Raw genomic sequence first — 71,178 nt, 5'->3', positions numbered from 1 at the left:
TCATACTTTTGACGTTCTCAAACCTTTTCAACTTTCACGCAATACATGAGCGTGAGCCATGGACATAGCACTATAGGTGGAATAGAATATGATGGTGGAGGTTGTGTGGAGAAGACAAAAAGGAAGAAAGTCTCACATCGACGCGGCTAATCAACGGGCTATGGAGATGCCCATCAATTGATGTCAATGCAAGGAGTAGGGATTGCCATGCAACGGATGCACTAGAGCTATAAGTGTATGAAAGCTCAAACTGAAACTAAGTGGGTGTGCATCCAACTTGCTTGCTCATGAAGACCTCGGGCATTTGAGGAAGCCCATCATCGGAATATACAAGCCAAGTTCTATAATGAAAATAGACTCTCTATATGAAGAACATGGTGCTACTCTAAAGCACAAGTGTGGTAAAAGGATAGTAACATTGTCCCTTCTCTCTTTTTCTCTCTTTTTTTCTTTTTTTCTCTTTTTTTTGGGCCTTCTCTTTTTTTGGCCTTACTTTTTTTCGTCCGGAGTCTCATCCCGACTTGTGGGGGGATCATAGTCTCCATCATCCTTTCCTCACTGGGGCAATGCTCTAATAATGATGATCATCACACTTTTATTTACTTACAACTCAATATTACAACTCGATATCTAGAACAAAGATATGACTCTATATGAATGCCTCCGGCGGTGTACCGGGATGTGCAATGATCTAGCGTAGCAATGACATCAAAAAAGGACAAGCCATGAAAACATCATGCTAGCTATCTTACAATCATGCAAAGCAATATGACAATGAATGCTCGAGTCATGTATATGATGATGATGGAAGTTGCATGGCAATATATCTCGGAATGGCTATGGAAATGCCATGATAGGTAGGTATGGTGGCTGTTTTGAGGAAGATATAATGAGGCTTATGTGTGATAGAGCGTATCGTATCACGGAGTTTGGATGCACCGGCGAAGTTTGCACCAACTCTCAAGGTGAGAAAGGGCAATGCACGGTACCGAAGAGGCTAGCAATGATGGAAGGGTGAGAGTACGTATAATCCATGGATTCAACATTAGTCATAAAGAACTCACATACTTATTGCAAAAATCTATTAGTCATCAAAACAAAGTACTACGTGCATGCTCCCAGGGGGGATAGATTGGTAGGAAAAGACCATCGCTCGTCCCCGACCGCCACTCATAAGGAAGACAATCAATAAATACCTCATGCTCCAACTTCGTTATATAACAGTTCACCATACGTGCATGCTATGGGAATCACAAACCTCAACACAAGTATTTCTACAATCCACAACCACCCACTAGCATGACTCTAATATCACCATCTTTATATCGCCAAACTATTGCAAGGAATCAAACATATCATATTCAGTGATCTACAAGTTTTATGTAGGATTTTATGACTAACCATGTGAATGACCAGTTCCTGTCATCTCTCTAAATAGATATAAGTGAAGCAAGAGAGTTTAATTCTTTCTACAAAATATACGCCCATGCTCTAACAAATATAAGTGAAGCAAAAGAGCACTCTACAAATGGAGGTTTTCTATGTGAAGAGAAACATGCAATCCAAACTTCAAATGATATAAGTGAAGCACATGAAGCATTCTATAAAGCCATACTCAAAAGATATAAGTGAAGTGCAAAGAGCATTCTATAAATCAACCAAGGACTATCTCATACCAGCATGGTGCATAAAATAAAATGAAGACTAAATGCAAAAGACGCTCCAAGATTTGCACATATCGCATGAACGAAACGAATCCGAAAACATACCGATACTTGTTGAAGAAAGAGGGGATGCCTTCCGGGGCATCCCCAAGCTTAGAAGCTTGAGTCTCCTTGAATATTTACTTGGGGTGCCTTGGGCATCCCCAAGCTTGAGCTCTTGCTTCTCTTCCTTCCTCTCACATCGAGACCTCCTCGATCATCGAACACTTCATCCACACAAAACTTCAACAGAAAACTCGGTAAGATCCGTTAGTATAATAAAGCAAATCACTACTCTAAGTACTGTTGCAAACCAATTCATATTTTGTTTTTGCATTATGTCTACTGTAATATAAATTTTTCGTGGCTTAATCCACTGATATAAATCGATAGTTTCATCAAAACAAGCAAACTATGCATCAAAAAACAGAATCTGTCTAAAACAGAATAGTCTGTAGTAATCTGAACATTCACCATACTTCTGATACTTGAAAACTTCTGCACAAATTAGGAAAAATAGACAATTTGTATAGAAAGACAGTGCAAAAAGAATCAGAACCATTTGACGTCCCAGTAAAAAATGTAAAATCGCGCACTACAGCCAAAGTTTCTGTCCTGCACCGTACAAACCAACAAGCATTGTAAACATCCTAAAGGAAAACCTTGGCACATTATTTTTATAATACAATGGAATTGTACAAGGGGATAATTATTTTTGTTGAAAAGTTTCTGTAATCAAGATTCACAAAGTTTCCGTGAGCATGAACAAAGTTCAAGGCTAGCTCCCACTTCAACAATGTTTGTCTCTCTCACTTTCACTTTCCTTTTCGAAAAAGTTTTGGGTTCCCCTCTTTTTTTTAAACTATATAAAAGCACTCAACAAAAATAAATGACTCTCTAAAACTTCCGGGTTGTCTCCCTGGCAGCGCTTTCTTTAAAGCCATTAAGCTAGGCATATAGTGCTCAAGTAATGGATCCACCCGGATCCCAAGGTATATCAAAGCCAATTTTAATTAACAATGATTTGTAATTTAGTAGTGAGCACAAAGCAACATATATCATGTAATGACGAAGTCTAACTCTCTTCATATGCATCGGCATGTCATAAAAGAACAATTCATGCACACATAGTAAAGGCCAATGCATAGTATAAACAGTTTCTTGCAATTTTATCGTGTTGGAAACATAGAGAGGTGGAGATATAGTTCATCTCTCATAATAATTGCAAGTAGGAGCAGCAAGCACATGCATATTATACTCATCAAAATCATCATGTGCAACGGTAAAAGGTAACCCATCAATATAATCCTTAATAAGCACAAACTTCTCCGATATAGTGTAGTCGGGAGAATCCAAAAAGATAATAGGACTATCATGCGTGGGTGCAATAGCAACAATTTCATGTTTAACATAAGGAACTATAGCAAGTTCATCTCCATAAGCATAATTCATATTGGCATATTGGCCACAAGCATAGTAAGCATCACCAAAAAGGGATATTTCAAGAGAATCAACGGGATCATAACAGTCATCATAGCAATCATCCTTCGGTAAGCACGAAGGGAAATTAAACAATGTATGAGTTGAAGAGTTACTCTCATTAGAAGGTGGGCACGGGTAGCTAATCCGCTCTTCCTCCTTTTGTTCTTCGCTCTCCTCATCATCTTTTTCATCCAATGAGCTCATAGTTTCATCAATTTCTTCTTCCATAGATTCCTACAAAATATTAGTCTCTTCTAGGACAGCGGAGACTTTCTCAATAAACGCATCAATATCGGAATTGTATTCATAATTCTCATAAGAATATTTAAGGATAGCTAAATTTTCAGGTCTGTAAACAGCATCATAAAGATTTTCATATTCTTTGAACATAGATTCAATTTCGTAAGCACCCATAAAAGCAACAAATTCTTCTATTTGTTCCACATCATAGTAATCATATATACCTCTAGCATAAGAAGCCAAGGTTCCATTATCATTAAATTTGCATGAAAAGGGAAGGTGTGGAGACTTCATCCTAGAGCAACAAGTATAATCATATCTCAAGCATAGTTTCCTAGCATACCACTTCAACATATAAATTTGATCCCATAATAGTTTCCCTTTTTGAGTCAAGCGATAATCCCTAAAGTATTCACGTTGATCCAACGTTACTCCCATTATAAAGTTGAATGGGGTTTTCTCAGGATTATCAAAGTAGTACATAAAATCTTTAACATAACGAGCATCGAGGGTTTTAGGAGGTTCCCCATCTCCATGAGTAGCAAGTACACCTAATTTTTTTGGTATTTCGTGTTCCATATCCATAACTAAAGATAAAGAACAACTAAGAACAGCAAATAAAAATTACTTAGTGATAAAGCAAACAAGCACACACGAGAATATTCACCCCACGCTATGGCTGCCTGGTAACGGCGCCAGAAAAAGGTCTTGATAACCCACAAGTATAGGGGATCAATTGTAGCCTCTTTCAATAAGTAAGAGTGTCGAACCCAATGAGGAGCTAAAGGTAGAACAAATATTCCCTCAAGTTCTATCGACCACCGATACAACTCTACGCACGCTTAACGTTCGCTTTACCTAGAACAAGTATGAAACTAGAAGTACTTTGTAGGTGTTTTTGGATAGGTTTGCAAGATTATGAAGAGCGCATAAATAAAAAGTAGGGGCTGTTTAGATGAAGACACAACTAAATTAGTTTTAGTAGAGAGCTTTTTGTTAAGAGAAAGTTATTTGTCCCTAGGCAATCGATAACTAGACCGGTAATCATTATTGCAATTTTATTTGAGGGAGAGGCATAAGCTAACATACTTTCTCTACTTGGATCATATGCACTTATGATTGGAACTCTAGCAAGCATCCGCAACTACTAAAGATCATTAAGGTAAAACACAACCATAGCATTAAAGTATCAAGTTCTCTTTATCCCATACGCAAACAACCTACTTACTCGGGTATATGCTTCTGTCACTCACGCCACCCACCATAAGCAAATCATGAACATATTGCAAACCCTACAGCGGGGATCCCTCACGCTTGCGCGACACGGAGAGCACCATAGGACAGCACCAATAATAAAACATGCAACTCAAACCAATCACGATCATCAAATAACCCATAGGACAAAACGGATCTACTCAGACATCATAGGATAGCCATACATCATTGGGAAATAATATATGGCATTGAGCACCATGTTTTAAGTAGAGATTACAGCAGGTAGGAGAGAGGTTACACTGCTGCATAGAGGGGGGAAGAGTTGGTGATGATGGCGGTGAAGTTGTTGGTGAAGATTGTGGTGATGATGATGGCCCCCGGTGGCACTCCGGCGCCACAGGAAGCTAGGGGGAGAGGTCCCCCTCCTTCTTCTTCTTCCTTGACCTCCTCCCTAGATGGGAGAAGGGTTTCCCCTCTGGTCCTTGGCCCCCATGGCGTGGGAGGGGCGAGAGCCCCTCCGAGATTGGATCTGTCTCTCTGTCTCTCTCTGTTTCTGCGTTCTCCTCTGCTGCCCTTCACCGTTTCGTATATATATGGAGATCCGTAACTCCGATTGGACTAAAATCTTCGCCGTGATTTTTTTCCAAAAATTAGCTTTCTTGCGGCAAAAGAAGAGCGTCAACCGCCTTACGGGTGGACCAAAGGGGGGCAGGCGAGTCCCCCTGCCTTGTGGCCACCTCAGGCACCGTCTCGCGTTGATTCTTCTTCCGGAAATTTCCAAATATTCCAAAAATAATCTCCGTCCGTTTTTATCTCGTTTGGACTCCGTTTGATATAGATATTCTGCGAAACCAAAAACATGCAACAAACAGGAATTGGCACTAGGCACTGGATCAATATGTTAGTCCCAAGAATAGTATAAAAAGTTGCCAAAAGTATATGGAAGTTGTATAATATTGGCATGGAACAATCAAAAATTATAGATACGACGGAGACGTATCAACCAGCCATGGTTCCGCCGACACCGCCCATAGACTTGACAAGGCACTCCACATGCGATGACGATGCTCCACCCGTGGCTCTCCATAAACAAAAGTAGTCCTCCAAGTTTTATCATTAACATTATCAACTATTCTCACATCAATATACTGTGCACATGAGTCCAACACAGTTACTTGCAGATTTTCATCCCAAAATAACGCAAGCCCCCCACTAAGGCCATCACTTGATACACCAGCAAAACCCTTCATTCGTAGTCTCCACTTGAGCTTCTCCATTCGACTTGAGGCTTGATGAGTTTCTGACAGAAAAATCAGTCCCGGGGAATTGGCTTTTGAGAGGGCCAACACCTCACGAACTGTCCGACGGTCCCCCCCCCCCTACAGTTCCCCATTAAGATACTCATTGTGCCCGGCGGTCCTCCTTGAGGGAGGCCGCCGACCTATCCTCAGACGCATCTTGCGACCCAATTCTTGCTCTCTTGCTGTTCGAACTGTTGCCAGGCAAGGAATTCTCCCCGCCATCTTCACCCAGGCCCTGGGTTAGAGCTAGAGTAGCTGTCGGTATGACAGTCTTCGCCTTCTCCCCAACCTCAAGCTCCTTGGCCACCTCTTCCTAGCAGAGGGGTCAACTTGTATGTCCCTGGGTGCCGACTTCGCTGGGCTAGTCGCCGTGTCAGCCAAGTCCGGATCCATAGTCCTCCTTACACCCTTTTCCTTCTGCGGGGTGCGGTGTTGCTGCTGCTGTTTGTCGTTACCACGACCAGACTCATCTGTTCTTCCTCTGTTCGGACCCTCGGCATACAGCCAAGGCCCGAATTTCATATCTTTCTCTTCATGAACTCCCGATCCACACTCCTTAACTTCATGCCCGATCAGGCCGCATACACTACAAAATCGACCCAGCTTCTCATATCGAACCAAAAAAACTTGCCTCTCCTTCCCTCTCACAATACTGATGAACTTTGTGAGCGGCCGGCGTATGTCATGACGAACTCTAACCCTCACATAATCGCCTCGGATATTACCGTTCAGCCTCATCTCCAGGATATCACCAGAGTTTCTTAGCAATTATTCCACTATGTTCTTCCTACGGAACCCCTCCGGTAGCTTGTGAATTTGGAGCCAGATCGGCATATACAACATGGGTACCTCCTCCGCCTTCGTGAAGCCATCATAGGGGCTCATGAGCACTAACCAATTCCTGAAGAGCCATGGCCCTTGTTCCACCATGCGCTCCCAGTCACCAAGACATGCAGCTTGTACCACGAACAGGTTCGGACCAACAGGCTTGAATCTCACGGGATTCGCCATCTTCCAAGCTGCTCGCATATCCTTATAGAACACAGTCGGACTGAAAGTTTTCTCCGTATAAACCCTAGCTAGGGCTAACCAGCGAACTCCTTCATTGACCACTGGATCATCCTCCTCGATCACCAGATCATCAAACTCCTCATCCTCCAGGTTAAGTTGTTCCATGAACTCACCGAGATCTGAATTCTTAGCAGCGCCGCCGCCACCGCTTGTACCGGACAGAGCGTCCGCCACCGGATCCATCACCTATTGCCGAGAGAAGGCGCGCGGATCCCTGGGGAGAGACACGGGCCTCGCACTCACGAACCCTAGCGGGACGGAGTGCGATCGGACGGGGGGAACTCTTCTGGCGATGGGATCGCCAGAGAGGATAGAAACCCTAGCCTTGGCGTAGGGGAAAAACTCGTCAGACCAAGACGTCAATATAGAGCATATGGCAACTACTGTATTTCGTCTTTGGAACGTCATCTGTCCAGGCTACCTTGCACAAACAAGAAATAATCTATCCACGCTACCACATACACCTAGGCCGGCATGGCCGCGTGCTTTGGTAAACCGGTTGAAGCAGGGAGACCGCGAGAAGAACGCAAAAAAAAATGGAGACCACGAGAAGTATATCTCAGGGAGTAACTAAAAATAAGATGAAAAATCACAACTGTGCTTCCGGGCTACGGGTTTTCTCTTTCATTTTTTTGTATTTGATTTTCTACGTGAACCAGTTTACATTTTTGACACAAGAAATCCAACAATAAAGGCGGTTCGATATTTAGATGCATGGTTCAATAGATTAAACGTTTTAAAAGGGATGCTGCCTTCTATACAAGAGGGGCCTCCCTTACAGTCTTTTTGTCAAAAAAATAATTAAAATATTTGGAAAAAATCAATGAAAAAAAGGGAAACTCGACATAGACACACATGCAGTGAATCATTTGTGGAATCAGAGAAGGTGGGGAGGTGACCTTTGCAAGGAGTACCCCTTAACAAGTGATTTCCATATTGCGCTTATAGCGAGTTGAAAGGAGCTATCACCTGAAGGTTTCTTCTGCGCGCTACAATATTGGGTCAGCCCATATTCACGCATTTGTGTTTGCTCGCTGGTTCACCCCGGTTTTCTTTCGTTTGTATTTTCTTTTTAGGTTTTCTTTATTTCTTCCTGGTTTTCTTTGGGTTTTTTCTTTGTTATACTTTGGTTTTATTTTATTTTTTCACCGGTTTCCTGTGGGTTTTTTCATTATACTTTGTTTTTTATTTCTTTCTTGTTTCCCTTGGTTTCATTTTTGGTTTTCAACATTTTCATTCTTATGCATTGGTTTCCTTTTTCTTTTTTCTTTTATTTGTTTCCTTTTCGGCTTTCATTGGTTTTCTTCCTTTTTTGTTTATTTCTTAGTTTTCAACTTTTCATTGCTTATTTTTTGTTCAACACATCACTACTTTTTTAGTACATAATGTACACTTTTACAGTACACACGAAATACTTTTGTTGGCCCACATTGGACATTTTCAGTACACGACATACATTTTTTTCTTAATTACAAGTTTTCAAGTCTATTTTTCATTACATGGTCAAAACAATTCAAATATGCAGCGAACAAATTCTTAATAGCAATCAATATTTTTCACACACAATGTCCATTTTTGTAAGCATAAGAAACATTTTTATATACTTATTTAACATTTTCTAAATTATCAAATTTAATTTTAAATATATGTTTTGATGCCTACCTTTATTTTTTTACATTATATACATGATCAACAGTTTTGCATACACATTGTATATTTTTTGTATAAATTGTCCGTATAAATGGACATTTGACATTTTTCAAATGCTTGATTAATATTTTCCGAAACCTTGAATAACACTTTTTAAATAAATAATCAAGTTTTTTCAGACACCAATTTTTATACTTTTTTGGGTACATGAGAAGTATTTTTTCTATACATATTTAATAAAGGGAGAGAGAGAGAGAGAGAGAGAGAGAGAGAGAGAGATGCATATAACTTTTTTGTAATATACATTTTTTGTATACATATAAATTGTTTGTTGTAATATATTTATTATATTTGGAATTATAAACAAAAGTAAAAAAGAACAAAAGTGGAAATAAAACAGAAAATAACGAGGCTGTCGCCTGTGGCATTTCTGTGCACTGGACCGGCCCAGTTTTGCGCTCGGCTAAGCGAAGCTCGCCTATATCTTGCCATAAGGGAGACATAGATGTGCCCGGTGGGGGACGCTGGGAAAAATCGCACATCGGAGCCCCGGACAAATAACATCATTTTCCTTTTTACTTCATTTTTAAATTTTCATCTTTCCTGCTTTGTCCTTTCCTGTTTTGCAGAGATACATTCACATTATTCAGGACATGATTTTTATTAAAAGAACGGTTTTCATGAAAAACAGACATGGAAATTTGTTATTATAAGTGTATGAACAATTTAAAAAATGTATAATGTATACTTTCTTGAAAATACATGAATATATTTATAAAATGAATATAAAGGTGCTTGAACATATTTCATAAAATGTATGAAAAATACATTATCATTTTAGAAAACATTCAATTAAAAACAAAGGGGAAAACTAAGACAAAGAGAAAAAGAAACAGAATAAAAAGAGAAAATATATAAATAAAAAAAGCCGCACAAAAATCTACCAATTGGAGCTTAAACTAGGTTTTGCGAGACACCTCGCCACAGCGCGAACAACAGCGATGCCTGGTCGACGACACGTGTTTGTATTCCTCTTTAGTTATATTAACAGTACTTAGTGTTACTAGAAAAATATCTGCTTGAAATTTCGACAAAAATGTAAAAAAAAAACATATGGTTGTTTATTTTGCGGAGTAGAAATATGAGGCCATTGCATCTCGAAATGATAGTTTGAAACCACGGTTACATAAATCTGTTCATCGCGTGTTGTATAGTAAAAGATCTTCATTGTATATTTTGAAAAAAATGCATACATAAAGTTAATGCTTATGAATGAAAATTAAACAAAGTACTTGCCTTTCCTAATAACTAGGGGTTGGGGCGCCACCGTGTGGCGCCTCTTGGGAGGAATTTGGGCGTTGCGAGGTTGGCAAGCGCCCATTCCACTTGTTTTCTTGCTATTTTGTATAACACATGGACATAACATGTAAAAAGTTGCACTACAAATTTTAAAAGAGCTAAATAAATGACGCTCGAATACAAAGAGATTAGGGCAACTGAAACACAAAACACTGGAAGGCACGAGATATAACCAGAACTGAATGTTGAATCCTTACAACTGCAGAAACATGCAGCATATATAGATTCATTACTTTATGAGTGTGTGTGATGAATTGACTATATTCACCATATAAGCAGTACACTTTTCAGTATATCCCGGATTGCTGTAGTAGAGGATGTACCTAGAATCTGGATCATAGATTCATGTGTACCTGCAGAAAATAGGATAGGTGACATATCATTATATTGATAGAAATATAGATTTGCAGTGTTTGATTATAAATTCAAATCTAAAATAAATTCATGAGGACGGCCAGGAATAGCCAATAGCCTAATGATGATCCCAGGGACAATCTCTATGAGAACAAAGCTAATATCCACCAAATTAGACAGCGAGAACCCTTGATATGGCCACAAGCTAGAATAGATGGGAGCCAACATATAGATGGGACCATACTGTCCCAAATTCTGGGCAAATAGCAAATGAAAGAGCAATACATACTGAAATAACAGGCCGAGAAGATACTTAGTATTCATTTGAGTTGGTCATTCATATTACACATCAGGTCAGTATCATGTTGTTCGCCATTAGTATCGTACCTTTTAGTCTAGCCTGTTTACCCCAAGTGCAAAGCAAGATAATTAGCATAATTCTAATCAGGCCACCAAGAAGAAGATGATCATGCAGACATGCACACTGGTACTACAGTAAAGATGTTGCTATACTGCTGTACAGTTTTCTGAAACCCAAGCAAAAATCTTGCAGGCTGAATAATTATGTCCTTAGAGCTTAAAATTCCTACCACAAAATACAGAACATCTCTGAATACAACAACATTGAGGGTACACTCAAAATACAGAGCATCTCTGAATACAACAACATTGAGGGAACACTTGAAGGGGGGGGGGGTTAAAGCATGTAGGATCGACACACTGAATTAGAATCTACGTTCTGCGCAGGGCAGTGTGGTACAATGTTGCAAAGAACATAGATGAGTATAAGAAGCTCACCGGATGGCCGGTGATGTGGTTGTGGGAGCGGCTGCTGGTCAGGTCAAATCGGACGTCATCCTCGGATACACAGAGCGCATCGGCCAGCTGGCCTAGGCAGTTGATTGGTGGCGCAGTTGCCGCAAAACGGGACACTCCCTCCAACGCTGCATATTAATTAATACTAGTGAGAGGTTGTCCGACTGAGGACTAATTGTCAGGCTACTGAAGTTGCACATGCAAGAGATAAATACATCAGTATTGATTCTATCTATGAAGTTATCATAAGCGCATAGTTAGACAAATGGCTCAAATGATTCACTCCTAAAATCCCAAACTTTAGCCCCAAATTGTAAAGTATAAAATTAATCATTATATTCCAGTCAGTCAATCAAGAAAAATGCACATTTTTCCAGTATAGATTCAACTTTCACCGTGCACTTAATTAACTTACCGCACCACCATGTTGTCCCATTAGCTCTTGCACTCGCCTCTGCCTAATGGCCTCCAACTCTGGGTCATGGTCAGCCTACCAAGAAGAATCTCAGTTTCAATAGATGGATGTAGTAAAAATACCAGCATGGATAGAGTTAATGGCATATTTTAAGAGCGTAAATATTATAGGAAACCCTACGTTTTCTGCAGTATTAAGGAAAAAAATCCCATGTTCCACACAATGCCTAAACCATTTCCCTGTTGGGATATCCTTCTCATGTGGGCTGTGAGGAGATGACCATTTAAAGGCCTTTTAGGCAGCCCAAAGAGGTGCATAAGCCCACTACCCATTAGGGTTATGACCTAGGGTCATTTTGGACTTTGCACATGTGTGGATGGGGATGCTTTACCCTCTATCTAGCAGCCACCACCAAGTGTGACGAAAATCAGTTCATCCTCCAAGAGAGAAGAAGAGAGAAAACCAAGAGAGCAAGGGAAGAAGAGGAAGATTGAAGGGAGAAGAAAAGGGAGCTCCTCCCCAAGGTTAAAGCATGTAGGATCGACACACTGAATTAGAATCTACGTTCTGCACAGGGCAGTGTGGTACAATGTTGCAAAGAACATAGATGAGTATAAGAAGCTCACCGGATGGCCGGTGATGTGGTTGTGGGAGCGGCTGCTGGTCAGGTCAAATCGAACGTCATCCTCAGATACACAGAGCGCATCGGCCAGCTGGCCTAAGCAGTTGATTGGTGGCGCAGTTGCCGCAAGACGCGACACTCCCTCCAATGCTGCTATATTAATTAATACTAGTGAGAGGTTGTCCGGCTGAGGACTAATTGTCAGGCTACTGAAGTTGCACATGCAAGAGATAAATACATCAGTATTGATTCTATCTATGAAGTTATCATAAGCGCATAGTTAGACAAATGGCTCAAATGATTCACTCCTAAAATCCCAAACATTAGCCCCGAATTGTAAAAGTATAAAATTAATCATTATATTCCAGTCAATCAATCAAGAAAAATGCACATTTTTCCAGTATAGATTCAACTTTCACCGTGCACTTAATTAACTTACCGCACCACCATGTTGTCCCATTAGCTCTTGCACTCGCCTCTGCCTAATGGCCTCCAACTCTGGGTCATGGTCAGCCTACCAAGAAGAATCTCGGTTTCAACAGATGGATGTAGTAAAAATACCAGCATGGATAGAGTTAATGACATATTTTAAGAGCGTAAATTTTATAGGAAACCCTACGTTTTCTGCAGTATTAAGGAAAAAAGTCCCGTGTTCCACACAATGCCTAAACCATTTCCCTGTTGGGATATCCTTCTCATGTGGGCTGTGAGGAGATGACCATTTAAAGGCCTTTTAGGCAGCCCAAAGAGGTGCATAAGCCCACTACCCATTAGGGTTATGACCTAGGGTCATTTTGGACTTTGCACATGTGTGGATGGGGATGCTTTACCCTCTATCTAGTAGCCACCACCAAGTGTCACGAAAATCAGTTCATCCTCCAAGAGAGAAGAAGAGAGAAAACCAAGAGAGCAAGGGAAGAAGAGGAAGATTGAAGGAAGAAGAAAAGGGAGCTCCTCCCCAAGGTTAAAGCATGTAGGATCGACACACTGAATTAGAATCTACGTTCTGCGTAGGGCAGTGTGGTACAATGTTGCAAAGAACATAGATGAGTATATGAAGCTCACCGGATGGCCGGTGATGTGGTTGTGGGAGCGGCTGCTGGTCAGTTCAAATCGAACGTCATCCTCGGATACACAGAGCGCATCGGCCAGCTGGCCTAGGCTGTTGATTGGTGGCGCAGTTGCCGCAAGACGCAACACTCCCTCCAAGGCTGCTATATTAATTAATACTAGTGAGAGGTTGTCCGACTTAGGACTAATTGTCAGGCTACTGAAGTTGCACATGCAAGAGATAAATACATCAGTATTGATTCTATCTATGAAGTTATCATAAGCACATAGTTAGACAAATGGCTCAAATGATTCACTCCTAAAATCCCAAACTTTAGCCCCGAATTGTAAAAGTATAAAATTAATCATTATATTCCAGTCAATCAATCAAGAAAAATGCACATTTTTCCAGTATAGATTCAACTTTCACCGTGCACTTAATTAACTTACCGCACCACCATGTTGTCCCATTAGCTCTTGCACTCGCCTCTGCCTAATGGCCTCCAACTCTGGGTCATGGTCAGCCTACCAAGAAGAATCTCGGTTTCAACAGATGGATGTAGTAAAAATACCAGCATGGATAGAGCTAATGGCATATTTTAAGAGCGTAAATTTTATAGGAAACCCTACGTTTTCTGCAGTATTAAGGAAAAAAATCCCATGTTCCACACAATGCCTAAACCATTTCCCTGTTGGGATATCCTTCTCAAGTGGGCTGTGAGGAGATGACCATTTAAAGGCCTTTTAGGCAGCCCAAAGAGGTGCATAAGCCCACTACCCATTAGGGTTATGACCTAGGGTCATTTTGGACTTTGCACATGTGTGGATGGGGATGCTTTACCCTCTATCTAGCAGCCACCACCAAGTGTGACGAAAATCAGTTCATCCTCCAAGAGAGAAGAAGAGAGAAAACCAAGAGAGCAAGGGAAGAAGAGGAAGATTGAAGGAAGAAGAAAAGGGAGCTCCTCCCCAAGGTCGTGATGGTCCAGATCCACTACCTTGTGTCCTTCAAGCTTCGGTTCCACCATCTTTGGTGAGATTGTTCCAATCCCTAGTTCTTGAGCCCCAAATCTTGTTGTGTTCATCCAAGATTCAGAAATCTTGATGTATGAGATCCTCTAGTGCTGTCTAGAGAAGAACTTGTTGTATCCCGCATTTGATAATAGTGGAAGAGGATTTGGGTGGCTTCAGCCCGTGGTTTTTCCCCTCAAGTTGAGGGGTTTTTCACGTAAAAATCTGGTGTCTCTTTGTTGATGCTTGAGGCTGTCAGGAAAACTTACTCCTACCACAAGACACTAGGGTGAGGAGTGTCTTGCCTGCTGAGTAACATTTTCTGCCTCCATATATGCTGCTGCATATGTTTCCTTCCGTGCTAAGCAACGATCCTTGAGTTAGTACATGATGTGGTGCTGAGATTACTTGTTTCCGCTGCAGTTTTCAGTTAACCACAAGTGCAATTGTGTGCTAATTTCCCAACAGAGTGGCATCAGAGCCTTGGTTGCTTAGAAGGTTGCAAATCCCAGTTGCTTGATTGTTGCTGGAAGTGCTGCTCACAATGGCTTTGGAAGAAAGCGCTACTACAAGTGGCATGATAAAACTTGATTCTTCCAATTACTCATTATGGAAGCCCATGATGGAAGACATCCTTTATTGCAAGGATTTGTATGAGCCAATTGTGAAAGACAAGATACCCACAGGTGTCACGGAAGAAGAATGGAGAGTGTTGCACAGAAAGGCAGTAGGTATGATTCGGTTGTACATCAACCACAATATTTTCCACCATGTTGCAAATGACACAAATGCTTATGAGATGTGGCAGAAGTTGGAGTATATGTATGAGAGGAAGACATCAATGAACAAGGCCTCGGTGATCAAAAGACTTGCAAAGCTTGAGTACCGAGATGGCACAAGTGTGATTGAGCACTTGAATGTCTTCCAATGCCATATAAATCAACTTTCAGCCATGAAGATCAACTTTGAGGATGAGGTGCAAGCATTGTTACTGCTGAGTTCCATGCCTGATAGTTGGAACACGCTTGTTGTGTCACTAGCAATTCAGCTCCGGATGGGAAGCTGACTTTGGAGATGGTGAAGACCAGTATGCTGAATGAAGAAGCCAGAAAGAAGGAAAAGGGTGATGCCTCTTCTTCTGATGCGTATGTGGCTGAAACCCATGGGAAGAATGAGAACCGTAGACGCAGGAATACAAGATTTCAGCAAGGCAAAAATAAATCCAGGGGGATCAAAGTCAAAACAGAGAAAAGATATTACTTGCTTTCATTGTGGCAATCCGGGACACATAAAGAGCGAGTGCAGGAAGTACAAGAGAGAGCTTGTAGAGGGGAAACTCACCAAGAAAACCGAGCAAAAGGCTGAAAGCAGATCAGCCATGACTGCAACAGATGAGGACTATCTAGTCATTGAAGATGAAGATTGCTATAGTGTTGTTCGTGATGATGCCATGAGTTGGGTTGTGGATTCAGGTGCGTTCTTCCACATCACATCACACAAGGAGTATTTCACATCTTACACTAGTGGTGTTACTGGCCAAGTGAGGATGGGAAATAGTGGTTCGTCAGCAATTGTTGGCAAGGGCTCTATATGCCTTGAAACAAACACAGGTTGGAGATTGGTGCTCGATGATGTGAGGCATGTTCTCGACATAAGGCTGAATTTGTTGTCAGTGGGCAAGCTTGATGATATCAAACATCCTAGTTATTTTGGTGAAGGAAAATGGAAGCTCACCAAAGGCCCTTTGATTGTGGCTCGAGGAAGTAAGCAAGGTAATCTCTATGTGACTAAAACCAAGTTGTGCAATGAGGTGTTGAACATTGCTGAAAAAGACACTTCGGTTGAATTGTGGCACAAGAGGCTTGGGCATATGAGTGAGAAGGGCATGCATGCTCTTGCTCGCATGGAGTACCTCCCTGAGTTGAAAGCTATATCCTTGAAACCCTGTGCACATTGTTTTGCTGGAAACCAACATAGGCTGCATTTCGTACACTCCCTCCACATCATGCAGAAAATGTTCTTGATATTGTGCACACTGATGTTTGCTCCATGACTAAAAAATCTCATGGTGGAGCATTATACTTTGTGACTTTTATTGATGACCATTCCAGAAAGGTTTTTGTGTATGTGCTGAAACACAAATACCAGACTCTTGAAACCTTCAAGGAGTTCCATGCCAAAGTTGAAAGAGAAACTTGTAGGAAATTGAAGTGCGTGAGATCAGACAATGGTGGTGAATACAGAGGCCCTTTTGAAAGGTATTGCAGAAAGTGTGGTATCAGGCTTGAGAAGAGTCCACCAAAGACACCCCAGCTCAATGGTCTTGCAGAGAGAATGAACAGGACACTCACAGAGAGGGTCACAGCTGCTCTCTCATGCTCATTTACCTAATTCATTTTGGGCTGAAGCATTGATGAATGCTATGTATGTTGTTAACCTATCTCCCTCAGTTCCTCTTGCAGGTGATATTCCTCGGAGAGTTTGGTCAGGGAAGGAGGTATCATACGAGCACTTAAAGGTCTTTGGTTGCAGGGCATTTGTACATGTTCCAAGGGACGAGAGATCCAAGCTTGATAACAAGACAAAGCTGAAGGAAATATGCCCTAGAGGCAATAATAAAGTTATTATTTATTTCCTTATATCATGATAAATGTTTATTATTCATGCTAGAATTGTATTAACCGGAAACTTGATACATGTGTGAATACATAGACAAACAGAGTGTCACTAGTATGCCTCTACTTGACTAGCTCGTTGATCAAAGATGGTTATGTTTCCTAGCCATAGACATGAGTTGTCATTTGATTAACGGGATCACATCATTAGGAGAATGATGTGATTGACTTGACCCATTCCGTTAGCTTAGCACTCGATTGTTTAGTACTCCCTCCGTCCGGAAATACTCGTCGGAGGAATGGATGTATCTAGATGTATTTTAGTTCTAGATACATTCATTTTTATGCATTTTTCCGACAAGTATTTCTGGACAGAGGGAGTATGTTGCTATTGCTTTCTTCATGACTTATACATGTTCCTATGACTATGAGATTATGCAACTCCCGTTTACCGGAGGAACACTTTGTGTGCTACCAAACGTCACAACGTAACTGGGTGATTATAAAGGTGCTCTACAGGTGTCTCCGAAGGTACTTGTTGGGTTGGCGTATTTTGAGATTAGGATTTGTCACTCCGATTGTCGGAGAGGTATCTCTAGGCCCTCTCGGTAATGCACATCACTTAAGCCTTGCAAGCATTGCAACTAATGAGTTTGTTGCGAGATGATGTATTACGGAACAAGTAAAGAGACTTGCCGGTAACGAGATTGAACTAGGTATTGAGATACCGACGATCGAATCTCGGGCAAGTAACATACCGATGACAAAGGGAACAACGTATGTTGTTATGCGGTCTGACCGATAAAGATCTTCGTAGAATATGTGGGAGCCAATATGAGCATCCAGGTTCCGCTATTGGTTATTGACCGGAGACGTGTCTCGGTCATGTCTACATAGTTCTCGAACCCGTAGGGTCCGCACGCTTAACGTTTCGATGACAGTTATATTATGAGTTTATATGTTTTGATGTACCGAAGGTTGTTCGGAGTCCCGGATGTGATCACGGACATGACGAGGAGTCTCGAAATGGTCGAGACATAAAGATTGATATATTGGAAGCCTATGTTTGGATATCGGAAGTGTTCCGGGTGAAATCGGGATTTTGCCGGAGTACCGGGAGGTTACCGGAACCCCCCGGCAACATAATGGGCCTTAGTGGGCCTAGGTGGAAGAGAGGAGAGGCGGCTAGGGCTGGGTCGCGCGCCCCTCCCCCCTAGTCCGAATAGGACAAGGAGAAGGGGGCGGTGCCCCCCTTCCTTCTTCTCCCTCTCCTCTTTCCCCCCTCCCAAGTCCTAATCCAACTAGAAAAGGGGGAGTCCTACTCCCGGTGGGAGTAGGACTCCTCCTGGCGCGCCCCAAGGCTGGCCGCACCTCCCCCCTTTTGATCCTTTATATACGAGGGCAGGGGGGCACCCCATAGACACAACAATTGATCATTGATCTCTTAGCCGTGTGCGGTGCCCCCTCCACCATATTACACCTCGATAATATCGTAGCGGTGCTTAGGCGAAGCCCTGCGTCGGTAGAACATCATCATCGTCACCACGTCATCGTGCTGACGAAACTCTCCCTCAACACTCGGCTGGATCGGAGTTCGAGGGACGTCATCGAGCTGAACGTGTGCTGAACTCGGAGGTGCCGTACGTTCGGTACTTGATCGGTCAGATCGTGAAGACGTACGACTACATCAACCGCGTTGTGTTAACACTTCCGCTTTCGGTCTACAAGGATACGTGGACAACACTCTCCCCTCTCGTTGCTATGCATCACCATGATCTTGCGTGTGCGTAGGAAATTTTTTGAAATTACTACGTTCCCCAACAAAAGCAGTGCATCTACCTCAGCCAACCAAGTGAAGAGTTTGGCTACAGGTTGTGGGATCCAGTAAATAGGAAGATTATGAGAAGCCGAGATGTGGTGTTCATTGAATATGAAACAATAAAAGATATTGGGAAACCAGAGAAGCCAATGACCAACACACCTCAGGTTGATATGGATCCAATCCGTCCTCCTCTCGTGCATGACAATCATGGGGGAGATGATGACACTGAAGACAGTGGAGATGCAACTGATCAAGGCAGTACAAGTCAAAGTGGCGAGCAACCATCAAGTGATGATGATGATGAAGTTGGTAATGATGATGCCAACGAAAATCCACCTGATTCATCACCAGTGCAGCAGCAAAGAAGAAGTGAAAGAGGTCACATTCCTTCTTCTAAATATCCACCAGATCAATATGTGTTGATGACAGATGCAAGTAAGCCCTCATGCTATGAGGAGGAAATGTCTGATGAGAACAAGGAAGAATGGTCAGAAGCCATGCAGGATGAGATGAATTCCCTCTATGAGAATGATACCTTTGAGTTGGTGAAACTTCCAAAGGGCAAGAAAGCACTCAAGAACAAGTGGGTGTACAGAGTGAAGACTGAAGAAAACACCTCACATCCAAGGTACAAGGCCAGACTGGTTGTGAAAGGATTCAGTCAGAAAAAGGGCATTGATTATAGTGAGATATTCTCTCCAGTGGTCAAGATGTCTTCGATCCGAGTTGTGCTTGGCATGGCTGCCACCATGGACTTGGAAATTGAACAACTTGATGTGAAGATTGCATTCTTACATGGTGACCTAGAGGAGGAGATATACATGGAGCAGCCAGAGGGATTCATGGTTGCAGGCAAGAAGCACTTAGTTTGCAAATTGAAGAAGAGCTTGTATGGCTTGAAGCAAGCTCCTCGGCAGTGGTACAAGAAGCTTGAATCTTTTATGACTGGGCTTGGTTACCATAAAGCAGAACCTGATCATTGTGTCTTTATGAAGAGGTACGCCGAGGGTGACTTCATTATTCTCTTGTTGTATGTTGATGATATGATGATTGTTGGAAATGGCACAAAGAGGATTGCTCTCCTCAAGAAGGCATTGAGTAAATCATTTGCCATGAAGGATTTAGGACTAGCTAAGCAAATACTTGGCATGAAGATCTCCCGTGATAGATCAAAGAAGCTGCTTTGGCTCTCACAGGAAAGATACATTGAGAAGGTACTTAAAAGGTTCAATATGAAAGATGCAAAATCTGTTATCTCTCCGCTTGCAGGCCATCACAAACTGAATTCAAAACAATGTCCTACAAGCAAGAAGGAGAAAGAAGAAATGAGGAAAGTACCTTACCAATCTGATGTGGGCAGTTTGATGTATGCCATGGTATGCACTAGGCCTGACATTGCCTATGCAGTTGGAGTCGTTAGCCGGTTCATGACAAATCCAGGTAAAGCTCACTGGGAAGCAGTGAAGTGGATTCTCAGGTATTTCACGGGTACTTCTACATCTTGTCTATGCTTTGGAATGGTGATCCTGTATTGCAGGGCTATATAGATGCAAATTATGCAGGTGACAAGGATCGTAGGAAGTCCACATCCGGATACCTGATGACTTATGCTGGGGGAGCAGTGTCATGGCAATCAAGATTGCAGAAATGTGTCTCTACATCAACTACAGAAGCTGAGTACATTGCAGCAGTTGATGATGGCAAGGAGGTTTTGTGGATGAAGAACTTCTTGCAAGAGCTCGGCATGAAGCAAGAGAAGTATGTTCTGTTTTGTGACAGTCAGAGTGCTATTCATCTTGCCAAGAATTCAAGCTATCACTCTCGAACCAAGCACATTGATGTGAGGTACCATTGGATTCGAGATGTTGTGAGTTCCAAGTTGCTGAAACTTGAGAAGATCCATACCGATGACAATGGTTCGGATATGATGACCAAGATATTGTCAAATGAGAAGCTACAAGCATGTTGCAAGGTAGCGGGCATGGCGGTGCCCCCTCATGAGTCGGAGGGGGAGATTTGTTGGGATATCCTTCTCATGTGGGCTGTGAGGAGATGACCATTTAAAAAGCCTTTTAGGCAGCCCAAAGAGGTGCGTAAGTCCACTACCCATTAGGGTTATGACCTAGGGTCATTTTGGACTTTGCACATATGTGGATGGGGGTGCTTTACCCTCTATCCAGCAGCCACCACCAAGTGTGACGAAAATCAGTTCATCCTCCAAGAGAGAAGAAGAGAGAAAACCAAGAGAGCAAGGGAAGAAGAGGAAGATTGAAGGAAGAAGAAAAGGGAGCTCCTCCCCAAGGTCGTGATGGTCCAGATCCACTACCTTGTCTCCTTCAAGCTTCGGTTCCACCATCTTTGGTGAGATTGTTCCAATCCCTAGTTCTTGAGCCCCAATTCTTGTTGTGTTCATCCAAGATTCAGAAATCTTGATGTATGAGATCCTCTAGTGCTGTCTAGAGAAGAACTTGTTGTATCCCGCATTTGATAATAGTGGAAGAGGATTTGGGTGGCTTCAGCCCGTGGTTTTTCCCCTCAAGTTGAGGGGTTTTTCACGTAAAAATCTGGTGTCTCTTTGTTGATGCTTGAGGCTGTCAGGAAAACTTACTCCTACCACAAGACACTAGGCTGAGGAGTGTCTTGCCTGCTGAGTAACATTTTCTGCCTCCATATATGCTGCTGCATATGTTTCCTTCCGTGCTAAGCAACGATCCTTGAGTTAGTACATGATGTGGTGCTGAGATTACTTGTTTCCGCTGCAGTTTTCAGTTAACCACAAGTGCAATTGTGTGCTAATTTCCCAACATTCCCTTCCTCTGGTACCAACAGTAATATTTTGAAGATGAACATTTCATGCGTTCTATATACTATAGACTATAAACCTAAAGTTAAAACATATGAGTGAACCCAGCTAGTTTAGATTCCACATGGGATTAAGCTTGCATGCAAATTTCAATAGTATATACTTCGTCTGAAAGCCTTAAACTGAAGAGCTGATTCCTATGAATAAATCTGTGTGCATCATCAGATGAAGTGCACTGGTGGCACAAATGCAAGACCTAAAGGTCTTGTTAACACAAAATAACACTACCGGATTCAAGTTGCTGCAATACATTTTTTAGGGCAGCCAATTGGATTCCAGGAAGCAAAGCAATTCCACGTCATGTTGTAACCATCAATTTGCCGCCCTTTCACTCGCTTGATAAAAATACATGCCAACAAGCAAACCAGTATGGCCCTCAAGGATAAGTCAATGTCAAAATTAGCACGCCGACAAACCCTTGTATGCTCCGTACTCACTTCCTAATCGAAGTAGCATGCAAAATCACAGTAGCTCAGAAACATCCACCGTTCTGTCTATACTGCGAGCACATATATAGCATGTGTACTACGCAGTTTTTCTCACCCTACCAAACCAGTATCAGCTGAATCTGCCCGGGATATCAGCCACCGGCCACGAGATCGTATCAATCACACCACGTCAACACGGGAAGGCGCATCATACGAGGCCAGATAGTGAACAAATCATAGATCGCCAAAAATACCTAAAAACTACGGCCAAGAAGAATTGCAAAATTCAGACGAACTGATCATCCTCCACTCAGCCATGGCAGGGCCATACTTGTATCCCGTGGTGGTCGAGTAGCATAGGCGGCTGAGCAGGGAAAGGAGCACAACACACCAGCACGGCCGGCGATGACGAAGACACCACGAACTGCTCCGCCTCCTCGTCCTTCTTTTGGCGCCACACGATGACAAAGGCACGGACTGCTGGACCTCCTCGTCGCTCTCTCCTGCAGCGGTGCCACGCACCGAAGGCAGAAGACGACGATGGCGCCCACACGACCTGACTCGAGGGAGAAGCGGGTCTCGGGAGGGGCCCTTCCTCCGGTGGCGGCGGCGGCGGATAAAGTATGGTCTAAACAAAGCGGAAATATGAGTGAAACAAGTCTTGATGGCATATAAGAAATCAATAAAGAAAAGGATCATACCATCATGCACACCAAAGCGCATCGATCGCCCTTCTTAAACACTGAATATATCGACACAGATTAATCTCTGAAAATGCAGAATGCTTGTTCTGAAATATAGAGCTTATGTGGTGTTGCTTCGTACAGGAATTGCTTGTATGCATTCCTAAATACTCCCTCCGTTGTGAAACATCAGTCATAAACGTGTAGATAACCATTGTTTAACCAGTGAAGGGGCTAAAATTCAGTAGCCCAAGGATTACACTTGACCTTTTCTACAGAGAAACGTAGGTACTGTGGTAGCATATGCTTAGGTTCAGGCATTTTGACCATAGCAGGCTGTAGCAAATGCAAGATCATGCTCAGTAAAGCCATGTATAGATGTATGTTAGTTACATCAGCACATACATAAATGCAGAGAATTAATTTACAAATAATGTCAACTGCTACATTCTGCCTTTAATTGTAACTGAAAAAGTTCAAATATAAATCTCTGAAAGTATGGTTGTGATCAATCACCTGTTCTAGTGTCTTTTTCTTCTCAAACTTGAAAAACGACCATGTGATTTTGATCAACCTGGCCATCATAAAACCAAATACATCCACCTATCCTATCTTTAAAGCAAAAGAGCACCCTGCCCAGTCCAATCCGCTACACAGAAAGGAACATACACTATGTAAGAACTTGGAAGAAGGAACAAATTAATTAGGCGGGGAACCATATCTTACAACAGGCCGAGTAAAAGGGTGTAGTCGTGTTGGACGCCATAGAAGGCAAGCGGACCACCACAGATGTGTGGTCCCATGACATGACCATGCTCTTCACGTGCGGCACAGTCGTCGCGCTGTCCTTAGTGGGCTTTGATCCAAAGGCATTTTTCTCGCATCAATATCGGAAATCCACTGCACTGATTGCCTTCTCTGTATTTATGTTTAGCATATTTGCTAGCCCTGAAATCTGTAGGGAAATTTTTAAGATGCGGACTATAACAGAAAAGCGTGAAGTACAATACAACATAATTAGCTCACCCCTTGTTATGATCTCTGGATGTCAGTGTCATAAACTGATCTTCTTTAATTCCAAAGGCAAGTGCTTCTGCAAAAATCATCATTGAAGCAATCATATCAGAAATTCATAAAAATGATTTGTAGTGTGTACATCAAGAACAAGGAAAAAGGAACATAATTGGGCATCCAACAGCTGATTTTCATTAACTTTTAAACACATTTCCATGAAGGGGTTAATACTGCCATCACATGGCATAAGCTTCATAACTACAAGTGTAATAACTAATAACATGTCTATAAATTCAAACGTCGGTGGCCAAATACTTTGTGTAATACATGACTAAAACAAATATAGGATTCACTAATACATGACTAAAACAAACTTTCTTGTCTCTGTGTAACAATCACTCGGGAAAAAAAAATTGAAATCCAATTGTATAAAGTCGAACACATCATTGGAAGAAAAATCTCAAATTCAACTATATACAACGGTTTTGAGTGGCTTCCACACTAAACATCACCAACTATTTCACCCACTTAACCTCCAGAATAATAACAGGCACACATGTGTACAAACAAGTTGTGCAGGAACTATTTGAGGATAAAAATAATGCAGAGAAATAGGAGTGAAGAAACCGATCATATACTTTTGTATTCACTTACTCGATTCTCCCAGAAATCTTCTAAGGCTGGAGCTCTTCTACCTGAACTAGAACCATTAAGCCTGCAAACCAATCAACAATACAAGAGGTAGTGTCCATCCATGATACATACATGAACATTTAGTAACTCACATCTTGATACGTAATGTAACTTGAGCAAAGAAGAAACAAAAGGTTCTGAAGGGTGCTCACTGTACCTGCTAATCATAAAGTTTGCACAAACAAAGACATAACTGGTAGCATCCTTCTCAACAACCAAAAACAACAACCCCGGCCAGCAGCACAATTGGTACCATTAGCAGCTGAGGTGAGGGTTGCAACAAGGATGGTCTAGATGCGTCAAAATGTAACATTGTTTAGCATAGGGGCTAGCATCTTAGCTAGCAAAATTAGACATGACCAAATAATGAAACCAATGAACTGTAATCCCATCTAAGTTAGCAATACAAATTACACAACATTCCCAATCCTCCCTCATTCTTCTTCTAGATTGATATCTTTGCAACCTTCTTTGGCGAAAGATCTATAGAAACAAGGAGGAGGTGGGTCAGGTATCCCCCACCTCAGGCAACCTAGAGGCGCTGCAACACCACCCATGCTGCACATGAATGTAAATAGAGAGGAGGATGGCTAATCTATTCAAAGCTCTATCCAATGAACAAATTTTGCTAATACACCCAAGACCGTCTCACTGAAGGTCTTAGTTCCTTGCGTCATCACCGATTCCCTCAAAAAAATGTACCACAAAAGACAAATTTAACAACCATATCTCATTGGCTAATCTCCATATTTACCCATTTCCGGTTTGCATCAGTAAGAAACAAGAGAAGAGGAGGCGCTAGCATACCTGCAGAGACGCCGTTTTGAAGCGCCGCAGTAGAAGAAGCGGTGGCCTTGCGCCATTCCCGCTGAAGCAGCCCACATCCGACGCTTTCACCACCATCGCCACCTGCTGCGACTGCTGCTACCCTCGTCCCCTTGACGATGACGAGGCTCCATGCCTCCATCCACCTGCTAGCATGGGGCGCGGCCGACGAGAAGGGCGGGTCGACGGCGGCGCGAGGCTAAAGGAGTTGCTGCTCCTTGCTCGGGCAACAGAGGTGCATCGGCGGCGGCGCTACAGGTTTGGCAACCTAGAGGTGGAGAAAACGCAAGGGGGGGCTCGGACGGCTTGGAGTGGCCCAATTAATTTTCCTTCTGTTTTTTTTTCTGTTATCTCCAATGAACGTACAGAGAAGCCACCAACCCACGCGCTCCCTCGATTCGTCGTTTTTCTTTGAGCCAATCGATCGATCCTCGAGCGACCTTGATGCGTACGTTAATGTTTTGGAATGCAGTGTCACATGCAAATAAAACACAAAAACAAAGGTCTCAAAAATATGTTACACGAGACCACGTGCCTGACATTTCTTCTCATCCTTTTCTTTCTTTCCCAACATATTTCAAAATAAAAGCAACGGGTCGGGACCAATTTCACTAGACAAAGAGGGTTATGTAGCGTGAACCCGCGACATGTGCCCTTTGGCTTTTTGACGAAGGGTTTGATCTTGATTTTACCATGCATCAGTGCTAATCTGCCTGCTGCCTATGGCCTTTGAAACCTCCTGTTGATGTTTCTGTCCGATTGTGTCTCTTTTCTGCAAGAAGCTTTGGTTATCCATGCCCATGCGTGTGTACAACGTTCCGATAATGCACCAGTACTCATCGACAAGGATTAAAAGCTTAAGACAGACATCCGGATGGGCCAAGAACCGAGTTCCCGGCCGCCTAAAATATGAAAATTGGTGTAGATTTGGTGGTGGTTGCCCTTGCCACCGTGGTGAGAGCGAAAGACTTGCAATAAAATACGCCGTAGTTAAGTGGCCCCATAATTAAGCTTTGTTTAGACGACACAAGAACAGAACCCGAAACCTCACCTACAGGCCAAACCATGCCAGGACAAGCATAGTCCATCTTTTGTGACTTGCTTGTCCCTCCGTTTAAGATATGGGAGGAATTCGGGTTCGACCGAGGAACCCGAATTACGAGCGCATATATGTATAGCCGCCGCACCAGGAAGCAGGAACCACCACGAACCCACAGAGGAGCTAATCTACTTCTCCTCGGCTCTCCCTGACCCACTCTCCACAGCTTTCATCGGGAGCTCGAATTCTTTCAGCAGGCATCGTGCTAGGGTGGAGACCCTTTTCATGGAAAGAAGCGACGAATACTAGTAACTGTGAGGTATTTTCCCTTCCTTCTGCAGAATTTGATGCTTTTACTCCTCCAAAGATCATCCCTAGATTCCAAAACGGAGAGAAACTTCGTGATTTGCTTGCTCAAGTGTCCACTATTTCTTACACTGCAAAATTTCCTCATCACACTCTCAAGGAAACTTGTTCGCCTGAATGGAGGAGGGAGGCTTCCAGGTCCAGCCCGGTACCTCTGTGAGGTTCACGGCGTCACCGGAGAGCCCAGACATCGACTGGGACGGCCTAGATCTGGTACCTCTCCCCGGCGACATCTCGTGGCCTGAAGTGGGGATCGACGCGTCAAGCTTGTTTGCTTCTTCCTCCATCTTCCTCTCAGATGGCACAACCACCACGGCTGCTACAAACACCTTCTTGAGTCCACCAAACACCTGCTCGAGTCAACCTGGTACCCGTGTGGCAGTGGCACACACCATGGCGTCCGAAGGTGCGATGGTTGACTTGGATGAGCTGCTCTCCGGCGACGACCCCTGGCTTCAAGTGGCGACCATCGCTTCAAGCTCAACCAGCTTCTTTGATTCTCCCTCCACCTTCCCCTCAGATGCCACAACCAACAGGGGCACGCTCTCATTCTCTCCTGGAGCGGCCGTTGACTCGGATCATGTCCTCGAGCAGCCGCTCTTTCTCTCTCCGGCGACAACCCCGGCCTGGCTTCATTTCGCGACCGACGCTTCCAGCTGCTCTCCCAGCTCCTTTGCTTCTCCCTCCACCTTCCTCTTAGATGCCACAACAGACAGCTCGGTGCCTGCAAGTAGAAACACTTGCTTGATCCAGACCAGCATCCCCGTGCCGCGCACCACCTTGTCCCAATGTGTGGCCGACGACTTGGATCTCCCGGAGCAGCTGCTCCCCGACGACAAACCCTGGTTTGGAGTAGCGCCCAACACTTCAAGATCTCCCAACTTCTTCGCCACTCCCTCCATCTTCCCCTCGGATGCCAAATCCACCATGGTCACCGTCCGGGAACGGCTTACGCAAGCACTAGCCTACATTGAGGAGATGCAAAGAGACAAACATGTGCTTCTCCAGGTATGGGTGCCGACCATGAGTTACGGTCAGTTGGTGCTGACGACGAGGGGGATGCCATTCACGCTCAACAAGAGCTCGGAGAGGCTCGTGCAGTTCAGGGACGTATCGACGCGGTACCAGTTGTCTGCAGATGTTGCGTCGAAGGGCTCACCTGTGGGGCTCCCAGGGAGGGTCTTCATCGGCAAGCTCCCCGAGTGGTCTCCAGACGTTCGGTACTTTACCAGCTATGAGTATCCTATGGTGGCCCATGCGCAATATTTGGACGTCCACGGGACGATGGGTCTGCCGGTGTTCGAGAAGGGGAACCCCTCGTGCTTGGGTGTCATTGAGTTGATCATGACCAGGCAGAAGCTCAATTTCACCTCTGAGATCAATAACATCTGCAGTGCTCTCCAGGTAACCGTACCTCCTCACTTAATTGACCCGTAATACATAGGATTTGCAAGTACTCCGTTTATTACTAAATTTCATTATTTCTTATTGGCAATGCTCCTTGCAGGCGGTTAACCTGAGGTCCTCAGAAGTTTCAAGCATTCCACGCGCAAAGGTAAGCAGCAGCAAAATAAATTTGAGACTAGCACCACACCTTTCTAGTATTATATATCAAATAAAAACATGCGAGTACATCTTAGTGTACGCGCCTGTATTAGGGAAGCCTACCCAGAGTATACCAGGCCATCTGTCAGTCCGGGCCTGCCAAAGCCCGATGCAAAAAACCTAGGCCCGAGCACAGCCCGGCTCAGCCGTTGGGCCTAAAAATCATGCCCAAGCCCAGCCCATCCCACAAAAAACCCGCCAGTCCTCGGGCCTCTTCCTTAAATTGTGAATATGATGGGCCCGGACCGGCCTGTTCGTCAGGCTCAAAATCTAGGCCCAGGCCTGGCCCGGGGGCAAGGCTGGGTCGGGTCGGGTCGGGCCGTCCGGACCGGACTGCCCATGGCCAAGTATAACCCAGAGCTTAGTTCTGGATTCACTGGAACTGGACAATTTACAACTTATACTATGTCCCTACTGGTAGTACGTACATACCAAGTGTTTGAATATACCGGCTCGCCAACTTTATAATGAACTTTGTCTTGAGGCAGTTTGACTTATTTCCGTCTTATTTCTAGTTTGGACTAATCTAGTGACGAGCTTCTTCACCATGTCAAATAAATAGTAACGCAATCTACATAATCGATTTAGTATTTTAGTTCTCAGTCAGTTTTGAGTATAATTGAATTAAGATTCGGTCTACAGTTGCTAAACAATGTTTTGCTATGATTATTCTGCTTTTGGAAAGTTATAGTAGAAAAGTTGATAGTCTATTTGGGAAAGTAGAAAACGGTACTATGAAAATTTGGAAATGAGAAAAGATAATGCTCATATTTATTAGAAAAATCATTGGTACTACCTTTATGTTTTGAAAAGTAAATTGACAATTTGACAACAATATGTTGCCTTCAATTTGTCATCATTGCTCTTCCCAAACACAATTCTGAGCAATTTTTTACTAGATAATAATTTGAATTAGCAGCGAAATAAAAAAACAGGATTATGATAATCTACCGCAATGCCCGCATTTATTAGAAAAAATTGTACATACTTGTATCCTTTGAAAAGTAAATTCACAATTCGTGATAACAATTGGTGTCGTGATTTTTGAAAGCAAATTGACAATTCTTGAGCTAATCCCCAATATGAATTATTTTCTCGCTACAAATGTATAACAACCTCTCTCTCTCTCTCTCTCTCTCTCTCTCTCTCGCTCTCTCTCTCTCTCACTTTCGTCCGTGTCACAAAAAATCTGATGTGAGACATATATAATAATATCAAACATGTATAGGTGGAGATGCTCTTTATAGAATAAAAATTAAGTTACCCTTTTAGACGTTGATGGTGTTAACCAACTAGATAATACCGTGCGTTTCCGTGAGAATTGGTTGTCGTTATACTTCAGTGAGATTTGATTATATGAAATATGATTATTTTGATTGACAATAAAATAACTAAAGTATCATATTGTATATGATGTATTGTATAGTTGTAAAATGTTTATTCCTCTTCCATGCATGGTTACATGTTGAGAGAAATGTGTTAGTGGGGATCACCTGTTTAAGTCTATAGGATTCATAGTAAGATGGTCTAATTTGTAATTTCATAGAATTGGAGGGTCGAATAAAATAATTCTCAATCTGCACACTTTAATTCAGAATTAAATTAGTATAATAAAACTACTAATTGAAAATAAATAAAAAATTGGTTCTTATATTTTGCTCATTGTGTGTCCGCTCTTGTTGACCATCATGCAGTTCAGTAGTGCCTCATACAAAGACGCTCTACCGGAGATATTGGAAGTCTTAAGAGCCGCCTGCGTCACCCACAATCTACCATTAGCACAAACATGGGCCACCTGTGCTCAACAGTGGAAACGGGGCAGTCGCCACTCAGATGAGAACTACCAGCACTGCATCTCTACCATTGACGCAGCTTGCTACGTGAACGACCCTCAGATGCAGAATTTCCATGATTCCTGCTCCGATCACCACCTTCTGCTCAAGCAAGGGGTTGCAGGGAAAGCCTTCACCACGAACCAGCCGTGCTTCCTACCAGACATTGGATCTTCAGCTAAACCGGATTACCCATTATGTCACCATGCTAAGATCTTCAATTTAAAAGGTGCAGTGGCGATCCGGTTAAGATGCACACGCACTGGGACGGCGGACTTCGTGCTGGAGTTCTTCCTGCCGACGGACTGTGAAGCACTCGAGGAGCAGAAGGCAGTGTTGGACACCTTGTCGGGAACCATGCAAAATGTTTGCCAAACACTACGCACGGTTACAGACAAGGAGCTGGAGGACGACGCGATGAAGCCCAACTCATTTGGCGGTCTTCAGATGAACAAGAAGGCGAATAAAAGAAAACCGATGGCACCAAGATCAACCGTGTGGAAAAGCTTTACAAAGGTCATGGTTGGAGATACTGTCAAGGCTAAGTGCAACTATTGTGGTGAAAACTATTGCTGTGAATCGAAAAACGGTACATCCTCATTGATATCTCACTTGAAAAGGTGCAAACTTAATCCCAATAAGTCGTCCGTAGGGGTATGTATATACGTATAGGCTAGTATGTTTATCTTTTTTCTTCTCTTCACTTAAAGTGTCACATTTTTTTCAAATGTAAAAATAAATGCGGCCAGCAAGGTTCGAACTAGAGACCTCCCGTTAGTGCATACAACAAGGTAACCAGCAGACCATGTTAGAAGTAGTGACATTTATAGGTATGACAGCTATCTTAGTGATAATATGCAGTGGTTTTCCATTTTTTTGGCCAAGTTTTCATCTGTTTTTTTTTTTTGCTTTCTACTTTTTTCCATCTTTCTTTTCTTTCTAAAAATCGTGAACACCTTTTTTCACATACGATGAGTTTTTTCAAATCCAGCTGGCCAGCTGAGGTTCGCAAAATTGGGAACATCTTTCTATGGTAAACCTTTTTTTTTGAAAATCTGTAAAAAAAAAATCAAATCCATGCACATTTTTCTATAAATTGATGTGCTTTTTAAAATCTACGAACTCTTAGGACGGCCTAATAGGCGCCTGACAGGAGCGATGTTGTCGCCTAGTTGGGCCAAAGCCTAAGCATTCTTTTCTTTTATATTTTTTTTCTTCTCTTTTCATGTTAATTCATTTTTCATCTTTTTGAACTTTATTATTGTTTTAAAACTTGGTTAATTTTTATATAGTAATTTTAAATATATTTTTACGTCAAACCTGGCATATAGGCCTATCATGGGCATGCTCACCTGGTAGCAAAAGTTAAGACCATTTCATGAATGGCAAAAAAAATTCAACGGAGGGTGTTCGGTGGCCACAAGGTTTCGCTTGAGAGCACCCTGTATCCCAACATCCTTGAAATGGCCCAAATTTTCCATGGCCTTGTATGATCAATTCAAGGCACAATGCCAAGTTATTTTGGTTTTTGACAATTTTTTGCATTTTCTGAAATTTTCTCGGTCAAAAAAGAGCGATAAATGGCAGGACGTGTCGCAAACTTGCATACGGTATCGGAAGTCGTTCAAATCTGACATGGATGCCAACCATTGGCATGCCCACATGCTTACAAAAGTTGGGGTCATTTGAAGAATGTCCAAACATAGACAATGTTTAATGGATGGTGTTCGATTAGGCTAGAAGGCTCCGCCTCAGAGCACGTTGTTTCCCGACATCCTTTAAATGACCCTAATCTTTTTCAATGAACTTGTACGACAAATTCAAGGTATCATGTCAAGTTGTTTTAGTTTCGACAAACTTTGCCTTTTCTGGAGTTTTCTTGGTCAAAAAAGGCCGATGAATGGTCACACATGTCGAACTTGCATACGGTGCCAGAAATCGTTCAAATCTGGCATGGATGGCTAACATGGGCATGCCCACCTCCTTGAAGAAGTTGGTAACATTTCAAGAATGTCCAAAACTAGACCATGCTCAATGGAGGGTGTTTATGTTGGCCAGAAGCCTCCGTCTGAGAGCACATCGTTTCTCGACATCATTCAAATGGCCCCCAAAAATTCCCGCCATCTTCTATAACTAATTCAAGGCACCATGCCATGTTATTTTGGTTTTCGACAAATTTTGCATTTTCTGAAGTTTTCTCAGACAAAAAAGGTAGATAAATGGTCGGACGTGTCGCAACTTGCATACGATGTCATAAATCATTCAAACCTAGCATGGATGACTACCATGTGCGTGCACACATTCTTGAAAAAGTTGGTGTCATTTCAAGAATGTCCAAAACTAGACCATGTTCAATGATGGGTGTTCGGGTTGCCGACAAGGCTCCGTTTGTGAGCATGTTGTACCTTGACATCCTTCGAATGGGCCCGAAAAAATTTCTACCATCTGCTATGACCAAGTTTGTGAGCACGTTGTTTCGGTTTTCGACTTTTTTTGCATCTTCTGGAGTTTTCTAAGTCAAAAGGCAGATAAATGACCGGACGTGTCGCAACTTGCATATGGTGTCGAAAATCATTTATACCAGGCATGTATGTCTACCACCGACATGCCCACAAGTAAGGTCATTTTAAGAATGTCCAAAATTAGATCATGTTCAATGGAGGGTGTTTCGCAGCTAGAAGAGTCTGTTTTAAAGCACGTTGTCTTTCCACATCTGTCAAATGGCCCTAGTTTTTTTTCACCAACTTATGTGACCAATTCAAGGCATTATGCCAAGTTGTTTGGATTCTTGACAAATTTTGTATTTTCTGGAGTTTTCTCGGTGAAAAGGGTCTTGCCGGACGTATGGCACCGTGCAAACAGTGGCGGAAGTCGTTTAAACCTGGCTCGGATGCCTCATATGTTTGTGTCAGGCTGCTGCCTCATATGGTCCAAAAAACACCAGTTGAGTGGAGTGTGCTAGACTAGGCCAGACGGATGGATCTGTAAGCATGTAGTTTTTCCTAATTTGAATGCTTTAGTTATTTACAGTTTTCATCATTATCAATTAACATGAATATTTTCTCATATCGTAACCACTTCTTGAAATTTTGTCAATAATTTTGAAGTTTTAAATTTTGTATGAAAATTTTATAAAATTGAACATTTTTTCAAAATTGTTAACAAATTCCCAATAATTTATGTTAAAGACAACTTGCATACTACGTACTTTTTTCAAAATTTACCAGTTTTTTTAAAAAGCAATCATTTTTTAAATTTGGGACAAAAATATAAAGAATGGGAACATACATACATGATACAATGGCTGTTTGGAGACACATACATATACACTAGACTACATGCATGAATCTATCACGAAGAAATCAGTAGAAATGACAACGCGCACACACGTGTACAAGTATAGCTTGCACAAATTGGTTTGAGATTTGCACATGCATCCACGTGGTACTTACTACGTTCCTCCACACAAAATAAATATACACAACCCTTGAACAACTTGAGTAGTACAAAGATTCTAAAAATAATAATTAGAGTAGTACAAAGTACTACAGGGAGCAAATAATAATGAATATCGTGATTTACATTTTCAGCATCGCTGGCGTAGTCGAGTGGCTTAGCTCCCCTGAACTCGATGACGAGGTTATGAGTTCGACCCCGTGCTAGTGTTCTTAATTTTTCCAGCATTTTTACCTCGCGCGCGCTCAAATGGCAAGTGGCCGGCCGGCCCAGTTGTGCACCGTATCCGTGCTCGGTAATTACCCAAAAACAAAAATAACTCAAAGGTGATGTACTTTCTAAATGACCATCGTGCTCTTTATTATGAAGGGGCATGGGGTAATCTCAACTGTTAATGTGTTTAGGGGGGTCTACTGAAGCGGAAGTGATGGTTTTTTGGATAGCTGCTTCTTTTCAAGAGAAAATTTTACGTTATGATTTGGTGAACACTTTGTCAATCTTATTTTCATTTTTGCATTGCCGAAATAGATAGCCATGTATTTTGGTTTTTTCGAAGCCTGATGGCTTGTCTTCCATGGCTGCTACTTGCATAGAGAAACTGTCAAGATCCAACTGAGGTTTCTCATTTGCCTCATGAAAAGTCAAATTCCTTAATCCTGTTCGAACCACCATATATATAATCTTGTACTACCTCTGTACCAAAATATAAACTGCATCAATATGGAGTACGTATGAAGTGTTCACGGGACAGAGTTCACCGTCATATATGTGCCTATGTTCATATCCTTAGACCGGTCATTAAATTCCCATTACATTCCAACTAATTTTCCCCAACCGCACGAAGATGATTAGCACCACTTATGACCAAGTCCCAAGACTAGGTCCTTAGTCCTTGTACCAACCAAGCAATGACAGGTGTGTGTGCAAACATTCCATGAACAACAACCAGCAAAAGAAAAGCAACGAAAAATAAAAGTTTCAACCATGATAACATTCCTGAAAACAAAATATTGCCACAGCTCAGGTCAAACAAATCACCAGTAGTTGTTGCTTGGATTAAGCACAAGGCAGCCAGCACGCGAGTTGACCCTGCAACCTCCGACGCAGTCTGACCACCATCAAAATCATTGCTCCGTAATTTCCCATCATCCATGTGAAGGATCCATCTCCTCTGTTCCACCATGGAGTCGTCTGCGGGGAGGAGGCAGCCCAGCACGAGCAGCAGCAGCATGAGCAGCCAGCAGGTCTCGAGCTTCAGCAACTTCAGCAAGGCGGCCTCCGACGGGTACCCGTACCCCTCCTCCTCCCCGGACACCTCGTACCGGCACCGGCGGCAGGCCTCGTCGCACAGCGCCCCGTTTTCTTCCCAGCTGAGCCGGAGCTCAACCCGCAGCAGCAGCGGCACGTTCAAGGCGGCGGCGCGGGGCGTCGCCGGCGTGTTCGGTACCTGCTTCGTGCCCCGGGTCAGGAAGGCCGAGGCGGAGCAAGAACCGGAGGTCTCCCAGGTCTCTCGGGGGAGCAGGAGTGGAGGTTACTCTCAGGGGAGCAGGAGCGCGGGCTTCCATGTCTCCACGGATTCAGGTACCAATAGGACTTCATCCTCTGTTTTGTTGCCAGTGCAGTTTTGTTAATCATGATCCTCCTCTGGGTTAAGCATCGAATTAATCAGCGTGAAAATTCTTTAGAAGATCAGAGTATTCATGGACTGTAATCTGTGGATGTTGACAAATTTGGTTGCAGCAGGGACAGGCAAGGAGGGTGCAGGGCTCACCGTTGCAGACATATTCAGAGCAACATCGAACTTCAGCGAGAAGAACATGGTCAGGGAGGGAGCTTCTTGCAGCGTCTACAAAGGGAAGCTCAGGGACGGCTCCCAAGTCGCCGTCAAACGTGCCAGAAAGGTCAGGGGAAACAAACAAACATCATAGTAATATTTGGCAACTGTCAGGAGCAACTAATGTAACTGAATATTTTGTTGCTGCAGTTAAATGGTCAGTATCTATCTGCTCAACTTAGCAGGGAGCTCGAGACGCTTCAGAAGATTGAGCACCAGAATCTGGTGAGGTTCCTCGGGTTCTTTGAGCAGAGAGATGAAACTCTGATCGTCGTCGAGTATGTCGACAATGGCTCCCTAAGGGAACACTTGGATGGTATGTACTCTGCATTCACATTTCTAATTTCAGTTCCCTGCATTTGCCAGAAAAAATATACTCCCTCCGTAAACAAATATGAGTGTTTAAATCACTAAAGTAGTGATCTAAACGCTCTTACATTTGTCTACAGAAGGAGCATATTATTAGAAATAGTGACGAACTCGTAACAAATATTTGTTGTATGGAAGCAATTACAATACTAGCAAGATGTACTGACCAAGATTTCTGCAAAATTCAGAATCGCGCGGAACCGGGCTAGAACTTGCGCAGCGGCTCAACATCGCGATCGACGTAGCTCATGCCATCACCTACTTGCACGAATACGCAGGTAAATCCAATCAGATCCTTGAAATGGCATTGTTCATGCTTCATACTCCCTCCATTTCAAAATAGATGACCCAACTTTGTACTAAAGTTAGTATAAGTAATAAGGAACAGAGAAAGTGAAAGATGATAGGCAGTAGCAAAGTGTGCATGGTGATTGTCTGAACTTGGAAAATGACACAAGGCATGGCAATGCAGAACGGTCGGTGATCCACCGGGACATCCGGTCGTCGAACGTGCTGCTGACGGGGGCGCTGGCGGCGAAGGTGGCCGGGTTCGGGCTGGCTCGGGTGGCTGGCGACGGCGAGGAGGCGACGCACGTGACGACGCAGGCGGTGGGCACGGCCGGGTACGTGGACCCGGAGTACCTGGGCACGCTCCAGCTCACCGACAAGAGCGACGTCTACTCCTTCGGCGTCCTCCTCGTCGAGCTCGTCACCGGCCGCCCGCCCATCGAGCGCCGCCGCGGCCTCGAGCCCCGCGCCACCACCAAGTGGGCGCTGCAGAAGTTCCGGGGAGGCGACGCGGTGGTGGCCATGGACCCGAGGGTGCGGAGGAGCCCGGCGTCGGTGGCGGCGGTGGAGGGGATGCTCCGGCTGGCCGAGCAGTGCGTGGCGCCGGCGAGGCAGGACCGGCCGTCCATGCGGCGGTGCAACGAGGCGCTGTGGACCGTGCGAAGGGACTTCCACCGGAGGCAGGAGCCGCGGCAGGACGCGTCCGCCGGCGCCGCCACCGGAGACAGGAGCTCCGAGTGGGTTAGCCGATGATGATGCCGCCGGCTCGATCGTATGTATCCAATCCACACGTGTATAGCCAAAATTGCCGTGCTTTGGAAAATTCGGAAGATTTGCAGTTTTCTTGAAAGAAGATTACTACACTTGTCAAGGGAAACAAATTATGAATACGTATCTCGCAGATACTTGTAAATTTTGAACAAATAAGGCAAAGGATCTGGAGGAAATCTCTAGAAAGACAAATATTTAGAAACGGAGGGAGTAGTACAATTTGAGAATAAAATTACATTATGTTTTTCCATGCCACATATTCAGTTTTCCATGTTACATTATGTTCTTCAGTTTTCATTGCAGTTCTTTTAATAGAGAAAGAATATTACACAAAAGCCAAGCCGCTTATGAACTCGTCTTCTACGTACAAATGTATGCATATTTTGACCCAAGAAAATAAAGACTGGGAGAGAATTGGTTCCAACATTCCCCGGTAGCATCTCAGGTGTCACGCACAAAAGTGGTCTGCTAGACTGAGAATTCGCCTTGGAAAGTTGACTGAAAACGATCTGGTCTAAACATCGAGACTGGTGCAAGTATAAATGGGTTAGTAGATCTTCATCTAATAAAACAAAAACAACAAAGGCCAGCATATATTTTATCATTCCCTGACATCTGCTTTCGGATAAAAAACAGAAACCCAGCAGTTAAGAATCCGGACCCTTGTGGCCTTGCACACAAACAAGCTCCGGACATCACAAGAAACTGAAGAATACAGACCAGCGCCTGAAGCCGAACAACAAAAACAGGGACCCCTTGAGTACACAAAATAGGGTCACGATGAACAGCGCGGCACATCATGATCATCAGTTAGAAAATAATTCAAGTGTCACAAAATTCTTCCTCAAAACTCAAACTGTATTTCTATACTGTAAAACTATATCTGCCCTGCCGAACTAGTTAACTGATGGATGGGGAGCAGCGGCATACAGGATTTCCAATCTCATGGCGCAGACTGCGCTCACTCCCCAGTGTGTTACGGTGTGCAGTGGTCCCACCATGGGAGAGCCGGACCTGCCTGCCTCTTGATCTGCTTCGCCGCAGGGGCCGCACTAGTCGATGTTGTTCCGCGAAAAAGACGGCAACGGTGCGCCTTCTTGGGGCCGTAGGACGACGAGGACAAGGAACATCCCGAGCATCGGCAGAACCACGAGCCATTTCAGCAGCTTGAAGTAGTGCACGTGGAAGGTGAGCGAGTACTCGTCGGCGAAATGCAGCCCGTGTTTGTCCACCATCTCCACGAGCACAGTTCCTGTGGTTCTGACGGGCACGGTGGGGAGCTGCATCCGCTTGTGTCCTGGTTCATTGTAGACTTGACTGACCACAATGCGCCTGTCTCCCTGGTAATTCCCGGGGACGAGTAGAGTTACCTGAAACCCAGAAGTAGAATGGAGATAGTTTGGAGTTAGTAAAAGTATTTGGTTTGTCCGTCAGGTGAGGTTTTGGGCTGACAGGATGTACCGTGACATTGTAAGGAGCTTGATTCCCATAGGGAACCCTGTACTTGTCTACAATCTCAAATTCGACCCAGAAATGTTTACCCTCTTCGTCACGGAATGTCCTGGAACCATGCTTAACATAAATACCTTGACGGTTGTGCCTATATGCAGCATTATTCCTTCCTTGGTTTGATGATCTCCATTCCTACAACCAAGTTAGAATGAGAAGTAACCTTGTTACCATGCTTTTTATCCTCTATTTATAAACCAAGCTCAAGCAGAAGTTGCAAACAGTCCACCAAGGCTAAGCATCGCCTACCTTGAGAGGATGGTGTGGTGAAGGAGTGGAGAAGCAAAAGACATTGCCATTCATGGTAGTAACAATGAGATCAAGGTCATCTCCGCCATCCACATTGTCCGCCAAAACCATAGTGTACCTGTCAATGTGCAAAGCAGTGAGCTCATTCTGGTGAAATGCAAGTACAATATCCAAAAATGCTACCAAATGTCTTTAAGAGCAGAGAAGAAACGGCATACGAGGTCTCTCCAATGTCAACAACATCTGCACAGCCACTAGAGCCCTCGATCAAATACAGATAACCATCAAAGGACGTAGTAGCAAGGGTTAGTCCTTGCGTCTTTTCTCCATGTTTGCTCATGTCAACTAACAAGACAGGACTCATGATCCTTCCATGTGTTCTATATGGGAAAGGCTGAACTTTTGAGCCATCCTTTCCACTAAGAACGTAGATGTTTCCCGATACAGTTGGGACGACAATATCAGTGTGGCCATCTCCATTGACATCCCCGACAGTAGGTCGCTGTCATCATATGATCATAACAATCAGATTGAATATAGAAAAGCCTAGATGCGACAAAGTAAAGAAGACGAAGATGCTGCGATAGAAATGCGTCTGTGTGATAACTTTATTTTAACTAAAACAAAATATGATGTTTTGGATCCGTCTTGAACAATTTTTAATAGTACCAGAAGGCAGAATGGTTGAATATTAAGGAGATTGAAGCAAGATTCCGGATGAACCGTATTATCCTGAGCTAAACTAGGCAAGCAACTTCAGCATGTGTAGCCATTGCAGAGTATATGTCAAGAGACATGGATTACATCGGCATATGAATAGACAACCAAATTTATATAAGCATTCAGCTAACACCGTACAAAGAATAGGGTGAAACTTGCCTGTGGAACAAGGCTCTTCAGATGCACCTCCCAGATTTCGTCTCCCTCTGCAGTCCAAGCTGCTACATTACCATGCACATCAGCAGTGACCATCTCAATCTTACCATCATCATTGATGTCTGCTGCAATGACTGGTGCATGGATCTCAGCCATCTCAAGGGGGAAATTTTTCCTAGTCTTACCTATATTAACAAATCAACAACAAAGAGCTCATGGTTACTTCACATATATCAGCGCATCAAAGATAAAAGTATGAACAATGTGGAAATTCACTGTTTTCCCTATGAGGATTTCAGTGGATTATAAACGAATTTTCCAAATGAAAAATAGCATGATAAAAACTGATTGTACTTTACACCAGGTCTTGTACAATTCTAGTGAAGAAACACTAGGCTACGAGAGTTAAATGTATGCAGTATATGAAATGATAGCTCAGGCTAAATCTGCTTTTGGATGCAATACTACACATTATGAGGTTAAGAATTTACCGTGATGATCAAGAACATAAAACAAGCCATAGGAAGTTCCAACAAGGATATCCAAATTTCCATCACCATCCAAATCAACCACAGTTGGAGACGAATATGCATGGGCAAGGAATTTCCCGCTTTCGGTACTCAAATCGAGTTCTGCTGTCCATTTTACTTGTTTTGTGTCAAGGTTAAAAACAACTATACTGCTTGCAATATATTTTCCTATGTCAATCCCTCCTAGCTCTTTTAAATGCTCTGCGTTATCATAATACCTGCCAGTAAAAGACAGCAGATTACTAGGCTGCAAAAGGAACACCACCACGGTAACACAGGCTTTATATAATGAAGTGCTCACGTTGCGGTTGGAAGTTTTGCATTAAGAAAAAACATTTCAATCATAACGAAAAGATAGCACAGCAGATAAAAAAAACACCTAGATTTTAATTTAGTACCTTCAATTCATTACTGGAACAAGCATGATATAGAACAAAAACAATCAAAGCAAAGCATAAATTTAGTCAGGGAAGCAAATGCACAATCTAACTGAGACTAGCTATAAGCACCATCATCAACCAACCAGTCCATGCTAAGAGAGAACAAAGGGGTCCTATTTTTGAAAAAATAATCTTGGAGAGTATTAATGAAACATGTATTCAACATAGGACATCACAAATAAACTGGCATTCAGAGCTTCTTATGTATGAGTCATCATCCAGATGTCATGAGCAACACGCACGAAATGCATTAGTAGCAGACAAAGCAGCCTTACTCGCGGTCAAAGAAGTACGATACAGCAATAACCATTTCTTGTACATCATCATTGTCAATATCTGCAATTACCTGTAGAAAAAATGTCAAACAAAGTAACCAACTCAAGAACATTACTAGAACAAACATCAACATTTATGTAAAACGGAACAAACAGGTTCACTTACTGGGGTCGACAATATGTGAGCATCTATGCTCACATAATCTTCCGCTTTCTCATGCTCTTGTTCTGTCCAATCCTCGTCTCCCCACCAGGTCTCATTAACATAATCATCATAATCATAACTGTACTCTTCAGGGAGATCTTCTGCATCCCGAAACAAATCAAATGATGCATTAGCTTCCTCCTCTAAAGGCTCATCATTTTCAACAGTTGATTCTCCTGCTGTTCCTGCATCACTTCCATGAGTTTCTGCACTTCCCGTTTGATCATCACTTTTATCTGCTGTTTGAAGCAACCTTCTCTGAGCATGTGATGCACTCTCTGTCGTGGTTTTCGGATTTTTTGGCAACTCTGGATTCTCCTTTTCAGCGGTAGGATTAGGTTTTGTTTCGGCCGACTGTAGCTCAGATGGATGTTTCAAGGGATCAGCTCCCTGTGATGTGTTGGTTGTACTTCCTACAGTAATAAACAGAAAACGTCAAAATGCATCCTTCCTGCATCCACACACCCACAGCAGGACGGCATGGATAGTCCACTACCCACATCATAGTAGTGCAATGATTACTGTGTGCATGTAATGTCAAATTTCTTTAAAACATTATCAATCCTCATACTGGTGAGTGGTGACAACAGACAAATTGTACATTTATATACCAACTCAAATATGTGAAAAGTGAACTGCACAATCTACAAGTATAAATGAGCCTAGTCAACAAATATGTTCACCAAACAGCAATACTTTGTGGTGGGCGGTCAAGACAAAGTTTTTTAGTTTTCTCAGAGGGAAAAACACCAACACCAAACTAATAGCCCCTGATTCCAATGTAAAGAAACAGTACATATAACTTCGGTGAAGCCTGCCAGATACAAATTGCTAGAGAAAAATCTATACGTCCAAATGCAAAAATAAAACAAGGCATTAGTATAGACCAGTGAGAGATGTGGCATCAGATTATAAGCTAACTTACGTGACTGAGGTTCCTTTGAAGATTCATCACCAACTGATTTGTCCTGAATGTTTGGGTGAGATTCCTCAGAAGCAGCTTGTTTCGCAATTGAACTGTCATTAACATCCGGATGGGAACGGTCTACTGGATCGGGATTTAGCCCAACGTGCCAATCTTTACGAACTTTCCTACGAGGTACCTCTAGCTTGTCCATCATCAGATAACCTGATATCCTACATAACAAACAAATAAAGATCTGCATGTCCATAGAAAAAAAAATGCCACATATTGAGTTCCTTACCTGAAGAAATTCACTACACCATTGTAAGTAGCCAACACTATTTCCCGTGTGCCATCCTTGTCAATGTCATAGAGAAGAGGACTTGAATGAACATTTGACTGGTGAAACGCAGGCCATCCTGGAATTAATGTTCCAACAAATATATATTTAATTAAAAAGAAAAACAAACCATACCAATTGAAAGAAGGATATGGATAACAGATATTCAACTGAGAGTTCTTCAGGACATAGCAGGGTGTTAGCGTATCTTAAACTAATATAATATAGTTCAGTTGAAATTTTTCATGAATATGTAACAAGGAGCTCAGCATAGCATGCCAAATGATAGGATGAAGCCTCACCTGGTAGTTTGTCTCCATCGGAACCTTCAAGCACTTCTAAGTAATGGACAAACGATGGCACCACTACTTCCAACTTTCCATCACTATCACGACAAAAAGAAGTTCATTCAAGTGTGTTTGAAATAGAATTATAAAAAGATAGAAGGCGCTAAGGCAGCAGCTGGAAGCAAAAAAAAGTGCATGCATCTGACATTTAAATATTTAATAAGTCAAATTTAGCATGTCTATGAAATGCTTGCACTTTGGACTTTGTAAGCTAAAATCATGTAGGGGAAACAAGCTACAGCTACTCTGTTTATGGTGATGATGTACTTATCTGATTTACCACATTATTACTATAGTGATCAAACAGAGGGAACACACTACTCCTTACAGAGCATGGAGCGATAATTTCGTCTTTAGGTAAGCAAAAAAGGATGGAAACATGAAATGATCAAGTACATATTACACAGACCGTGTGATACTAATGGCAGAAGAGGCTAAATAACTTCTCAAGCATATACCTGTTGATATCAGCAATCAGTGGACTTGCATAAATGCTCGAACTAACTTCGGTCTGCCATCTCAGCTCCACATGTTTTGGACACTTGGTACTCAACAATGCATCTTCATCACTACAGAAGGTTTACAGATGTTATATTATTAAGTGTATACATCAAGCCGTACAGATTGCTGACATTATTTGCCTAGGCACCTTTGAAATATGTAATGTGCATAATGGTTAGATACAACACATATCCTCTGGTCTAACTAAATTACTAAAGAAAGTTGTGTGCTTGTACCATTTGCAGGTCAGCAGGTGTGCACATAAATCAGGTCATGGATAAAAGCACTTCACTTGAGTTGGAGTCTTCTTTAGTGAAAGAAAAAAACAATACTAAACATCAATAATTTGAAGAAAAACGTATATTAATCTAACAAACCAAGATACTCCATTTACAGATATAAAATGTAGTGAGCATTCTATTAAATAACTATGGATTGTGCTCCCTGTATGGTGTTTTCTAGCAGTTTTAAGAATTAATGTGCCAGTGAAATTCAGGAGCAGCAGAAGCATTAGCATCGTTGATATCTAATGCCACATGATATCTATGTGGACAAGTTCGAAGCTATATTTAGTTCTATCCGAGATCAGCAGATGTTCCAGACAACAATTTTGCAGAAGCCATACATGGATCCATGATTTTTCTGTGAATTTCAGGAGATACTCGTGTTTATCGCAACTTTCACTGTAAAGAGCTATCATAAAACTACACTTCTAAGAGGCGTCGGTGAAGTTCTTACTAGGTTTTGGTTGTAGGCCTCACAGAAGCAAGAGTTTTTCACCTTTTCAGCTCACTATTTTGTCTTTTCATTCTTTTTCTAGGTTGGGTGTGGTAGAAGGGGGGGGGGGGGGGGGGGGGGGGGGGGGCTATAAGAGCTTAGTGGGTTTTAACTCTTATGGGAACATGGGATATGAGCAAAATTGCTGGGTAAAAATTCCCCAGGGCCCAATGATCCCACAGTTTGATAGATGAGGACATGCAATCAGATTATGTGCATCATATGTGCAGGCCAAATGGAGCTCAGGTTCATACTTAAGCAACCAGACCAATGTGTATCAGGATTTGGAATAGCATTCTCCTGCACAAGTAGCCTGCTTAACTATAACATGACATAGAACATCAGGTTCAGATACGATGAGTTCATTGCATCTTATAGATCAACTAGCAATGTGAAACGTCGATACTCAACTAGTACACAATAATTTAAGCACTAAATATGCCAATTACAGAAATCATACAGTGGTTTAACATAGTTTGTGGGCATAGCGTCATTCTAAGCATAAACAGAGCCTCTGGCGTGAAGGCATGGACAGAGCACTGGTACAGTAATCACGCGCAAACTGGTTCGGGTCAACAACATCAACGAGGCTACGAAGAACCGCACAGGAAATGGTTCACGCCAACGGATGCAGCGAGCCTAGCAGAAGCAACGGAATCTAACATATCATCTGATCGTTTCCGGCGCCGAGGATCTAGCAGCGATCCCAAATCTAGAGCGACTCGCGGGGAGGGGCGGCTGGGCAGGGGGGGAGCGCGACTCACAGGTGGGGGTATCCGAGCATGTCGTCGCTGGCCTCGCGCTGGCGGAACTTGTTGGTCGTGTTCGCAGCATCCTCCCCCGCGGCGGCCGCGCCCGCCGCGAGGAGGGCGCACACGGCGAGGGCGAGGAGGGGACGCATCTGCGGCCGAAGGAGCCTCGGGGTCCGCGGGGCGGCGGTCGCGACGCGCCGCAACGAGGCGGCGGCGAGGGGGGAGGAGATCTCGGCCCGGCGGGCGAGTGGCAGAGCGGGGGTGGAGTGGTGGGGGAGTCGGAGGGGAGCGAGCAGGAGGACGAACTCGGAGCGAGCCGCTCGTCGGGGTGGAACGCTGGAATGGCGGAGGAAACGAGGGGGGTTTGTGTAAAGCTGCGGGTCATTTTGGTCTCCTCTCTCTGATGGGTGGGCCCGAGGTGATTAGCCTGACCGGTGGGTCCCCTCACCCCGGAGTGCTTCGTCGCACAAATCAGATTTCAGTTTTCGCCCGGGTTTTCGTTAAGAGCATTGCTATGCACAGTTGCACACGATGCACAGTGGACGATTTGTGCCCCACACAACATATCAGTGCGTCCATGCTAATCATGAAAGTGGTGTGGACGGCTGGATTAGCATCGTGCAGTCGTCGTGCAGCCAGTTTACCGTCCGCAGAGCAGTTTCGTTTCGTTAATAACCGAACAATTCTCTACTACTTAATAAATGGATGAAAGAAATCTTTTGTCTCTCTTTCAAAAAAAATCATCAAGCCATGTATCTCCCGGCAAACCAAGAGGATGAGGGGATTATATTTAAAATTTAAAAAAAATCAAAAGCAACTCAGCATGAAAGTTTTTTTCCCACTAGGTCTCGCGACTTAAGGTTTCCACTTCTCCGCCAGGGACTTTCTCTGACTTGAGTCCACCGTATCCACTTCTGCACATACGATTATTTCTATCTGATTTCTGCACGACACATGTTAAAAGCCATCCATCACTTATGCTTCATGGGTTGCGGTCATCGATCACAACTTCTTACAAAAATCAGACGCCAAGGTGTCATATCATAGTGATTTTGATCCACCACTTCTCCTAATCCTCCTCCCAACCAATCTTGCATGCTGGAGCGGGCTACGGGGATGGCTTGTCCACTCACATGGCCTTGGCGATGACTTGTGTCTGTTGGGTATTGATTGGTTTATGGTTTTAGGGTTCAATGGGGGTGCCGAAATAAAACTTGAGTGTAAGTAGCAAGATCAGTGGAGGCCCTGGTAGAACCAAAGATGATCGATGACACGTTGTGGGGATTGGTTTTGGAGAAAGAGGAGTTTGAGGATGTTGTTTTTGAAGAAACAAATGATGTGGTGAATGAATGAATCGAGTGGATGGCGATTGCGTAGGTGCATAGGAAGAATCACTTCACGTCTCATGCTTTCTTTGCTCACATGAGGGTTGCGGTCCAGAAGATCAAATTCCGGGGGAAACCTCTTTTGTATTATGCAGTGTTTCTTGCCCAGGGGATTAGTTGAAAATTTTAGAGGGCGACCTCGTGGACTTAGGGTTTCTCAAAGTTCGGACAAAGCACATATTAAGATGACAATTTTTCATACAAACACTATAAAAAATCATTAAACCCTTTAAGCGTGCTACAATGGCGCTCGCTGGGTGAGTCCACCTGGGCGATTTTACTGTGCCCAGTTAACACCTTCCTCAGATAAAACTAGCGATAACCGTTAAAAAAAACTAGCGATGGAGCAATCTTCTCCACGAAACCACGCCCTCTCTCTCGTTTCATCTCACCTGCCGCCGCAAGTGCCCCACGCACGCGGCCTCCTCTCTCCCTCGTGTGATCCGCTCTCCCACATAGTCACACACGTCGTCACCTAGAGTGGTGGGAGGAGAGGGCGACGACGGCAGTTTTGATCTGTGATCTTCCTCGATGCGGATGGCAGGGTATCGATCTGGCGCAGGAGGTAGCGACCCGACGAGGGCAAGGGCGCCGATCTCCCTCCTCCTGCTCCCAATCGTCGGCGCGGCCACCATCAACCTGATCCGCACCACCTCAGGTGCACTCACTCTTTCCCTCTCTACAGCACTTGGATCTCTATTCTTCTCCCCCTTTCTCTATTAACCGGTGATGAACAAATTAGTGTCCCTGCATCTTGTTAGTTAGTAGTATTAAGAAAATGAAAGTTGTTTTGGATTTGGTATGGACTATGAAGATGCGTGTGTGTGTACGAATATTGGTGTTGTTTGTTTTAGGATTGCGGAATTGTTCCCTTTGGTTTGAAGGAACTGGGCAGGATTGGAATTGAATCATTAGACTACTGTTAGGATCTGAATTGGGTAGAATCCATGCCATGATGTTGAATCTTCTTACTGTTAGCTTTTGATGCAGCAGTGGACAGTATAAGATTGTTTGCTGAATCAGCCCATGCTCACATGAATAATTGGTCGCAATTTTTGTCCTTTCGCTTCTAATAAACTAGAGTGTGCTCTTCTTTATCAATTCTTTTGGGAAGAATCAGGCTATAATAAACAAAATATATTCAGAGACTCAAAAAGGTCATATAATCAGTCAACGGTGATTATTGGCTTATCCTGAAGGTGCACTCATTAAAATTGGATACTAACATGTCTATTTGTTGGGATTCAGAAAGTTGGCTTATCTTTTCTTTTGTCAGGTTTATAACGATGCATATCTTACATATGCAGAATGATCTTTAGAATAGTGTATTCGTTCCTGTTGATCCAGAATGGCTGATGCTATTCTGTATTAAATGGCTGAACTAAAAATTCGATACTACTATCTGGAAGTCTATTGAGTTTGCTGTATAGAATGTATATTTAACTTCCTTACTAATCAATGTTTAGATATCCCATTGATGGCCTGAGATGAGCCGTTGGATTCTTACAAGTGCAAACTATGAACAACGTAAGTTATATTAACACTTATTTCATAGTTTGCACTAGATATATGGATGCACACATTATTTTATATCACTGATCAGATTGTGGAAGGTTTGTGATTTGTTGCGCCATTTTAGAAAGAGAACTGAGCGAGGAAAGACATTCTTTTGCAAATTAAAACTGAATGTGTATGTATCCTTATTGTATTGAAGCAACAACAAAGTTTAAGTTCTGTTTTCGTAAACAGCAAATTAATTGCAGACTGAAATTTTTCCTCCCAGATACACATCTGGTGGTTGATGAAAATCATATACTGGTCAGATTGTGGGAGGTTTATGATTAGTTGCGCCATTCACTTTTAGAAATAGAACTGAGATATGAAAGCCACTCTTTTGCAAATTAAAACTGAATGTGCAGGTTTTTATTGAAGCAACAACAAAGTTTAAGTTCTGATTTTGTAGATAAAAAATTAATTGCAGACTGAAAATTTTCCTCCCAGATACACATCTGGTAGTTGATGAAAATCATCATTATAATACTGTGATTTTAGAGTAGTATGATTTTGAAAAAAAAAAATACACGCCAAACTCGGCCTAAGCGATGTCATATGAAATCTGGCTTCCATAGTTTATACTCCCTCCGTCCGGAAATACTTGTCCTGAAAATGGTTGTATCTAGACTTATTTTAGTTATAGATACATCCATTTTATTCATTTCTAGGACAAGTATTTCCGGACGGAGGTAGTACTAAAGGCATCATTTTTCAGGTGGTATATACAACTGTACACAACTTAATTTCTTCTAAAAAATTCTTATTTCAAAAGCTACCTGAGCTCGCCACTATCCTTGCTTATACAAGCTAATAAACTTAGTTTTGTCTGTCTTTTGTTTCATATTCTTGTCATTTACTTAGATGTTTCTGGGCTGAATTATGTGGAAGGTCACAATGACTGCACCTGCATCAGAATGTGTTTCTAGGGAGGGTTTCTTTTATGTTCATTAAAATATGTATGCTTACTAACCCTAAATCATTCCTTCTGGTTGACTATAGGAGATCTTATACCTATTGCTCAAGTATTTCATGAGGTAATTTACTACCTTCAGTGGTTCACATTTACTATAAATGATAATTTTGAGGCCATGTATGTTCTGATGTTCTCATAAATGGAATCATCCTTAAGTGTGGTAGTATAGGTGTACGTACTCCGTAAATATTATTTTTCCAGGAAGTTCCTATACTAGGTAAGAAGTGTTTGTTTGAAATACTAGATAGATGCTCATTGGATAATTTATGAATGATGGGAAATGCTTACAACAAACGTGAGGGTGGACCTGGATGAGAGCCACGGCACAACCTTGTCATGTGCAACGTATGTGTCGATGGGAATGGCCAGCAACCAAAAGGTGAAGTCACCGAGCAGACTGACAAGTGTTGTCACCGCCGCAACGTATGCTATACGGAAGCATGGGTGCATAGCATAAGCTAACTGGTTTCCTTTGCTCGGAGTTGTACTTGTTAACTTTGCTCTGGGTTAATCATAGTTGCTGTCATTGTTGGCATGTGGCCTTGTAATTCGTTCAGAGCGACATAAATTCAACCAACAGATCCTGCTGAGGAGCGTGTTGTTGCGCATGATCTGTCCGTTGCTCGATGGCGCAGCAGAGTGTCGGCACGGATCGCTCTGGTCTAGAGTGTGTGCCTATTTACTCATTGCCTTTGTTTTTCTGTGTTCTTTCTGGTAGGGCTGAACTGATGAAAAAAGCAAATGGGACATGCATTTTGCTCATTGGAGGTGAATGATTCCCCTTGTCTTCCTTAGGACGATGGTGATGAGGATACCGGGGAGATTGAAAACCTACTGATATGCTGATTGTTTGTGCACATAATGAGGATGGACTCAATTCTCTTTAGGCAAGTTTCAAGTTAGAAACTCTTTCTTCGCATTAGCCATGAATGTCGCTGTCGTTCTTTTTGTCTGACTTTGGTACTCTTCTGCCAACAAGAACGAAAAGAGACCTTTATGTGAAATATTATTCTGATTGGACTGAATACATTTGTATTCTTAAATTTAGTTGATATTCGTACAGTGCTATTTAGTGTTTGGGCACTGAATATGTCAGTACAACAGTTTCCATTTTTTAAATCTGCATTTCTCTCTCTGTTCTAGACATTACTAGCTCATATAGTATGTATGTCCGGTTATATGCATGTAAGATGTGGCATGTAAAACTTTATTATCTATGACAGGTAAGTAAAGTGGAAGAATGGGATGACGGGGATCTTAATATGTACGTTCATCACCATGTCCCTCTCAGAATTTCCACTATGCATGGTTTGGATGGATTTTAACTTTAAGGATGGCTAGAAAGAAGGTAAAACTGTGGTATCACTTGAGTTTTGAGAAGCAAGGAGTTCCTATTTATTTCTGTAAAAAATTTAAAAAAACTAAGGCCTTTTCTATTCCTCATGTTGTTGCTTCCTCAAGATCCCTTTTTATTGGGAATTTCATTGTTGTTGGCACTGTAGATCCTGCAATTGAAATACGAGGTTGTTACTTCAAGTTGTTTTGCTTTAGAAATATTTATGTTTTGTTGTTGGACTTTGATGTTATTAAGAGGATGATGAGGTCAGGCCGCATGTTGTGCTAGGAGGATTTTTAGAAAACCAAGAAAAGGTTAAGAGAGAAAAGGTATGCTACTCCCTCCAATCCATATTACTTGCCGGTCAAACATATGTATCTTGCACTGAAATATGTTTAGATACATCCGTTTGAGCGACAAGTAATATGGATCGAGGGGAGTACTATATTTCATTGTTGAGCTACTTTGAACTTTGTTATTGCTTCTCATGAGATGATTCACTAATTAGCTATCTTAAATACTCCTTCTCTTGTTCCGTTGTAAAGTCTTACTAAAAAAATTATGCAATTTCCCTAGAATTTCCATGGCAATCTCAGTAGGTTATCATGTGGGACATCTGCAATCTGGTCTCGTAATTGATAATTTAAGCTAGACTAGATTGAGATTGGTGGGTATGTGATCTAATATTGTGGCAGTCTGTTGCATGTGTAGCTTACTAGCTTGTGATCCCCAAAATGCGCGAAAATGACTAGTTGAGGTCCAGGCTAATTCTGGTGAATGGGTCCTCACATTATTTTTGTGCCCGGTCAGATTAATCATTGTAGTAGTCATTATGGAATCATCACATTCAACAATATGAGCAAAATCTTGCATTATCTTGCTCAGATTTTTCCCACTGAGCTGGACAAGACCAAATATACAGTCACTTCAGTTTCTTATTTTCTGAAATTTAACTCTATTTGGTAGATATATGTAGCTCATCTATAAGTACAGGTTGATATTACGGTGATATTAATACATTGAATTATTTGGAAAGAACAGAATGTCAGAGAGTTTGAGGCTATTATTGGTGAGACATCCTGGAGAGTTGCAAGTTGCTTGTCTTGTTTCGAATCATGTTCCTGTTGTTTTCCCTCTGCTGAGAGTGTATTATGTGGGAAGTGTAATCATCATGCTCTCTGAGGCCATGTAGAGTTGCAGCATTGTTTTCTTGAAAATTGACCTTGTAAATTCTTGTTTTCTTATAATTGATCATGTAACCCTTTGAGATAACTTATTGGTTGCTATTGATTGTGGTTAAGCTCCTCCATTTCGCTGGAATGTGCCAAACAAAACGCAAAAAAGAAATTAAAATGGGCGCCACCTACCTGGCACCGCAGAGCTTCCGCTCAGCCGGCGCACCATGGGTGCGCCCCAACCACTAGTTGAACATGAAGTGTTGCATTGTCAGCAAGCCCAAGGTGTCGTGTGGGTTGGAGGAACGGTAAATTTTCCGTGCTTGCATGAAATTATTTGCAACTAGTCAGCTAGTAACATCAATGTAGTTGAATTTGTGGGGTTCCTGAGCCCAAACAAGAGCTTACAACGGTTTCACAAACATATCTAGCGTACAACATAAACTATACCCTAGTCAAACAAATACAAAATATTGTGTTATACTCAAATCATTACACATGCCTCTACATATCTAGGCTCTTGAGGACCATGGGAAGACCAAACTTGGGCCGTAGTGTGATCACATCCATGGGGACATGGACATACTTAGGGGATAGGAAGAAGGAGAACCTCTGAAGAATCATGACGATCACAACCTTGGCCTCGATCATCGCGAAGTTTTGCCCAATGCACGACCTTGGCCCACCAGAGAAAGATAAGAATGCATTAGGATGCTTTGCTGCCCGCATCACTCCGTTTTCGAACCTGAGAGGATTGAATTCATGGGCATCCTCTCCCCATACCTCCTTGTCACGGTGTATCGTCGCGATGGGGATGGTCAGGACCGTGCCTTTGGGCACTGTGATGCCACCGACCTCAAGATCTGAACCTGCCTTTCTCTGAATGGTCGACAAAGGACTGTATAACCTAAGAGTTTCTAGCAGGAACATGTTGACTAGCTTCAGTTTGTTGAGCACGTCACCGGTGGGAACCTCATTGCCGCACTCCCCCACCACCTCTGCCCTGAGCTTTTGCTGCCATTCTGGATGTGTGCTTAGCAAGAACATGGTCCATGAAAGCATGTGCGAGCTAGTGTCGTGTCCAGCAAAGAAGAAGGTCTTGCACTCGTCTATGATCTCGTCCATGCTTAGAAGCGGTTCGTGACTGTGCTCCTCCGGAGCGCACGCCTCCAACATCAGCCCGAGCAGGTCGTTTCCGTAGCCCATGGTGTCCTTGGTTGCGAGCCGACTCTTGATGATGTCGGTGAGCATGCCCCTCACCTCCTTGTCGAGCCTCCATATCTTGAGGTTCTTTTGCGTTGGAAGGTACCTGATGATCATCGAATTCCATGAACACATGCATGCTCAAAATATACAGATTATAATCTTGTATTGGTTTGAACCAAGTTACAAAATGAAAAAAGAAGCAAGTAGTTAAGCACCTAAATGCCCGGATTTGGACATTGTAAACGGTGGAGAAGGCAAGGAACAGGAGCTCCCTCTGCGCCAGAAAGACTCGTTTCCCCTCTCTGTAGCTAGCTCCGAACGCCGTGTGGGAGATGACGTCCGCGGTTAGCTCCTCGAACTGGCCGCCCAGCTCGATCTCCGCCGCGCCGCCTCCGTCGTCCACCTTCGCTTTCCACTCCGACATGATTGACCTTGCACAGTCCGACATGGTCGCCGTCATCATCTGTCGCTCGTACCAATAGCAGCTGTTAAGTTAGCGCTGGAGCTGGATGACAGTATGACACCCGTCGATCGTGTGTTCCTCCGTACGTACCTTGAGCTTGTCCATGTTGAAGGCAGGGTGGACGACCTTGCGGTGGCGCTTCCACTCGTCGCCGTCGGCGAACACGAGCCCTTTGCCGAGCAGGCGGGCGATGTGCGGGTTCCCGGTGTTCTTGGGGTACAGCCCGCCGCGGTCCAGGAGCACCTGGCTCACCATGCTCACGTCCGCCACGCACAGGGTCGGCCGTGCTCCGAACCAGTACAAGAACGTGCGTCCTGCAGTGCACAGAGCACAGGGTCGGCATGGAATCATGGAAGGAATTACAGATGCAGACCGATGAGTTTGGTACCGTGGATGGGGATCCATTCGCGCATGTGCGGCTGCACCAACGGGACGAGGTCGTGGGAGCCGACGTCCAGCACGGCGCCGGCGATGGCGGCGCGGAGCCGCTTGATCTCGCCGAGGTTCCCGGCCAGGAACCTGTAGCCCGGCCCGCCCACGCCCTGCGCACGGAGCTGCCGGGCGATGGCGCGCGGCCTCCACACCAGCGTGCTCAGCGCCCACGACGCCAGCACCGCCGCCGCCGCCGCCACAACCGCCCACACGAAATCCATCGGTGGCTGGACCTGCAGCTTGCACGCGCGTACGGCTCGGTGCGGTGGCGGAGAAGAAAATCTGAAAATGTCAGCGACGACCTGCATGTATGCCTGCGCTTCTGCTCTTGGACAGTAGTGAGCTGAGAGTGACCGGGAAATGCGTGTGAATGAAGCCAAATTTTCCATCGATCTCGTGCACGCAAGCGACCAGATCCGCCATTGCAGCCGGGACATTTCATTTCTATACAGATAGTGGGGATCCAGGCGCAGATTTCAGTGACATCGTGCCCTCGTGCCTCCGTTGACTAAGTGATTAACTGGACTTTCTTTGCGGTGGTCAGCAGGATTAGATTACACGTAGATGGACTAACTTACTCACACACCTTGCGAGGATGCAGATATGTGGGTGCGGGTGACTTGAATCCTTTCATGGCTGGTGGAAGGCTGTGTTAAGACGTGACAGTTCAGTTTGGCCACGTCGACCGGGGATCCTAAGTTTTTTTTTTGAAGTTCACTTCTCACTTTATTAAACTAACGAAGGAATTTCGTCTGAAACAATACTTAGAATACAATCGGGGGAGCTGAGTCCCAAAGCAACGAAGCTCTATTACTTATTCCTAGTCTAGCCAACTCATGGGCAGCAGTATTCGCTGTTCTCCTCACCCAGGTGATCTTGCACTCGCCAAGCGTTTTGACCATTGCTTTCACTTCGTCTACAACTTGTCCGATAGCTGATAAGAGCAACTCCAACGGGTCGACCCAAACGGACGGTGTTTTTGTCCGCTTTTTGTCCGTTTGAGTCGGTCCGGCGGACACAAACGCCGGCGCTGTATTTGGGTCGACGCGAGCGCCCAACGCTGGTCCGACCCATTTTGTCGGCGCCCTAAATAAAAAGTTTGAAAGCATTTAAAAAATAAACACATGCATTTAATTAAACATAAAAGCCGGCGAAAGTCCACATTACATTAATTAACATAATAAAACTAAAAACTAGACGACGCGCTGCCCTAGGCGTCCTCGTCGTCGTCGGCGCCTGCGTCGGGGCCGGTGAGGTCAATCAGCGTCGGTGTAGGGCCGGCCCAGGGGAACGTCGTGTTCCAGAGGGCGGTGATGTCGGGCTGCGCCGCCGCTGCCTGGGCCTGGCGCGCCTCCTCTTCGGCCTTGCGCTCAAGTATCTGCAGGCGCTCGCCCTCCCGGCGCTCCTTGGCCAGCCGAACGCGGCGCCAGTGGTCGAGGTACGCCGCCTCCTGCTTCTTCGTCGCCCCAAGCCAGATCGGCGGAGTGCTGACCCACTCGCGCACTACTCCGGACCAGGAGTAGCGCTCGAGGGGGGCCGGCTCCTCCGGCTCGGCTTTGGGCGGGGACGGCGGGGTCACCGGCGGCACGACGCAGTCGCCCGCCGCGGAGAGGGCCATGGCCTCCGCCATGGCAGTCTGGAAAGCCACCTCATCCGCCTCCCTCCACCACTCCTCCTCCTCGCTCTCCTTAATGGCCGCATGGTAGGCAGCCTCGGCCTCCTGGTCCTCATCGCGGACGACGAGCGGGGGCGGTGGCAGGCCGCGGTCGACGCCGTGGACGCCACGTCGCCTCGCCTCCTCGTGCTCGAAGGCGAACCATCGAGCCCAGTTGGGTGAGTCGACGGCGTAGTGCGGTTCGGCGCGCTGCTTCGGCGTCAGCAACGCCCGTCGGCGCCGCACCTCCTCCGCATGGGCCCTCGCCGTCCGCGGCGCCGCCGGCACTGGGATCCTCTCCGGATCCAAATGCCAGTCATGCGGCAGCATCGCGTCGGGGTACGGCAGAGGCACGCGGTGCTGCCAGTGCCACTCGGCCTCGCGCACCGGCACATTGATGCGCTGCCTCTGTTGGGGAGCGCGCGGCGGCGCGGGGAGGGCGGGGAGGGAGGGGGAATGGTGGGCGGGGGCCTTGCCCTTGCTGCTGCTGCCGATGTCAGAGAAGAAGCTCATGCTGGCGGTGGCTAGGGTTGTCGCCGACGTGGGGGCAGGGGTGGCCAGATGGGGACGGGGGCGAGTGGCAGTGGATGAGGATGGCCCCGCCGCACGCCCGGCTTAAAAAGGACGACCGCCGTCGCTGACGCGTGGGCCCAAGGTGGGTGGTCGTCATAAATAATGTTGACAGTCGTAGTTGGACGGCCACCAGGTGGGGACGGGGAGGACGGCGAGGAGACGAGCGACGCGTCCGCGCCGAAGCATTCCAGGCGGAATTTTGGGCCGGAAATGGGTCGGCGCGGACGCCAGACGGACACGATTTGAGTTTGGGTCAGCGCGTTGGGCCTCCACTTTTGTCCGCGCCGACCGAAACAGACGCGGGCGGACGAAATGGGTCGCCCCATTGGAGTTGCTCTAAGTTCCGCTTCTTCTCATTCAGCATCCCAGCGACTGTCTGGCAATCCGTTTCAAGGTGCAGCTTCTGCACTTCCTTCTGAACAGCCACCTGCACTGCCCGTCTACATGCAAGAAGCTCTGCCACCTCCGCACTAGCGGTTTCCGGGAAAAACACGGACGTTGCACCTCTGAAAGCTCCTTGTTCATCCCAAAAGATCACGCCCCCTCCACCACCCATCCCTGACCGCACCATGACTCCGTCGACATTGGCCTTCAGCCAACCATTCTCCGGGGGTTTCCACGTTTCCTTCCGCTGGCTTCTCACAACTGAACCATGGCCGCCCATTACCCTCTGCCATTCCTCCAAGCGCACAACCACAGTTTTTGCGATCTGCCCCGGGTCCTCAATCTCCTTTCCATCGCGTGTTTCATTCCGAGCTAACCACAATGCATAGATGCCCTGGATCATCATGGACTTTTCCTCCTCCGACGCCTCTGACAGCCACTGTAACATCCACCTCGCGAGCGAACTCTGAGTGCTCATAGATACGGGTGGGATCGCCACCCTTGCACCCAATAACGAGCCCAGCTCCTTCCAAAACATTGCCGAATGGTAGCAGGCCCAAAAACGATGATGTAGCGTTTCTTCTCTCCCACATGCAGGGCAAAAAACACCCGCCTTAATATGTCTGCGTAGAAGTTCAGAGCCCACCGCAAGGCCATTCTTGATCAATCTCCATGCGTGGATGAGCGCTTTGCCAGGAGCTTTGGTTCCCCACAGAGAGAGCCAACCCTGGTGAGTTGTAGTGGACGACGAAGAGCCCGGCTGTCCTGCTCTTGCCCTTTTCTTCTCCATGCATAGATGATAGGCAGACTTTACCGTGAATTCGCCACTCTTGGTAAAGTTCCAAGCAGGGAAATCTACAGAACCCTGTCCGCCTACACCGATTTGCAGAATGTCCTCGATATCATCAGGGTTAAACATGGTCACCAGTTTAGCTTTATCCCATGCACCCCCCTCCGCATTGAGCAAATCACTTACCCGCGTCATACCATTCACGTATACCTGACCCAGTGACCGAAGGCATCCTTTGCACGGTATCCAGTTATCATGATGAATTCGTATATTTGAGCCATCGCCCACTCTCCAAACTATTCCCTCAAGTAGCAAATCTCGACCATACAAGATACTTCTGAACGTGAACGATGCTCCACTCGGACATGTTGCACTGAGAATGGAACCATTGGTGAAATATCTAGCCTTTAGTACCCTACACTACTAGAAAAACGGCTATAGCTAATATGGATATTAATGGCGCACCATGTATGTGGTGCGCCACTGCTATATATATAGCAGTGGCGCATCACATATAGGTACGCCATTATTGCCATATTACTAATGGCGCACGTGATGTGTGGTGCGCCATTACTAGTTTTGAAAAAAAAATAAAAAAATTGTTAGTAGTGGCGCACGGTGGGTGTGGTGCGCCATTACTAGTTGACATAGTAATAGCGCACCTTCACAAAGTGCGCCATTACTATGTGTATGATCGGGTTAAACCTTGGTCAAAGTTAGTAATGGCGTACTTTGCATAGGTGCGCCATTACTATGTCAAACTTAGTAATAGCGCACCTATACAAAATGCGCTATTACTAACTTTGACCAAGGTTTGACCAAGTCATACACATAGTAATGGCGCACTTTGTGACGGTGCGCCATTACTAACTTTCTTTGCAGCCCCTCCCCGGTGGACCGCCATTTCAGTTTAAAAAAATAAAAGAAAATGATGGAAATGTCAAAAAAAATAAAAGAAAATAAGTTTTCCATGTGATATGTGGTCAAGTTGTTGGGAAAATATACAAATATGAATTTTGACTTTATTTGCAAAATCTCTCTGGAATTTAGTAAAATGGGCATAACTTTTGCATACTAACTCGGATTAAAAAGTTTTTATATGAAAAATCATCTACTCGAAAAGTTACATCCGAATGGACGCGTCGGGTCTACACGGAGGGGATCTTGCTGTGGGTTTGGCCCGGATGTTGCTCCAAAGTGTTCTTATGGGCTGACCTAACACAACCGGGTGGAGAGGTCCACTGGTCAAAGCCCGTCCGTGCAAAGTCAAAGGGCTAGATCTCGTGGTCAAACGCTACATGGTTAGGCGGGACGGGGGCCCTGGGGGGTAGCAATGCCACCGGAGCTTCGCACCGGGCCCTCATACATGCGGGGTGGTGTGGTGGCATGTCCGAAGATGCGGCATGCGTCTCCGGGGTGTGGCCCCCCTAACGGACGACGATGACACAGTAGGAGACGTTTTGCGGTAACGATGCGGCGTGAATATTATTAAATACTCGGAGCGCGATAAAATCATGAGTTTTTTACACGACGTGGGCACATGTGCTATAGGACTGATGGTAATTTTTCATGATTTTTGGTGATGGAGAAGTATCTAAACCCCGTTGAAGATTTTTAGAATCCCCAAAACCTAACAAAATAAAAGATACTGGGCTTTTAAGATCTAGAGGAGGAAAAATGGAAAAAAATTCAAACTTAGTAATGGCGCACCATTTGCTAGGTGCGCCACTAGTAACAAAAAAAATTGGTTTCGATTTTTTTTGGAAAAAATGTTCAAAATATGATACGTAATATGACCGGGAAGTTTGAAATATTTTTTCAAAATTTCATCACACTCATGAACATGAACAAAGTCCTAGACATCAACAAGGTTTAATAGGATTGATATGATAGATATATGAACAAGTGCCTGTGGAGTGAGCTGGTGCTGGGGTTGGATAGAACTGAGAAGTTAAGTGTGTTCGGGCTGAAGTAGTGTGAGGATGGGTGACCTTCCGGGAAGTTTGACCACGGAGTGTGATTTGACTTGAGATTAAGCATATTGACCCGAGATTAAGAAAAAACAAAAAAAAATCTAAAAAAATTGAAAAAAATTGTTAGTAATGGCTATGTGGTGCGCCATTACTAAGTCAGATAGTAATGGCGCACTTCTATGTGGTGCGCCATTAGTAAGTCAGATAGTAATGATGCACTTCTAGGCATAGTAATGGCGCAGATAGTAATGGTGCACCAAATGTGCGCCATTAGTATTTGTTACTAGTGGCGTGGTAATAGTGGCACACCTATAATGCACCATTAATGGCAAAAATAGGTGCGCCACTAACAGGCCTTTTTCTAGTAGTGCTAGAGCAGAGAGAGGAGGGGACTTGCAGGATCCTCCATGCCTGCTTTGCAAGCAAAGCTTGATTAAAAGCCTCCATGTCACGAAAGCCCATACCTCCATCTTGCTTGCTAACACACATTTTCTAACATGCAATCCAATGAACCTTTTTTTCACCATTTGCTTCACCCCCACCAACAGTTTGAAGAGTTAGATGTCAGATTCCCGCACATTTTCTTGGTGAGTTGGAAGCAGCTCATGGTGAAAGTTGGGGTTGATTGGAAGCCCGACTTGACCAGCACCTCCCGAGCCTTTTTAGACAAACCTTGCCCTTTCCATCCTGTAACCTTTCCTTTAGCACTTTCCCTAACATATTTAAAAGTCCCATCTTTGGATCTTCCCACTACCGTTGGGAGGCCCAAATATCTTTCACTTAACGCTTCGGACTGGATGCCAATGACCTCCTTGAGTTTCTCCTTGTTTCTCATCGGTACTACCTTTCCCAAATTAAATAGAGGACTTTTGCATATTCACCTTCTGGCCAGATGCCACTTCATAGTCATGCATGATGGTTTTTAGCACTTGAAAGTTGCTTTCAGATCCCTCAAGAAACACGATACCATCGTCCGCAAAGAGCAGATGGGTTATCGTGGGGCCATTGCTCCCAAAAGATATCCCTTTTATGTCACCAAGCTGATGTGCATTCTTAATCAAAGCCGAGAAACCCTCCACACAGAACAAAAATAACTACGACGACAAAGGGTCACCCTGCCTGAGGCCCCTAGATGGTAAGAAAGTGTGCGATATCCCACCATTAAGCTTCACTGAAAACCTCGCGGACGTCAGACACCTCATAATCATTTGTACCCACTCTTCCGCAAAGCCGAACCTCTCCATCATCTTCTCCAAAAACAGCCACTCCATTCTATCGTAAGCCTTCATCATATCCAGCTTGACCGTGCAACAAGGTTTCTTCCTGTTTCTCTTCCTGATAGCATGGACGCACTCGTATGCCACTAGGATATTATCTGAGATAAGTCTCCCTGGTACAAACACGCTTTGCTCATCTGAAATCATCACCGGAAGGATCACTTTTAATCTGTTAGCTAGCACCTTAGTGGATATCTTATACAGCACATTACAAAGGCTTATCGGTCTGAATTGTGACATCAACTCCGGTGAGTTGACCTTAGGGATCATCACAATGACTGTATCATTGAAACTCTCAGATGTTGATATACCCTTCAAGAAAGACCTTACCGCACCACAAACATCATTCTTTATGAGCGACTAGTGTCGCTGATAGAACAACGCCGAAAAGCCATCCGGTCCCGGGGCCTTAGTTGGTCCCATTTGAAACAGAGCGGTCTCTATCTCAGCATCTGAAATATCGGCAGTAAGTTTTGCATTCATCTCGTCCGAGATCGCTGGGGCAATATGTTGCAGCACGAGATCCGTGCCCTCTGACCCTTCGGAGCTAAAAAGCTTTGCATAGAAACTTGTTGCCTCCAGTCGCATCTCTTCATTCGACGAACACCTTAATGTTTCTGTAGCCTTGCCTTGCCTCTCAACGGAGCTCTCACTCTCTCTCGCTCAGGACTAGAGGAAAGGAGGAAGAAGAACGAGCACTACTAGGAAAAGGGCTATAGATGATATGGCCACTAATGGCGCACCAGACATGTGGTGCGCCACTACTATATACTAATGGCGCACCATGTGTCGGTGTGCCATTAGTGTCCAAATACTAATGGCGCACCACATCCACGGTGCGCCATTAGTAACATTTTTTTTCAAAACTAGTAATGACGCACCAGTGGATAGTGCGCCATTACTAGTTAAACTAGTAATGGCGCACCACATCCACGGTGCGCCACTAGTAATTTTTTTCAATTTTTTTTTCAAAACTAGTAATGGCGCACCAGTGGATAGTGCGCCATTACTAGTTAAACTAGTAATGGCGCACCACATCCACGGTGCGCCACTAGTAATTTTTTTTCAATTTTTTTTCAAAACTAGTAATGGCGCACCGTGCGTGTGGTGCGCCATTACTAGTTGATCCCACGGTGCGCCATTACTAACTTGGCCCAAAAATTCCACCGAATGCACCCCCTGGACCGCCTTTTCAGTTTAAATAAAAGAAAATGATGGAAAATGTCAAAAAAAAAAGAAAATAAGTTTCCCATGTGATATGTGGTCTACTTGTTGGGAAAATTTACAAATATGAATTTCGACTTTATTTGCAAAATCTCTCTAGAATTTGTAAAATGGGCATAACTTTTGCATACGAACTCGGATTAAAAAGTTTTTTATATGAAAAATCATCTACTCGAAAAGTTACATCCGAACTCGGAACCCCATTAAACATTTTCAAAATCCTCAAAAACCTAACAGAAAAAAAGTTACGGGGCTTTCAAGATCTAGAGGCAAAAAAATTCAAAAAATTTCAAACTTACTAGTGGCGCACCGTTTGCTAGATGCGCCACTAGTAACAGAGAAAAATTGGTGTTGAATTTGTTTTTCAAAAAATGATACGTAATATGACCGGGAAGTTTGAAATATTTTTCAAAATTTCATCATACTCATGAACATGAACAAAGTCCTAGACATCAACAAGGTTTAATATGATTGATATGATAGATATATCAACAAGTGCCTGTGAAGTGAGCTAGTGCTGGGGTTGGATAGAACTGCGAAGTTAAGTGTGCTCGGGTTGGAGTAGTGTGGGGATGGGTGACCTTTCGGGAAGTTTGACCATAGAGTGTGATTTGACTTGAGATTAAGCATATTGACTTGAGATTTAAAAAAAATTCTATATTTTTTTAAAAAAATTGTTACTAATGGCGCACTTCTAGTAGGCCTTTTCCTAGTAGTGGAGGCGCACACAGCAGATATATCCAGCGCACGAACGCCGCCCGGCTGCACGAACAGCCACTTTTTCACTCAAGCCTCAAACTCAAGCACTTGCTACAACACGCAGGGAATGGGGCTTATACACGCGCGCGCACCACCGCCCACGTCCGCTCCCGCAGCGGGGCTCCACGCACGCCCGCTACGCACGTATGCCTAACGGGACGCGACTGGGTCCAGCGCCCTGCGCGGCCACACCCCGGCGCATTTGTCTAACTAACACACACACACATGCACACACTCTCGTCACGGAACCGATGCGCCGCAGCCCCGCTGCCCACTTGCCCATGCCCCGCGCTCCACGGCCTCCCACGCCCGCTACGCACGTATGCCTAACGGGACGCGACTGGGTCCAGCGCCCTGCGCGGCCACACCCCGGCGCATTTGTCTAACTAACACACACACACATGCACACACTCTCGTCACGGAACCGATGCAGCTCCGACGCGTCCGGTGCACGCACGCACACACACCCGACGTGGTCACCACCGTGACGGCCACGGCTTTATTTCTAACACACCTAGATCCATCATCCCTAATTAGCGCCTTGACTGTATTCTTTCTTTTTCTGTGAGACGCGCGGTTCTGGAAGTACTTTATATTTTGATCGCCCCACTGTAGCCAGTCAATCCTGGACCTTTGGCGGTAATATATTTCTTCCTTCTCGTACAAATCATGAAGCTGGCTCTCCACGTCCTTAACCTCCTGAAAATAACCAGTCTGTAGTGAGCGTTCCTGAGCCTCCTTCAGTTGCACCTTGAGCCTAGCAATTTGCCTCCGTAAGGAGCCAAACTCCTCCCTGCTCCACTTGTTCAAAGCCTTGGACAGAGCTCCCAGTTTTGTATTCATGTTCGCTTCCGGTCCTAGCTGCTGGTTGACCTCCTCCCATGCACGCATAATCATATCATCATAGTCTTCATGGCGAGTCCATGCCTCCTCAAAACGAAAAACCCACGGCTCCCTCTTTGCGCTCGCGTCCAGTGACGCAGCAGCTCGGATCACTATGGCAGCATGATCCGACTCCTCTGTCAGCACATGTTCCACCCCCGTCCCCGGAAAGACTTGGATAAACTCATCATTGCAGGTCGCATGATCCAGCCTCACTTGTATACTTCCATCCGAGTCATGTTTATTATCCCATGTGAAAGGGTATCCAGTGAAACCCAAGTCCGCCAAGCCGCAGTCCGCTAGGCATTCTCTGAACGCCTCCATTTGATTGAAATTCCTCGGGTTTCCACCTAGTTGCTCTGTTTGGAATAGTATTTCATTAAAATCCCCCGCACAAAGCCAAGGCAAGTTATCCTGTCTCCTTAAATAGCGTAAAGCTTCCCATGTTTTTGTTCGATGCTCCGTCCAGGGTTCCCCATAGATTCCAGTGAACCTAAAGGTTAACCCTCACAAGAGATCTCAGCATCAATATAGTACTGGCACCATGGCCTAACTGTCACCTGAACATGATCCTTCCACCATAACGTTAATCCTCCACTCCTACCCACACAGTCCACAACCATCCCACTAGAAAAGCCCAGACTACATCTAACTTTCTCCATTGCTTTCGCCCTCTTTTTTCCCTCGCTCAAAAAAACCACCGCTGGGTTGTAGGACCGTATCAGCTCTCTCAACTCGCCCACTGTCGGGTCCAACCCCAATCCCCGACAGTTCCAGGCCATGAAATTAATTGTTCACGGTGGCCCCGACTTTCGGGGTCCGCCGATGTAGCTCCATGCTCACCGATACGCTCAAAGACTGACGACACTTTCTGCCTTTTATCACCAGAGAACATATCTGCTCCTTCCTTCCTATGCCCCTCGCCCTTCGCCACCCATACCTGTCGAGAAGACCGCTTCTTTTCGCGTGGCACATACTGTTGGTAGCTATCCCGCTGTCGAGACGCCCCCTACCTCTTCTTTCTCTGCGTACATAATACCCCGGCCTCCTCTGCTGCCCCTTATTTTGCGAATTAACCTGAGCATGTTGTTTTCTGATACGTTCATTTTGCATCATGCTTTTATATCGATATATATTGCATTATGGGCTGTTACTACATATTATGTCACAATACTTATGCCTATTCTCTCTTATTTTACAAGGTTTACATGAAAAGGGAGAATGCCGACAGCTGGAATTCTGGGCTGGAAAAGGAGCAAATATTAGAGACCTATTCTGCACAGCTCCAAAAGTCCTGAAACTTCACGGAGGCAGTTTTTGAAATTAATAAAAAATACTGGCGAAAGAATCAACCAGAGGGGGGCCACCCATCATCCACGAGGGTGGGGGCGCGCCCTACCCCCTGGGCGCGCCCCCCTGCCTCGTGGGCCCCCTGGCAGGCCTCCGGTGCCCATCTTCTGCTATATGAAGTCTTCCACCCTGAAAACAATCAGAAGGAAGTTTTCGGGACGAAACACCGCCACCACGAGGCGGAACCTTGCCGGAACCAATCTAGGGCTCCGGCGGAGTTGTTCTGCCGGGGAAACATCCCTCCGGGAGGGGGAAATCATCACCATCGTCATCATCATCGATCCTCTCATCGGGAGGGGGTCAATCTCCATCAACATCTTCACCAGCACCATCTCATCTAAAACCCTAGTTCATCTCTTGTATCCAATCTTTGTCTCAAAACCTCAGATTGGTACATGTGGGTTGCTAGTAGTGTTGATTACTCCTTGTAGTTGATGCTAGTTGGTTTATTTGGTGGAAGATCATATGTTCAGATTCTTTATGCATATTAATACCCCTCTGATTATGAACATGAATATGATTTGTGAGTAGTTACATTTGTTCCTGAGGACATGGGAGAAGTCTTGCTATAAGTAGTCATGTGAATTTGGTATTCGTTCGATAGATGAGATGTATGTTGTCTTTCCTCTAGTGGTGTTATGTGAACGTCGACTACACGACACTTCACCATTGTTTGGGCCTAGAGGAAGGCATTGGGAAGTAATAAGTAGACGATGGTTTGCTAGAGTGACAGAAGCTTAAACCCTAGTTTATGCGTTGCTTCGTAAGGGGCTGATTTGGATCCATATGTTTCATGCTATGGTTAGGTTTACCTTAATACTTCTTTTGTAGTTGCGGATGCTTGCAATAGGGGTTAATCATAAGTGGTATGCTTGTCCAAGGAAGGGCAGTACCCAAGCACCGGTCCACCCACATATCAAATTATCAAAGTAACGAACGCAAATCATATGAGCGTGATGAAAACTAGCTTGACGATAATTCCCATGTGTCCTCGGGAGCGTTTTCCTTCATATAAAAGTTTTTCCAGGCTTGTCCTTTGCTACAAAAAGGATTGGGCCATCTTGCTGCACCTTATTTACTTTCATTACTTGTTACCCGTTACAAATTACCTTATCACAAAACTATCTGTTGCCAATAATTTCAGTGCTTGCAGAGAATACCTTACTGAATCTGCTTGTCATTTCCTTCTGCTCCTCGTTGGGTTCGACACTCTTACTTATCGAAAGGACTACGATAGATCCCCTACACTTGTGGGTCATCAAGACTCTTTTCTGGCGCCGTTGCCGGGGAGTGAAGCGCCTTTGGTAAGGAAAATTTATATAGTGTGCTGAAATTTACTGTCACTTGTTACTATGGAAAGTAACCCTTTCAGGGCTTGTTCGGGGTATCTTCACCCCGACCAGTAGAGCAAAGAGTTGCTCCTCAACTTACTAAACCTACTGAAAATGTTTACTTTAAAATTCCTTCGGGCATGATAGAGAAACTGCTAGCTAATCGTTTTACAGGAGATGGAACATTGCATCCCGATTTACACCTAATCTATGTGGATGAAGTTTGTGGATTATTTAAGCTTGCAGGTGTGCCCGAGGATGTTATCAAGAAGAAGGTCTTCCCTTTATCTTTGAAGGGAAAAGCATTGACATGGTTTAGGCTATGTGATGATATGGGATCATGGAACTACAACCGATTGAAATTGGAATTTCATCGGAAGTTTTATCCTATGCATCTTGTTCATCGTGATCGTAATTATATATATAATTTTTGGCTTCGCGAAGGAGAAAGCATCGCTCAAGCTTGGGGGAGGCTTAAGTCAGTGTTATGTTCATGCCCCAATCATGATCTCTCAAGGGAAATTATTATTCAAAAATTTTATGCTCGATACTTCTTGTACTGGTTCTTTTATGATGAAGACTATTGAATTCAAATGGGATTTATTGGAAAGAATTAAATGCAACTCTGAAGATTGGGATCTCGATGAAGGTAAGGAGTCAGGTATACACCTAAGTTTGATCGTGTTAAATCTTTTATGGATACCGATGTTTTCCGTGAATTTAGCACTAAATATGGGCTTGACTCTGAGATACTAGCTTCTTTCTGTGAATCCTTTGCTACTCATGTTGATCTCCCTAAGGAGAAGTGGTTTAAATATAATCCTCCCATTGAAGTAAAAGTAGTTGCACCTATTAAAGTTGAAGAAAAGACTATCACTTATAATGTTGATCCTGTTGTTCCTACTACTTATATTGAGAAACCACCTTTCCCTGTTAGAATAAAGGATCATGCTAAAGCTTCAACTGTGGTTCGTAAGAGTAATACTAGAACACCTACACCCCCTGAGCAAATTAAAGTTGAACCTAGTATTGCTATGGTTAAAGATCTCTTGGCCGATAATATTGATGAGCATGTCATTTACTTCTGCGATGAAGCTGCTAGAATTGCTAGACCCGATACTAAAAATAAACATAGACCTGTTGTAGGCATGCCTGTTATTTCTGTTAAAATAGGAGATCATTGCTATCATGGCTTATGTGATATGGGTGCTAGTGCAAGTGCAATACCCCATTCCTTATACAAAGAAATTATGCATGATATTGCACCTGCTGAGATAGAAGAAATTGATGTTACAATTAAGCTTGCCAATAGAGATACTATTTCACTAGTTGGGATTGTTAGAGATGTTGAAGTCTTATGTGGGAAAGTTAAATATCCTGCTGATTTTCTTGTTCTTGGTTCCCCACAAGATAACTTTTGTCCCATTATATTTGGTAGACCCTTCTTGAATACTGTTAATGCTAGGATACATTGCAAAAGGATGTTGTTACTATTGGTTTAGGGGATATGTCTCATGAGTTTAATTTTGCTAAATTTCGTAGACAACCCCATGATGAAGAATTGCCTAGTAAAGATGAAATTATTGGTCTTGCTTCTATTGCCGTGCCTCCTAGTTATCCTTTAGAACAATATTTGCTCGACCATGAAAATGATATGTTTATGAATGAAAGAAGGGAAATAGATGAAGTGTTCTTTAAACAGGGACCTATTTTGAAACACAACCTGCCTGTTGAAATCCTAGGAGATCCTCCTCCACCCAAGGGTGATCCCGTGTTTGAGCTTAAACCATTACCTGATACTCTTAAATATGCTTATCTTGATGAAAAGAAGATATATCTTGTTATTATTAGTGCTAACCTTTCAGAGCATGAAGAAAATAAATTATTGAAAACTCTGAAGAAGCACCGTGCTGCTATTGGATATACTCTTGATGATCTTAAGGGCATTAGTCCCACTCTATGCGAACACAAAATAAAATTGGAGAAAGACGCTAAACCAGTTGTTGATCACCAACGACGGTTAAATCCTAAGATGAAAGAAGTGGTAAGAAAAGAAATACTAAAGCTTCTGGAGGCAGTATAATTTATCCCGTTGCCGATAGTCAGTGGGTAAGTCCTGTCCATTGTGTCCCTAAGAAGGGAGGTATTAATGTTGTTCCTAATGATAAAGATGAATTGATCCCACAAAGAATTGTTACGGGTTATAGAATGGTAATTTATTTCCGCAAACTAAATAAAGCTACTAAAAAGGATGATTACCCTTTACCTTTTATTGATCAAATGCTAGAAAGATTATCCAAACATACACATTTTTTGCTTTCTAGATGGTTATTCTGGTTTCTCTCAAATACATGTGTCAAAAGAGGATCAAGAAAAGACTACTTTTACTTGCCCTTTCAGTACCTTTGCTTATAGATGTATGCCTTTTGTTTTATGCAATGCACCTGCTACTTTTCAAAGATGCATGATGGCTATATTCTCTGATTTTTGTGAAAAGATTGTTGAGGTTTTCATGGATGATTTCTCCGTATATGGAACTTCTTTTGATGATTGCTTGAGCAACCTTGATCGAGTTTTGTAGAGATGTGAAGAAACTAATCTTGTCTTGAATTGGGAGAAGTGCCACTTTATGGTTAATGAAGGTATTGTCTTGGGGCATAAAATTTCTGAAAGAGGTATTGAAGTTGATAAAGCTAAATTTGATGCTATTAAAAAGATGATGCCGTGTCCCAAGGACATTAAAGGTATAAGAAGTTTCCTTGGTCATGCCGAACCTCCTACAAAAAGATGTTCCTTTTGTCTTTGATGATGATTGTGTAGAAGCATTTGAAATACTTAGAAAGCCTTGATTTTTGCACCTATTGTTCAGCCACCTGATTGGAATTTACCCTTTGAAATTATGTGTGATGCTAGTGATTATGCTGTAGGTACTGTTCTAGGACAAAGGGTTGATAAGAAATTAAATGTTATCCAATATGCTAGTAAAACTCTAGACAATGCCCAGAGAAATTATGCTACTACTGAAAAAAATTAGCAGTTGTGATAAGTTCAGACCTTATATTGTTGATTCTAAAGTAACTGTTCACACAGATCACGCTGCTATTAAATATCTTATGGAAAAGAAAGATGCTAAACCTAGACTTATTAGATGGGTTCTCTTGCTACAAGAATTTGATTTACATATTATTGATAGAAAGGGAGCTGAGAACCCCATTGCAGACAACTTATCTAGGTTAGAGAATGTTCCTGATGACCCACTACCTATTGATGATAGCTTTCCTGATGAACAATTAGCTGTCGTAAATGCTTCTCGTACTGCTCCATGGTATGCTGATTATGCTAATTACATTGTTGCTACATTTATACCACCTAGTTTCACATACCAGCAAAAGAAGAAAAAAATTCTATGATTTAAGACATTACTTCTGGGATGACCCACACCTTTATAAAGAAGGGGTAGATGATGTTATTAGACGTTGTGTACCTGAGCATGAACAGGAACAGATCCTACGCAAGTGTCACTCTGAGGCTTATGGAGGACACCACGCTGGAGATAGAACTGCACATAAGGTATTGCAACCCGGTTTTTATTGGCCTACTCTCTTCAAGGATGCCCATAAGTTTGTCTTGTCTTGTGATGAATGTCAAAGAATTGGTAATATTAGTAGACGTCAAGAAATGCCTATGAACTATTCACTTGTTATTGAACCATTTGATGTTTGGGGCTTTGATTATATGGGACCGTTTCCTTCCTCTAATGGCTATACACATATTTTAGTTGCTGTTGATTACGTTACTAAGTGGGAAGAAGCTATTCCAACTAGTAGTGCTGATCATAACACCTCTATTAAGATGCTTAAAGAAGTTATTTTTCCGAGGTTTGGAGTCCCTAGACATTTAATGACTGATGGTGGTTCACATTTTATTCATGGTGCCTTTCGTAAAATGCTTGCTAAGTATGGCGTTAATCATAGAATTGCATCTCCATATCACCCACAATCTAGTGGCCAGGTAGAATTGAGTAATAGAGAGATCAAATTAATTTTGCAAAAGACTGTTAATAGATCTAGAAAGAATTGGTCCAAGAAACTCGATGATGCATTATGGGCTTATAGAACTGCATATAAAAATTCTATGGGAATGTCTCCATATAAAATGGTTTATGGAAAAGCATGTCACTTACCTCTCGAACTAGAACATAAGGCATATTGGGCCATTAAAGAGCTCAATTATGATTTCAAACTTGCTGGTGAGAAGAGGCTATTTGATATTAGCTCACTTGATGAATGGAGAACTCAAGCCTATGAGAATGCCAAACTGTTTAAAGAAAAAGTTAGAAGATGGCATGACAAAAGGATAAAAAAGCGTGAGTTTAATGTAGGTGATTATGTTTTGCTATTCAACTCTCGTTTAAGATTTTTTGTAGGAAATATTCTCTCTAAATGGGAAGGGCCTTACGTTATCGAGGAGGTTTATCGTTCCGGTGCCATAAAAATTAACAACTTCGAAGGCACAAATCCGAAGGTGGTGAACGGTCAAAGAATCAAACATTATATCTCAGGTAATCCCATAAATGTTGAAACTAATGTTATTGAAACCGTAACCCCGGAGAAATACATAAGGGACACTTTCCAGAATGTTTCAGACTCCGAAAAGGAATAGGTATGTGGTACGGTGATGTCTACTACGCAACCTTCTTCTTGTAGACGTTGTTGGGCCTCCAAGTGCAGAGGTTTGTAGGACAGTAGCAAATTTCCCTCAAGTGGATGACCTAAGGTTTATCAATCCGTGGGAGGCGTAGGATGAAGATGGTCTCTCTCAAACAACCCTGCAACCAAATAACAAAGAGTCTCTTCTGTCCCCAACACACCCAATACAATGGTAAATTGTATAGGTGCAGTAGTTCGGCGAAGAGATGGTGATACAAGTGCAATATGGATGGTAGATAAAGGTTTTTGTAATCTGAAAATATAAAAACAGCAAGGTAACTAATGATAAAAGTGAGCACAAACGGTATTGCAATGCTAGGAAACAAGGCCTAGGGTTCATACTTTCACTAGTGCAAGTTCTCTCAACAATAATAACATAATTGGATCATATAACTATCCCTCAACATGCAAGAAAGAGTCACTCCAAAGCCACTAATAGCGGAGAACAAACGAAGAGATTATGGTAGGGTACGAAACCACCTCAAAGTTATTCTTTCGGATCGATCTATCATAGAGTTCGTACTAGAATAACACCTTAAGACACAAATCAACCAAAACCCTAATGTCACCTAGATACTCCAATGTCACCTCAAGTATCTGTGGGTATGATTATACGATATGCATCACACAATCTCAGATTCATCTATTCAACCAACACATAGAACCTTAAAGAGTGCCCCAAAGTTTCTACCGGAGAATCAAGACGAAAACGTGTGCCAACCCCTATGCATAGGTTCATGGACGGAACCCGCAAGTTGATCACCAAAACATAAATCAAGTGAGTCACGTGATATCCCATTATCACCACAGATACACACATGCAAGACATACATCAAGTGTTCTCAAATCCTTAAATACTCAATCCGATAAGATAACTTCAAGGGAAAACTCAATCCATTACAAGAGAGTAGAGGGGGAGAAACATCATAAGATCCAACTATAATAGCAAAGCTCGCGATACATCAAGATCGTATCACCTCAAGAACACGAGAGAGAGAGAGACCAAACACATAGCTACTGGTACATACCCTCAGCCCCGAGGGTGAAGTACTCCCTCCTCGTCATGGAGCGCGCCGGGATGATGAAGATGGCCACCGTTGAGGGATCCCCCTCCGGCAGGGTGCCGGAACAGGGTCCCGATTTGTTTTTGGTGGCTATAGAGGCTTGCGGCGGCGGAAGTCCCGATTTATATCTCTTCCTGATGGTTTTAGGGTATATGGAGATATATAGGCAAAAGAAGTCGGTAAGGGG

At 43.8% G+C, this 71,178-nt stretch overlaps 4 protein-coding genes and 1 long non-coding RNA gene across 8 annotated transcripts; 2 read left to right on the top strand and 3 right to left on the bottom strand.

Moving 5' to 3' along the window:
• Positions 1–21,961: 21,961 nt before the first annotated feature.
• LOC109749796 (uncharacterized) lies at positions 21,962–25,508 on the bottom strand. 2 transcript variants are annotated; one of them, XR_012183401.1, is made up of 6 exons: positions 24,369–24,877; positions 23,727–23,793; positions 23,427–23,655; positions 23,217–23,349; positions 22,719–22,759; positions 21,962–22,645 (listed from the first exon to the last, which is right to left on the bottom strand). It is a non-coding gene; the product is annotated as an uncharacterized lncRNA (long non-coding RNA). The 2 variants fall into 2 exon arrangements; XR_005758361.3 differs by lacking the exons at positions 21,962–22,645; positions 22,719–22,759 and adding an exon at positions 25,215–25,508 and having other exon boundaries at positions 23,137–23,349; positions 24,369–24,429.
• A 799-nt stretch (positions 25,509–26,307) lies between these two features.
• LOC109749806 (protein NLP4) lies at positions 26,308–30,856 on the top strand. Of its 2 annotated transcripts, XM_020308744.4 has the most exons (4): positions 26,308–26,590; positions 26,738–28,041; positions 28,145–28,192; positions 29,937–30,856. In XM_020308744.4, the coding sequence occupies exons 2-4, from the start codon at positions 26,755–26,757 to the stop codon at positions 30,744–30,746; spliced, it is 2,145 nt and encodes a 714-aa protein (XP_020164333.1). In that variant the 5' UTR covers positions 26,308–26,590; positions 26,738–26,754; the 3' UTR covers positions 30,747–30,856. The 2 variants fall into 2 exon arrangements, with proteins under 2 accessions (XP_020164333.1, XP_073354494.1); XM_073498393.1 differs by having other exon boundaries at positions 26,431–28,041.
• A 3,597-nt stretch (positions 30,857–34,453) lies between these two features.
• LOC109749807 (calmodulin-binding receptor-like cytoplasmic kinase 2) lies at positions 34,454–37,041 on the top strand. 2 transcript variants are annotated; one of them, XM_020308747.4, is made up of 5 exons: positions 34,454–35,111; positions 35,274–35,431; positions 35,515–35,680; positions 35,922–36,011; positions 36,206–37,041. In XM_020308747.4, the coding sequence occupies exons 1-5, from the start codon at positions 34,712–34,714 to the stop codon at positions 36,772–36,774; spliced, it is 1,383 nt and encodes a 460-aa protein (XP_020164336.1). In that variant the 5' UTR covers positions 34,454–34,711; the 3' UTR covers positions 36,775–37,041. The 2 variants fall into 2 exon arrangements, with proteins under 2 accessions (XP_020164336.1, XP_020164335.1); XM_020308746.4 differs by having other exon boundaries at positions 34,464–35,111; positions 35,271–35,431.
• A 314-nt stretch (positions 37,042–37,355) lies between these two features.
• Positions 37,356–44,849, bottom strand: LOC109749804 (protein DEFECTIVE IN EXINE FORMATION 1). Its single transcript, XM_045228800.2, has 13 exons — positions 44,510–44,849; positions 42,926–43,036; positions 42,423–42,505; positions 42,082–42,199; positions 41,802–42,013; positions 40,838–41,289; positions 40,672–40,742; positions 39,918–40,174; positions 39,430–39,611; positions 38,769–39,052; positions 38,551–38,668; positions 38,254–38,436; positions 37,356–38,162 (listed from the first exon to the last, which is right to left on the bottom strand). The coding sequence occupies exons 1-13, from the start codon at positions 44,644–44,646 to the stop codon at positions 37,845–37,847; spliced, it is 2,526 nt and encodes an 841-aa protein (XP_045084735.2). The 5' UTR covers positions 44,647–44,849; the 3' UTR covers positions 37,356–37,844.
• A 6,426-nt stretch (positions 44,850–51,275) lies between these two features.
• LOC109749799 (cytochrome P450 709B1) lies at positions 51,276–53,360 on the bottom strand. The gene is made up of 4 exons (XM_020308740.4): positions 52,978–53,360; positions 52,680–52,903; positions 52,342–52,589; positions 51,276–52,229 (listed from the first exon to the last, which is right to left on the bottom strand). The coding sequence occupies exons 1-4, from the start codon at positions 53,327–53,329 to the stop codon at positions 51,425–51,427; spliced, it is 1,629 nt and encodes a 542-aa protein (XP_020164329.3). The 5' UTR covers positions 53,330–53,360; the 3' UTR covers positions 51,276–51,424.
• Between the last annotated feature and the right edge of the window lie 17,818 nt (positions 53,361–71,178).

Source organism: Aegilops tauschii, chromosome 5 (assembly GCF_002575655.3).
Source record: "Aegilops tauschii subsp. strangulata cultivar AL8/78 chromosome 5, Aet v6.0, whole genome shotgun sequence".
Taxonomy (NCBI): domain Eukaryota; kingdom Viridiplantae; phylum Streptophyta; class Magnoliopsida; order Poales; family Poaceae; genus Aegilops; species Aegilops tauschii.
The sequence above is the reverse complement of the archived record's forward strand: the minus strand, read 5'-3'. Positions and strand labels throughout refer to the sequence as shown.

Coding starts and splice junctions, on each gene's coding strand:
- LOC109749804 (XM_045228800.2), bottom strand. CDS start 44,646: ATGCGTCCCCTCCTCGCCCTCGCCGTGTGCGCCCTCCTCGCGGCGGGC. Junction 39,612..39,917: donor TTATGTTCTTGATCATCACG/GTAAATTCTTAA, acceptor TTGTTAATATAG/GTAAGACTAGGAAAAATTTC. Junction 38,163..38,253: donor AAGCTCCTTACAATGTCACG/GTACATCCTGTC, acceptor TCTGGGTTTCAG/GTAACTCTACTCGTCCCCGG.
- LOC109749807 (XM_020308746.4), top strand. CDS start 34,712: ATGGAGTCGTCTGCGGGGAGGAGGCAGCCCAGCACGAGCAGCAGCAGC. Junction 35,112..35,270: donor CCATGTCTCCACGGATTCAG/GTACCAATAGGA, acceptor ATTTGGTTGCAG/CAGGGACAGGCAAGGAGGGT. Junction 35,681..35,921: donor CCTAAGGGAACACTTGGATG/GTATGTACTCTG, acceptor TGCAAAATTCAG/AATCGCGCGGAACCGGGCTA.
- LOC109749799 (XM_020308740.4), bottom strand. CDS start 53,329: ATGCAGGTCGTCGCTGACATTTTCAGATTTTCTTCTCCGCCACCGCAC. Junction 52,904..52,977: donor CGAATGGATCCCCATCCACG/GTACCAAACTCA, acceptor TGTGCACTGCAG/GACGCACGTTCTTGTACTGG. Junction 52,590..52,679: donor TCAACATGGACAAGCTCAAG/GTACGTACGGAG, acceptor TACGAGCGACAG/ATGATGACGGCGACCATGTC.
- LOC109749806 (XM_020308744.4), top strand. CDS start 26,755: ATGGAGGAGGGAGGCTTCCAGGTCCAGCCCGGTACCTCTGTGAGGTTC. Junction 28,042..28,144: donor ACATCTGCAGTGCTCTCCAG/GTAACCGTACCT, acceptor TGCTCCTTGCAG/GCGGTTAACCTGAGGTCCTC. Junction 28,193..29,936: donor CAAGCATTCCACGCGCAAAG/GTAAGCAGCAGC, acceptor ACCATCATGCAG/TTCAGTAGTGCCTCATACAA.